The 51,030-nt window shown below is 47.2% G+C and overlaps 1 protein-coding gene across 5 annotated transcripts; it reads right to left on the bottom strand.

Annotated features, from left to right (window-relative positions):
* Positions 1-6,813: 6,813 nt before the first annotated feature.
* On the bottom strand, positions 6,814-39,316 carry LOC123346243 (urotensin-2 receptor-like). Of its 5 annotated transcripts, none has more exons than XM_044983528.1 (2): positions 38,044-39,316; positions 6,814-8,530 (listed from the first exon to the last, which is right to left on the bottom strand). In XM_044983528.1, exon 1 carries the CDS (start codon positions 39,181-39,183, stop codon positions 38,095-38,097), a length of 1,089 nt encoding a protein of 362 aa, XP_044839463.1. In that variant the 5' UTR covers positions 39,184-39,316; the 3' UTR covers positions 6,814-8,530; positions 38,044-38,094. The 5 variants fall into 5 exon arrangements, 4 of the variants coding, with proteins under 4 accessions (XP_044839463.1, XP_044839465.1, XP_044839466.1 ...); XM_044983530.1 differs by lacking the exon at positions 6,814-8,530 and adding an exon at positions 17,080-17,612; XR_006572954.1 differs by lacking the exons at positions 6,814-8,530; positions 38,044-39,316 and adding exons at positions 17,080-17,612; positions 18,031-18,223.
* Between the last annotated feature and the right edge of the window lie 11,714 nt (positions 39,317-51,030).

Below are 51,030 nucleotides of genomic sequence, written 5' to 3' on the forward strand. Positions count from 1 at the left end.
CAGCATTCCCATTCTTCCTTTCCTCTCGCAGACTCTGGGAATAGCAGTGGAAATGGTTGCTGGAAATTAGGATCTAACTGAGGCATTACTAAGGTTTGTCCGGTATTCAAACACTCAGGTGTCAGAGATATAATTGTGAGTGCATCCAAATTACATTTATTTATACTCAGCTGTCAAAACTTCTTTAGAAAGCTCTAGAGCAAATAATTGCCATTACATTTTCTAAACAAAATGACCATTTAATATAATGTGTATTTACTGCTTTCATCCAGAGAGATGAGTGATTTGCTCTATGAACCACAGATACATCTGACAGCTGCTGCTCATCGTAGCCTGATTCCGAGACAGACTCATCTGTGCTTGCTGAAGCTAATTATGTGAAAATAATGACAACAGGGAGGAAATCCAGCTAATTGATTCACATCATGAATTGGTATGGGAGCTCCAGGTAAGTGCCTATATGCTCCTGCCAAATATCTATGAACACTTATAAAATGCCTTATCTTCCATTTCCTAAACTGTCCTACTGAGCTGACAACTAATTTCCCTGTCTTTCTACTTGGTGTTAAACCTGTAACAAGATACCCAGAACTGTAAGATTCTTTGTGCGACCAGCTCCCTATTAACTGACAGCCGTTCAGTCCTGAAGTGCCTACCCCCATGTGATGTTAGTGCATGGGCACACTCACTTGTGTCCATCACAGCTGGCCACCTTCCATGTGGTCATGCTAGAGGTCTGTCTTTAAGGTTCCAGGACTGGCCAAAGGAAGAGAACAAGATCAGTTTCTTTTCCCTAGCCTATACTTAGGGCCCTACCAAATTCATGGTCCATTTTGGTCAGTTTCACAGTCATAGGATTTTAAAAATCATAAATTTCATGATTTCAGCTATTTAAATCTAAAATTTCATGGTGTTATAATTGTGGAGGTCCTGACCCAAAAAGGAGTTGAGAGTTGGTCAGAAGGCTATAGAAAGGGATGTTGCGGTACTGCAACCCTTATTTCTGTGCTGCCTCTGGCGGCGGTGCTGCCTTCAGAGCTGCGCAGCTGGAGAGCAGCGGCTGCTGGCTGGGATCCCAGCTCTGAAGGCAGCGCTGCCACCACCAGCAGCAGCACAGAAGGATGGCATGGTATGGTATTGCCACCCTTACTTCTGTGCTGCAGCCTGCAGCGTTGGCCCCTCAGTCATCAGCCGCCACTCTCTGGCCACCCAGCTCTGAAGGCAGCAGCGCAGAAGTAAGGGTGGCATGGTATGATATTGCCCCCTTCTGTGTTGCTGCTGGTAGGCGCTGCCTTCAGAGCTGGGCACCCAGCCAACAGCTGCCGCTCTGTGGCCGCCCAGCTCTGAAGGCAGCGCAAAAATAAGGGTGAGCCCCCTAAAATAACCTTCCAACCCCCTTCCAACTCCCTTTTGGGTCAGGACCCCCAATTTGAGAAATGCTGGTCTCCCCCATGAAATCTGTATAGTATAGGGTGAAAGCACCCAAGAGACCAGATTTCATGGTCCGTGATGCATTTTTCATGGCCGTGAATTTGGTAGGGCCCTACCTATACTCCTAAATGTCTCTTAATTAAATCCTGCTTACTGAATCTCCACTAGTCGTTTGCTTGTTCCTCCAAAAAGTGCCTAAATTATGACACCCCCGCAAACATTAGTCCAGCAGCACATATTACAACCTACATCTTACATATTTGTATACACAGTATGAATATACATTAACTGAAATGTTTTATGATAATTTTGTATAACTTTCATACAGAAATAAGTCTCAGTCCCACTGTGGGACCACTCGCACTGAAAATGTTTGCAGGATCAAGTCCTTAAATTTACACACATTCATAATGAAAATGTAGGAACATTATGACAAATAAGACTTTGACTCTTGCACAGCTGATTGAGACCACATAAGCAGCTTTCTGACACATCGAAGACCTTAACTAGCATCTTGATTCATCACCATAACTCTTATTGACACCACTGGACATTCCGTGGGCAGAGTGAAGGTCATATATGCCCCTACGTTTGTAATTTAGGGTCCAATATGGCTTCCATTGACTTCAGTGCGATCAGGATTGATCCTTTTAATATGGAATCCCCAAAACTAACTGGGGCTAGTAGTGAGTGATGGTGCCTACTTGTGAAATTAATTCCCATTTTAAGGTAGTACCATTAATTTACTAAATGTCCATGGTCTGTGAAACTGAACTGGAGGGAGGGACAGTTTTTTAAAAAGTTATCTAGTTTATTGTTATAGATTTTATTCTGATCCTGTGACATTGTGAGGTCTTAGTTGGCTTTGCACCTACCTTTAAAAAGAGAGTTCTCATCTAACTATGCAATTACTGCATTTCCTTCTCCAGTCTCCAGCATCTAAGGACATCAAGCTGTGCTCTTCCTCCACAGGACTCTCTCTCACTCCATCCTTTGTAACAATTATTGAACTGTTCAATCATTGCAATCTCCTTGCGCACCGCTTATTTTCCCAATCATACTCAAAAAAGTTTGCGTTTTTAATATACTAGTGATATTGTCTGAACCCACTCAGCCAGTGTAACCCATTAATCCTCTTTGAAAGGGCTTTATACTAGTTGAGGGAAAGATTACTGAGTGTTGCTCCACTTTTTTATTTTAACAAGGTTTTTCATTCTTCACCATGGTGTGCTTTTTAGCTAGCTTCCTTCAGTTTTCCAGCTACCTCATTATTTTCCTTCCATTACGAGTATTGACCGTTCCTCAACACACATCCTTTGTTTCAGACCTAAATTTACTTCCATCTTTCACTGGCCTGTTATTTCCTGTTTTGTCATGGAAATAGTGATAAAGGGGAGATAATTTTTACCTGCCATTACATTATATTACATCTTTTCACTGTAATTTATGGGCATCAAATACGGAGTCGAAACAAATTATGGTCATGTTCACAACTTTCTGGGCTCTCTGGGCATAGCTTCACAGTTAGGTGTTACTAATGCACTTCTGAATGAAATAGGCTTCACACTCTGCATTTCAAGCAGAGGACCCTTTGGTATCAGTGTAGTACGAGCCTGTGCCCCAAATCACAGCATGCCTTTGTGACAGAGATATTCTGTTACTAGACCAAAAGGAAAAATAATGGTGTTGGATGTGATGGTGGAAATTATTAAATGCAGGAAGCATCTGGTTTGCCTTTTTCTGTTCTCTTATTGCACATGCAAAGAAGTTGGAGAGGCATGATTTGGCCCTGTCACATGTTCATCTAGGTTTTGTATGTAGTTATGTTTAAAGTTATTTTAACCAGTTGCCCTAGGTGCTGGGATGGTATGGTGATGACTTTACACCTCTCCCTCTCTCTCTGTCTCCAGACTCTCCAGTGTCGATTCACACCCTCATAGGAGCCTTTCCCAGCATAATCCTTTGACCGCTGGCCCTTTAAATGGGGTGTGTGTGGGGGGGGACAAACAACAGAAGCCCTAAAATTGCCATTTAGCATCTCATTGCTGCACCTTCTTCCTTACCAGCAGATGAGTAATTTTTTAGCTCCTATTTGTTTCCCAAGACAATCATTCCTCAGAAGGTGGCACATCCTCAGAGTCCTCGTTGTGTATTATTGCTCTAGATATGAATCACTGAGTAAGAGTATGAAAAGTTAAACAGCATTCCGCAAAAGATCCAGCATTTACAGACACTGCAATGAAAGTAGATCACCTTTCAGTTTGTTTAGTGAAGTCCCTCCAGTTCTCAATTCAAAGGAGATGAAACAAAGTTACTGTATTCAGAGTATTTCTAGTCTGTTTCAGTTGCTTTGTATATTACAGTCAGATCCATCAAAAATCTAGAGCATAACTGCCAACTGTAAATTTCTTGGATTTCTGCTTACTTTTCAGTGGAGCAATAAGAAGAAAAATTCCCTGGGATGCCTGACTCCCAGAAAAGAATTATAACAGAGAATCTTGTCTACTGCCTATTAGAGAGAGATGACAGCAACCAATAATGCGAGCAAGAGTAATAAATTACTAGGCAGAAAGCAACGAAAGGAAACTCACCCAGTCTCAAGGTTCCATGTCATCGTTTAACTCTACAAGTCCATTTTTGTCATCAGCTTTACTGTTAGTAAAAGAGAAAACTAATGCAACTAATCAGAAATAGCTGTATCCCCGGCAGCTAGGTTCTCTTCTTTCAAATCCTTTCACAAAACTTCTTCCACAAGACCCACAACTCACTATCATCTATCTAATCTATCCATCCCACACTCAAATAGGTGTGGTAGGGGAGCACTTTAACGTGTTACAGTGAACGTGCCAAGCTCAATGCTAAGCTACCTGGGGAAAATGCTGGTGTGTCTCTTTTAGTTTTTGCTGTTTTATTTTTAAATTAAACTCACCTCTGGATCTGCTGCTGCATCTTATATCTCTGTTGTGTTGTCTTAGGTTTTAAGCTCCTAGGGGGGAGAGTCTAAAAACAGACTACAAGAGTGAAACACGAGCATGTACTATATACATGCTGACTGCCTCACTAAACCCTTTTAGGTGCTCACAGGATAAACATTTTTTGATTGAGGGTTTGGTTGATATTTTTGGTGTGATAGAAGAAAGTCTAGAAGAATAATCTTGTTCCTTAGTATAACATTTTACAGTCTTAGAACACGATGGATAAATAATTTCATGGGTCCTAGTCCTCAGTGTTCTTCATGGAGGTACTTGTCCCAAACACCTTTATCTACTTGCTCGTGCCCCCACAATAACCTGAGCTCTGGCCCTCTCCCCAGTTCTCTTCCCTTCCTAACTGCCCATGTAGCCTGTCTGAATGGCAGAAGAGTCTATCTACAGACAGGAAGCCTCAAGCTCCCCACTTGCCATGCCTCTGCCGAAGCCATAGGGTAACATTGTATGGGAATTGCTCCTCAGTCCCTCACCTGCATCATACTGAAGACCCTACAACCTTCTTATAAGCATGTGCTGCTCAATCTGTGATGAATGCACCCAGAGGTATTACATTTATTAGTGCCAAGAGCTTCACAGTCTAATACCTTCCTTGTAGCTAAATGCTGCCCTTGAACTGGATATTTTTATGTCAAGAACTGGAACTTGGGGCCTCTCAGCTTTGTTTTCTAAATGCATTTTGGCTCCTGCAGATGGTTTGTGATCCAATGAATCCCTGTGTACTGCAGACATTATCACTTTGAAGGCAAGTTAAACATGTTTCGGAGCCTTTGCTGGGATATTTATCTAGGCCTCAAAATCAGCAATTAAAACTTCTTCCTCTGCTAACCTTTTCTGAATTAGACACTTCTTACCATTAAGCACGCACAGAGGGGCTATAATCAAAAAGCATTTCCCATGTCTGAATCCTGCTGGGAGGTAACTTAATGACACACAGTTCTAAGCTAATTTTTTCCTTGAGTCAGGCCAGCCTTGCGATTTGCAGGGGCCTGAGCAAAGGCAGATGCAAAGATGCCAGAGGGGGACTTGGCTCAGACCTCGAGTTGCTTTTTGACTTTGTGCTCTATTCCCTTTGCCAGTAGTTTCTCCATGTGGACCAACTTCTGAACAGGGTCACTGAGCCTTATTTCCTCCAACCTCACTCTCAGAAGTCGGGGAACGCGCGTCAGCTGCAGTTGTGGGCAAGTGGGAAGAGTCATCTGGCCTTGGACTCACCTGCGTATGGAGTCTTGCCTCCCTCCCAGCGTCACACTTGAAATCAGTAGGCTGCTAATGCTGAAGTCTTGTTGAGCAGACCTATGAAGCGGCTGCCAGTCCAAATTAGCCCAAGTCTGATGTCCTTAAGGGCATAGTGCAAAGCACATCTTTCTTTCCCAGGGATTTGAAAGTGGGACAGAATTGGGAGGAATGCTTAAGGTTTGTACTGTCCCGGGGTTGCTAGTTAAGAGTACGGTGCATTGAGCTCTGGAGTATTTTTCAGTTATGTCAGGATCTTAGCACACGAGGTAGATACCCTTTTTGGGTGTATAAATCTAAGCTAACTTTGCTCATGTAGCTTTCTTTGTGGGGTTATGGGTTTCTGAAATACAGTACAAGTTCTAGCAGGCCTGGCTCATGTAACATGAGCTTCACCAAGCTACTGCCATAGAGGCAGCAATGTTATTTTCTATGGACAGAGAGAAGAGTGGGGAGGGACCACAAGCTCCCCTAATCTTATCCTACCTCAGCCTATGCCTCTTCCAAACCCATTGGGCTGACACTTGCCAATACAAATGAGAATTGTTCTGAGGTGATGTCCAGGGAAAGCAGTGATTCTGAGAGGCAGAAAAAGTTAAATGTTCGAGTGTGAGACTTCAGTACTTAAAACAAAGCAAAACTGAAGTTGGTCTTAAATGAAAAAGGGCAATTAGGCCAACATTTCCAACGTTAGGTTAGGCACCTTATTTAGGCATCCAAATAAGTGGCAAGTAACTTCCATGGAAATTGTGGGTCCTCAGTATCTCTCCTAAAAAAACCCCAAAACAGTGGCCTGATTTATTTTGGTATCTAACTTGAGGGCCCCCTCAACTTGGTGGCTAACTTAGTCCTTCATCTAGACAAGGGGCGGCTAACCTGAGCCTGAGAAGGAGCCAAAATTTACCAATGTACATTGCCAAAGAGCCACACTGTTATGTCAGCAGCCCCCCCCTCAACTCCCCCCACTCCAACCTGCAGCACCTCCTGCCCACCAGCAGCCCCACCAATCAGCGCATCCCTCTCCCTCCTCCCGCCTGCTGCGGTCAGCTGTGACGCAGTGTGCAGGAGGCTCTGGTGTGTAGGGCGGGGGAGAGCGAGGGCCTGGCAGGCTTGGGTGAAGGGATGGAGTGGGGGCAGGGCCTGGGGCAGAGCAGGGTGTTGAGCGCTGAGCACTTCCCAGCACATTGGAAAGTTAGCATCTATAGCTCCAGCCATGGAGTCAGTGCTTATGCAAGGAGCTGCATATTAACTTATGAAGAGCCGCAGGTTGGACATCCCTGATCTAGACTAATCCTTTTAACATTTGGGGTCGGGGGTAGGCTTCATACTTCCAAGATTGCTAGAGAGGGAAGCCTCCTAGTGCACTTCTGTCAGATTATGGACCCATCCTGGACAAGTGCAGAATAGGATGTCTCCCCCACCCTCCTTACAGGGGACTTGCTAGATCTTAATCTTTTCATTAGCTAGTTACTGTAAGCAGTGCACTCAGTGTTTATACATGGGGCCAGGCTCTGCCAGTTTGTCTGCTCCCTCCTTGTGAGCAGGCGGTATATTGACACAAGAATTACAACTACACATTCCATTTGGGAAACAAAGCAATGCTCATGCTTTTAAACTGGCTGGTCACTACATAGGGAACACACAGAGAGGGGAAATTTAGGTTTTATCAGATGGCTTTGCTAGGGGGCTCTAATCTGTTGACCTTGGGAACATGTCTAGCAGGTGGAAGTGTGATTGCCAGGTTCTCCACAGATCTGCAGTCATATAGAAAACTGAATTATGTGATAGTGGAGAAATGAGGGGGGATGTTTCTGAGGAAGAAGGAAAGGGCGTTGTGTTGGGCCTTTTGTACAGGAGGGGCAGATAAAGGGGGATGCAGGATTGTTAGGAAGCTGACAAAAAGTTGTATCTCTTGTGAGGAGGCAGGAGGAAGGTTTCAAGGGAGGTTGGAAGCTGATGGGGTGTCAAAAGAGGAAAAATTAGCTGTTGAAGGAGGCTTGTGGTGCTTTGGGGGCCAGGGAAATAGAAGAATATGAGTACCACCATCAGTGCCATTTACATAGGACATGTACTACTCCATAGTGCTGTAAGGTCTAAACCTTTCAGTTCCTGTTCATACCCTGTTCGGCTTCACAGATCAGCAGTTAGTGCTAATGTCTGAAATGGTGTCAACGGCAGGTGAGGAGGAAGGTGAGATTTGCTATTGGTCCAGAGACAGAGCAAGATACAGGATCCCTTTGCCTGAAGGGTCTAAGTAAGGTGTTTAGTGAATGACTCAGTCAGTTTAGAGGAAGTTCAAATCAATTTGCAGAGCTTTGGCCACTCTTTGCTTATTACAGCGAAGCCCCTCAGGCAAACTCTGTGCAGCTTCCTGGCCAAGTAGCAGCAAGACAGTAACGAAGCAAGCACAGGAGAGCCAGAGACTTCATGCTGCCTTCATGCATTGAAAAGCTTTGGCAGGGACACAGCTGGATCTAGACAATTGTAGGAGCAGGGTGCTAACCACCACCTCCAAAATCCAGCATCCAAGGGATTCTGATCAATGCTTAGGTGCCACAGAGGCAGAAGCACTATAAAAACCATCAAGAGAGCCTGAAAAGAGCAAGTCCAAATTGTTCTCTTTGTATTGATTAAAAAGGAATCCAGGGTAGTATCTCAATTGAAGTGATTAAAAATCCCTCAACTAGCCTTTTATATAAACCAAATAGCAAACTGAGCCTTACAAGGTAGCCTGCAAGGCTGTTTTTCAAAAGACTTTTATGCACCAAAAATAAAAAAGGAAAGTTTAAAAAGCCATGCTTTCAAAAACATTTCCGGTAAGGAGCTGGTCTCATTAACTGCTCTCAGCAGGATTCAGAGAAGGATTGGCCGTTGATCTGAAAGGGAATAAAACCCAGAGTTACAACAGTAATGATTAAATCAAACCAAGAAAGCCAGGGCTAGATCATCAGCAGGTGTAAATTGGCATAGTTCCATTGGGGGTTGGACTAGATGACCTCCTGAGGTCCCTTCCAACCCTGAGATTCTATGATTCATTGAAGTCAGCCAACCCCCACCAGGTGAAAATCTGCATAGAGTACCAGTACCTGAGAGAACATCACTTAGCCTACAAGATCTATATAGGATTATAGCATAAAGTTATTTGACTAGCCTACTGCAGCTATATTATATATACTGTATACTACATGCAAAGTACAGAACCAGTTCCATTTATGTACTCCAGGAAATACGCTTATTACTAGCCCATATGCAGTTTGAAACTTGAGTGATGTATTTAATATTACCCTTTAAGGGGTTTCATGTTGTTTCTCTTCCTGAAGTCATGGGAGCTCTATCTGAAGTCATAGTTCTCTTGAAGAGATGTTTTGCATAGTTCTTCTTCAAGTGGTTCTATTTTTATTCAAGTAGATTCCTCACAGAGCTGCTCCTTCTCAGCAGCCCAGACACAGATTGGATGAGGCACATTCATTTGGAGCACTTTGGTGAAACATTCAATTAAGAACAGTAGTGGAGTATTTTACTATTTCTCTTTCCAGATTGTTTCCTCTACCTGTTTCAATGTTACCATCCTCAAGAGGGTTGAATTCTATTTCATTCAGAAATTTTGTAACAATGGGTAACTGTTGAGCTGACATGACTCTGCTTTGCTATAGGGATGCTGTCAAGGTTGTCATGTTTTCAAATTAACTTGCTGTGGCAGTTCTTTCATTTCACAGCATTTATCTTAAGATTTTTGTTCTCGGAGAAGTTGGAGTTTAAAGCAAAAAACACCCAATATATTGTGAATGTACATAAATGGTGCACATGGGCTTTCCCTTCACACGCGTGTCCCGATTTATTTAGACACACGCACTCTCCAGTTTAAAAGATGATCAGAAGAAGTCTAAAATAAACAAGCCACCCTCTCTTGGTCAGGGGCATGGCTTAGTGTGGACTGATCTGCCTTTGTATTTCAGACGTCCAAGATCAGAAGATTGGAGTAGTTTGAGATCAGCCCCAGTCTCTTGTCAATTGCAGGATCCATTTTGATCTTTTCTCTTGGAAGTTCATAGAATCATAGAATCTCAGGGTTGGAATGGACCTCAGGAGGTCATCTAGTCCAACCCCCTGCTCAAAGCAGGACCAAACCCAACTAAATCATCCCAGCCAGGGCTTTGTCAAGCCTGACCTTAAAAACCTCTAAGGAAGGAGATTCCACCACCTCCCTAGGTAACCCATTCCAGTTATTCACCACCCTACTAGTGAAAAAGTTTTTCCTAATGTCCAACCTAAACCTCCCCCTCTGCAACTTGAGACCATTACTCCTTGTTCTGTCATCTTCTACCACTGAGAACAGTCTAGATCCATCCTCTTTGGAACCCCCTTTCAGGTAGTTGAAAGCAGCTATCAAATCCCCCCTCATTCTTCTCTTCTGCAGGCTAAACAATCTCAGTTCCCTCAGCCTCTCCTCATAAGTCATGTGCTCCAGCCCCCTAATCATTTTTGTTGCCCTCCGCTGGACTCTCTCCAATTTATCCACATCCTTCTTGTAGTGTGGGGACCAAAAACTGGACACAGTACTCCAAATGAGGCCTCACCAGTGCTGAATAGAGGGGAATGATCACGTCCCTCGATCTGCTGGAAATGCCCCTACTTATACAACCCAAAATGCCATTAGCCTTCTTGGCAACAAGGGCACACTGTTGACTCATATTCAGCTTTTCGTCCACCGTAACCCTAGGTCCTTTTCTGCAGAACTGCTGCCCAGCCATTCGGTCCCTAGTCTGTAGCAGTGCATGGGATTCTTCCGTCCTAAGTGCAGTACTCTGCACTTGTCCTTGTTGAACCTCATCATATTTCTTTTGGCCCAATGCTCTAATTTGTCTAGGTCCCTCTGTATCCTATCCCTACCCTCCAGCGTATCAACCACTCCTCCCAGTTTAGTGTCATCTGCAAACTTACTAAGGGTGCAGTCCACACCATCCTCCAGATCGTTAATGAAGATATTGAACAAAACCAGCCCCAGCACCGACCCTTGGGGCACTCCACTTGATACCGGCTGCCAACTAGACATGGAACCATTGATCACTACCCGTTGAGCCCGACCATCTAGCCAGTTTTCTATCCACCTTACCATCCATTCATCCAGCCCATACTTCTTTAACTTGCTGGCAAGAATACTGTGGGAGACTGTATCAAAAGCTTTGCTAAAGTCCAGAAATAGTACATCCACTGCTTTCCCCTCATCCACAGAGCTGGTTATCTCATCATAGAAGGCAATTAGGTTAGTCAGGCATGACTTGCCCTTGGTGAATCCATGCTGACTGTTCCTGATCACTTCCCCCTCCTTTAAGTGGTTCAGAATTGATTCCTTGAGGACCTGTTCCATGATTTTTCCAGGGACTGAGGTGAGACTGACTGGCCTGTAGTTCCCTGGATCTTTCTTCTTCCCTTTTTTAAAGATGGGCACTACATTAGCTTTTTTCCAGTCATCCGGGACCTCCCCCGATCACCATGATTTTTCAAAGATAATGGCCAATGGCTCTGCAATCTCATCGGCCAACTCCTTTAGCACCCTCGGATGCAGCGCATCCGGCCCCATGGACTTGTGCTCGTCCAACTTTTCTAAATAGTCCCGAACTACTTCTTTCTCCACAGAGAGCTGGTCACCTCCTCCCCATACCGTGCTGCAGAGTGCAGCTGTCTGGGAGCTGACCTTGTCTGTGAAGACAGAGGCAAAAAAAGCATTGAGTACACTAGCTTTCTCCACATCCTCTGTCACTAGGTTCCCTCCCTTATTCAGCAAGGGGCCCACACTTTCCTTGACTTTCTTCTTGTTGCTAACATACCTGAAGAAACCCTTCTTGTTACTCCTAACATCTCCGGCTAGCTGCAACTCCAAGTGTGATTTGGCCTTCCTAATTTCACTCCTGCATGCCTGAGCAATACTTTTATACTCCTCCCTGGTTATTTGTCCAATCTTCCACTTCTTGTAAGCTGTTTTTTTGTGTTTAAGACGAGCAAGGATTTCACTGTTAAGCCAAGCTGGTCGCCTGCCATATTTACTTTTCTTCCTACACATCGGGATGGTTTGTTCCTGCAACCTCAATAAGGATTCTTTAAAATACAGCCAGCTTTCCTCGACTCCTTTCCCCGTCATGTTATTCTCCCAGGGGACCTTGCCCATCAGTTCCCTGAGGGAGTCGAAGTCTGCTTTTCTGAAGTCCAGGGTCTCTGTTCTACTGCTCTCCTTTCTTCCTTGTGTCAGGATCCTGAACTTGACCATCTCATGGCCACTGCCTCCCAGGTTCCCATCCACTATTGCTTCCTCTACTATTTCTTCCCTGTTTGTGAGCAGCAGGTCAAGAAGAGCTTTTCCCCTAGTTGGTTCCTCCAGCACTTGCACCAGGAAATTGTCCCCTACACTTTCCAGAAACTTCCTGGATTGTCTGTGCACTGCTGTATTGCTCTCCCAGCAGATATCGGGGTGATTAAAGTCACCCATGAGAACCAGGGCCTGTGATCTAGCAACTTCTGTTAGTTGCTGGAAGAAAGCCTCGTCCACCTCATCCCCCTGGTCTGGTGGTCTGTAGCAGACTCCCACCACGACATTACCCTTGTTGTTCATACTTCTAAATTTAATCCAGAGACTCTCAGGTTTTTCTGCAGTTTCATACTGGAGCTCTGAGCAGTCATACTGCTCTCTTACATACAACGCAACTCCCCCACCTTTTCTGCCCTGCCTATCCTTCCTGAACAGTTTATATCCATCCATGACAGTACTCCAATCATGTGAGTCATCCCACCAAGTCTCTGTTATTCCAATTACATCATAATTCAAAACAGTCTTTCACCCTCAAAATACAAAGGTGATCAATCTGCAGATGGAGGGTGAAGGACTTTGATGGCATTGGTTCTACTTTTTTTTTCTTCTTCTAGACGTCTCCAATTGACCTCCACCTCAGCGTGAGAATAGCTGTATTAGTCTGACTAGCAATAAACTGGCTGGCAGCCATTACTAAGAGCTGTAAACAAGCACCTCCTTCCAAAGGGTTTTACTCATAAGGAAGTTTTCAGAGGAGGGCACACTCTGCATCATCTTCCATTGAAGGGGGAGCTGTCTTCACACTCATCCTCCCATCCAGGGAAAAAACAGCGTTTTATCCATGTATTTTCCTTAGTGGTAGGAATCTGGCTGGGAGCCACAAGGCTTTGCTGGGGGCTTTCAAGATTCATCTCCACTCAGAGCCAATGTGGGTGTGTGGCGGGGCAGTTACCCCACTCCAGAGAGAAAAGGCTAGGCTGATTGCAGAAGCACACACTGGCCAGGAGGACGCGCTCTGTATGCTGGAGAGCTAATTCCTAAGACGACCAGCAGGAGGCACCACACTGGTTAGTCATTGCTGACAACCTACAAAGACTATGGGAGATGCAGTGGGCCCTCCATGAACAGTTGGGCCAGCTGGTGGAGGAGCAGTGAGCCCTGGTAAAGCTCCTCCGGAGGGAGTTTCGGAGAAGTCGCCGAGAGCAGAATGGAAAGCCCAGTGCCAGGACCCAGAGGCCGGGCAGGGAAAGTAGGGCGTGTTATGCCTGTACAAGGCACGGACATTTTAAAAGAGATTGTTCCTATTGGGGTGGGGGCAGGGTGCCTTAGCCCAGCAGGGACAGGGACAAGTCCCTAAGTCTGCTGGGTGAGGGAATCCAGGCGGCTGTGGACATGTTGGGCCTGTGGGCAATGAGGGCACCTTTGGAGGGATTGCCCAGGCCCAGGGAACATGACCCAGGGGCAGCCTAGGGAGGGCTAGGCCCAGAAAGGAGGGGAGAAGGCCCAAGGCAGCAAGGAGGTGGAGAGCCTGCTGGGCTGCCAGAAACCAGGCCACATTAAGAGACACTGCCCCCTCAAGAGCAGGGTGGAGGTGGCAGAGATAATGGCTGACCAGCCGTTGGGCCACCCCTGGGAGGTGGCAGAAGCAGTGACGAAGATGGAAGGGACCCAGCAGGAAGTTTGGACCCAGACTGTCGCTGAACCCGTCACAAATAAAGAAACTGAGACCAAGTGGGCCCAGCAAGAGGCCGGGACCCAGGTGGTTGTGGTACAGGACCCCAAATGGACCCAGACCCGGAGCTGGAGGGTCTGGGAGATATGGACCTGAGGGTGCAGCTTGAGGCTGCAGAGAGGGCCCACTGAAAGGCAGAGGCCCACATGCTGGAGATGGCCAGAGCCTAGGAGGCTTCAGAGATGAAGCGGGCAGGCCTGGAGGGGCAGCCTCGGGGAGCACAGGCCAAGAGTCCCCGCTACCCCCAGGGGTGGGGATTTTGAGGAGGGGTGTGTGTAGCGGGGCAGTTACCCCGCTCCAGAGAGAAAAGGCTAGGCTGACTAGGGAAGCAGCCACAGCTGGGGCCACGCCCCAATCAAGCCACAATGGCCCTATAAAAGGGCTGTGAGCCAGGGGCTGAGGCAGTCTCTCTCTAGCTGTAGAGAGAGAAGGACCTGGCTGCCTGGGAGAGAAGGGGACCTGACTAGAGTAGTGCTGGAGAAAGGCAAGAGGAGCTCCAGCCTGGCAACTCCCCGGGCTGCAGGCCCTGAGCAAGGCCTACAGAGGTACTGAGGCTACACAGGCAAGTGATGAGTGGTTTACAGACTGCAGTCTGCCCCAGTGAGCGGGGGCTAGATGAGGACTGGCAGTAGCCATTGAGGCAAGGTAGGGATAGAGGGTTGGGAGTTCCCCTGGAAGGGGAAACCCAGATTGTGGGGCACTGCTGGGGCAGAACCCTGAGGTAGAGTGGCACCAGAGTCCAGGAGGGACACAGGGGCCAGCGACAGGTGAGATACCGGCCAGGAGAAGGCGCTCCGTATGCTGGAGAGCTAATTCCTAAGATGACCAGCAGGAGGCGCCACACCGGTGAGTCCTCGCTTTGCTAGAGGATGCTTCAGTGAATCTGGTTGGAAGTTCTATGTAAAGTAAATAAGGTTTTTAAAATGTTTAAGAAGCTTCATTTAAAATTAAATTAAAATGCAGAGTCCCCTGGACCAGTGGCCAGGACCCAGGCAGTGTGAGTGCCACTGAAAATCAGTTTGCCTACCCCTGGGTTTGAGCATTCATAACTGAATAGGAGGGAGGCAAGGAAGGGAGGTCTTGGATGGTACCATCAGAGACTTTGTCCTAGAAGATTGAGGTCCATTGCTCTGACTACAGAAGTTATATGGTGGATCATGCAAATGCTATTCTGAGTCTGAACACACATTCTTACAATGATGCACCTTATCCCTCTCATATATATATATTGCATAGTGTATCTATAGAAAGTTGATTTGATGTAGAATGTTGCAAACAAAGTTTCAGGTAGGTAGAGTATTTTGGATTTGCAAGCTGTAGTAGAGAGAGAGCCTGCTAGTTAGTTAAGTGCTTAAAGCCACTGGCATGTCAACAGTCTCTTCATTGCCAAGAAATTATGTGCAGTGTCAGCTGTCCTTTTAGAGTCTCTTTGCTTTACACATTGCTGCTTCTGTGGAGTTAGTAATACAGTGCAATTTAAGGGGACTTCACTGTCATGAAAGGAAGAAGTTTTTGAGAAACTTTTTGAAGAATCCAGAAATTAAATCCTTTCAGTTAATAGCCTGAGTGAATTTTCTTAAATGTTTGCAGATACTTCGGTGTGGTGGCATTTAAATCTCAATGTAATAACATCTTTATTATCAAACTTTAGGACACTGCAAACCCCAACCATTAAAATAATCATGATTTTTAAGCCAAATGATAAGTTTAGGGTTCTTTTTATTTCCCTTTTGGTTTGAGCCTTTGGGTTCGTGTTTGAGCTTTATTCTGCAACCAGGTGGGGTAGATTTTTATTTTATTTTTATTTTAAAGTCAAGATTCTCGCATTACCTGACATCAGTGTTACAATTCTGGAGTTAACTGGACATCTGCCCCATCCGTGGTCTGCTCAGGGGCTCCCAGGCCTTCAGCTGTCACCTTGCTATGTGTAAGCGGGGGAATGGTCCCGCTATTGTGGGGAACTTTCCTGGCTTCTGCGCTACCCTGGTGAAGTGGGCTAGCGAAAGGATCTGAGTCCTCGCTCCCACTTCCTTTACCCAGAGGCCTCCCTGCCCTTGAGGACTCCCCTTCCACTTTCCTGTTTGGCAGAGTTTTCGTAACTCCAACAAGGCTGGGCCCCCAACCCTGCTGTGGTCACCTAGGACAGGGGCTAGGGTGTCCCCACTCTGGGGTACCCTCTCTGCACTGATTATTCCATACAGTTTAAAGCAAATACAAGTTGTTTGTTTAACAATTAATTTTAAAAAAGAATAAGGAAAAATGGGAAAGGTTACAGGAAAACACATCACCCTGCTCTGTGGCAGGGAACATCACAAACAGTGTCTCTGGAATGTCAGGGCAGTTTACAGTCTGTTCCTTGTAGGTCCCAGGCCTCTGTCTCAGGCCCTGGCTGTGCTGCAGGGATGCTGTGGGTTGGACACTTGCAATGGTGGTGGCCACACACCTCCGGGCTTTGTGTGGTGGGACCCTTCTTCCCAGCATCAGCCCCCCATCGGGTTAAGAACCCCCTCCCAGCCTGGCCTGCAAAGACCCTTGGCTGGGGGTGTCTTTCTGCACTGGGCCCTTTACCCAAGGTCCCCCCCCCTTGGCTGGCCCCAGTTGCTCACCACACCTGGCTCTATGGCTGCAGCTCTGCTCCCAGCACAGGATCTGCTCTCCCTGGGCTGTGCCTCTGGCTCTATGGCTGCAGCTCTGTTTCCAGCACAGGATCTGCGCTCCCTGGGCTGTCTCTCTGGCTCTGTTGCTGCAGCTCTGGCCCCTCTGGATCTGGCATGGCTCTGCTCTCCAGCTCGGCTTTGAGCCCCTGCTTTCTCCTTAGCTTGGCCCCACTCTGTCTGACCCAGGCAATTCCAGCTCACAAGGAGGACGGGACCCACCCTGGCCTTCTGTCTTCTTGATTAGCCTGCCCACCCTGTCAATCAGGCTGACCTGGAGCATTGGCCTCTTGCCATTGTTCCTGGGGAGTGTCTCAGGGTCCTGATTTCCCATCGACCCCTCCCCTTTTATTGCTGGGAACTAGCAACCAAAACACCTCCACTGAATGTTAGTAAGGGGGCAACAGTCCCCTTGCATATTGGAGGGAACTCATGTCCCTCTCCCTCCAGACCAAGAATTTAGACTGGCAGTCCTCCCTGCCATTCACTGTGACTATCCCAGCAGGTCTGACCTTAGTCCAACACCTGTGGTTTGCTGTCTCTTACAGGCAATAACAGGATTACCAATGCCCAGCCAGCTTCCACAGAGCACAGAACATTTATTTTAGGAAAAAACATAAAACAATAAACAGCCTATACACAGACTAGATGTCACCCGCTTTCCACCGGGAGACCCTGCAGGTCCCAATCCTTCAAACCCTGCAGCAGGGTTTTGTCCTCTTGTTTACAATCTTATGTCAGTTTTTGGATCAAAATGAAGGCCCCATAGTCAGTCTAGACTTTCTCTTTATACCCCAAACTCTTTCTTTGTCTCCTGGGCGTCTTGAATCCAGTCTGACTTAGTCTGTGCAATTCCTCCACGGGGTGGCACTTCTCTGGAGTTGTTTACCTGTGCCAGGATCTGCAGTGATTACGCCCACACAAACACTAATTTTAATCCTTGGTGGGGAAGCTGAGGAACCCCTGCCCCTTCCAGGACGTTAGAAAACAGTCCCTAGCTCAGAGAACATTTATAGATACAAAAGTTTATGACTAATCCTGGTGGCACATTAATAGTCTTTTGAAATTTTCATGCTTCCAAAGTCTCGCCAGTGTCACATCCAGGAGCTGGGGCTTTAAGAAAAACCCACAGCAAGCGTTGTGACATTTGTAGTAAAGTCATGGGTTGGCAACACTAGAAGGGAAGAGATCAATTCTGAGCACCTTTCTCTACCAGCCCACGCCACATAATCAGCCCTGGCTGCTCCTCCTTCCAGCATTCAGACAAGCTACAGGGAGTGAAAGGAAGAGTCCTGATTACTAGGCAGAATGCCTCATGCTCCATCCCTGCTTTGCCTTTGCCACTGGTAGCATTCCCTGTGTGGTGCCACTCTGGACTCCAAGGGGGAACAGAACCGGGGTGTGAGGGGAGCTACCGAGACTCAGCAAGCAGTAGGGGGTAGCTCCAGATTGGCAAGGGGCATCCCAGCAGTTCCTACTGCGGCTGGTGCCCGGTGCTCTCTTCCCACCCCCTCCCCCGCTAGCTGGCATCCTGTGCACTGATGCTCCCCTGCCCCCTAGGTGCTGGGCCTTGTCCCCCACCCCTCCCCAACAGCTAGCACATGTGCTCCTGCCCCTCCCCGAGGCCAGGTGTCTCCTCCAGGACCCACAGTGGCTGGAAGGCAGGGAGAGGAGAGATGTTGCTACCTGCTCCCTGGTGGCCAGTGCCAACTGCTCCAGAACCTCTCTGGGTCCCACAGCCACCTTCACCTCCACCCCCCACGCACATATGTGCAGAGGCAGAAACAGAGGCAAATCCTGCTCTCGCCTTTGTGGGATATTGTGGAGGCAGAAAACATTTTTTTGGGGGGGACACACAATACATTAGATGCCCCCCCAATATTTCTATTGTGGGGGTTTTAGCCCCTCCTTCCCCCCTGATTCCACTGCCACCGCTGGACTCCATTCTAGAACCTCTGTGCTCCCAGCCTTTGTTGCATATGGCCTCAGGAAAGCAAGAGGTTATATTTTATAAATATGCCTCTGAAAACTTCCCCCTCCGCACCTCAACCAGGTCAAGGCCCTGTGAGCTTGTGCAGTGGATTTATTCAACCTTTAAGAGTTGGGGGTGACGTTTGCTCTCAGTTTACTCTGTCGCAAATCCTGAGTGACTTCACAAGAGTTTCTGCAGCTTCACTCTAGCGTAAGGCTGTGTCTGCACTACAACTTCTGTGGGCAAAACTGATGTTGCTCCACCCCCCTGAGAACATAAGTTACACCAGCTTAAGTGCTAGTGTGAACAGCGCTGTGTCAGTGGGAGACAGCTACCACCGCTCGTTGGGAAGGCGGGGGGGATTAGTTATGTCAACAGGAGAGCTCCAGAGCGTCTACCTGAGAGCTCTTACAGCAGCACAGCTGCACTGGTACAGCAGCGCTGCTGTAAGCTCTCTACTTTAGACAGCCTCAGGCTATGTCTACCCTGGCAACTGAACAACAAAACTTTTATCTTTCAGAGGAGTTTAAAAAAAAACAGCAAAAAACTGAAAGACAAAACTTTTGCCACAACAAGTGCCGGTGTGAACAGCTACGCTTGGCAGGCTTGACATAATTTTGCTGCTAAAAATATTTCTCAGTTCCATAGCATCAGTACAGTTTCTGGAACAGCTCCCAGGGTAAGAACCTGCAATAGGAGGTGTGTAGGGAAGATCGAGTCTTGGTTCCTTGACTCCCAGCACCAGCTGTTTCAGCCTGTTTCGGATCACCTGTCTCCCAAGTCTAGCATGATGGGAGCTTTGTACCAAGACAGAGAGATGCATGTAGGGTGACCAGATGTCCCTATTTTATAGGGACAGTCCCGATTTTTGGGTCTTTTTCTTATATAGGCTCTATTACCCCCCCCATCCCGATTTTTCACACTTGCTGTCTGGTCACCCTAAATGCATGTGTCCCTCATTTTCGGTTCTCTGATTTTCCCCAAAATCAATAGGGCTCTAACCACTGAGGCCTAGAATATTCCCTGAAATTCCCATCAGGTCTTCCTGGAGAGTGACTACCCTCCCCACCCCTAACGGAGGATAAGCAGCCGCTGGAACATCTGCTGCATCCCACAGGCTCCCTGTTCTGCTCTTGCTTTGAAAGACTCTTGGGGATCTGAGTGCAGACTGTCATTCTGGCTGCTGAATTTAGTGCCTCCTTGAACAGTTTTGAATGGGTTCTTTGGGGTTAAGTTGCTCTTTCATTTTGATGAGTTGGTTTTGGGGAAAAAACAAAATTCCTTTTCTCTCCCCATGCACACTTTGGTTCCAGGAGTTTACCTAGTCTGTCAGGGAGAACTGATACAATCTCAGGCTAACCCAAACTGCTACGGAAATAAAAAACCTAGGATAGCCAAGTCCCCCTCCATGCGGTACCCAGCTAGCCTCCCTGCACACCAGTATCTCATTGAGTTTCCACTTGCCTGTTGGTGGTTGTCACTGGATTTAAAGCAGGTTTAGGACATGACAACGAATGCCTCCTTCAGCAGGTCACCTTGAAGAGACCCAGAAAACAGTCCAATGCATGTATCACAGGCTGCATCACAAAATAGCCAGGACGTTCATGCCATTTTTCTCAGAAAGGCCCCATGCCCTCCATAGCAAGTTGCACTTAAATTCTGCAGCAAAGCCCCTAGATTGTGTAGCACTCCAGCAGCGCAGACTGCAACAGAGGGTGATCCAATAAAAGATATTGGATCACCTTGTCTCTGCAAACTCTGCAGAAGCCTACGTTACATTAAAAAATTTAATTAAATCTGAAAATAGAATCAGTGCAGTACAGTGGCAGGGGTTACATTACATTTATTTTGATGCTGTCCTGACACTTCTGTTTTCAATATGTCAAAGATTTTTGTACTGACATGATACAAATGAATCACAGAAGCCAGAGGATTACTGTTGGCATTTAACTTTTCAGGTTCAGGTTTCTACGTTAACTGCTGGTTACGACGGATAGACCACTGCAGCCCTTTGAGCTATTGCTTTAGGCTGGCTGCAGACTTGGGGAGACAGCACTGCATCAGTTTACACACTGCTTTCAAGGCTATCACAATCATGAGTGCTAGAAACTTTCTTTAAAAAATGAAAGCTGTGGTTCTGGAGCATGATTCTATGGCAAATTCCACAGCATGAAAGTACACAGTACTCGGATTGTAACTTGGGACTAGAACAGGATTTAGCCAGATGCAATTAGATCAACCTTTAAACCAGCAAACCTCTCTCACTTTTGGCAATCTTGGTAGTGATGCGGGGTCTGCATGCCTTTTGCAAGGAGAGGGAGAAGGTAGCTGGGCTGCCACAGGCTGTAACACATGCCTGCTTTCATTATTTCTAGCTAGCATGGCACACTGTTCCCTCTCTTGCCAATAAGGTCAGTTAATCCTGCCCAGCGCTTTCATGCTGTGTTTGTCACTCTCTTGTTTTAGTGAAGGAGTTGGTCCAACAATAACCCTGCGGCTATTCACTCCTGTTGGACACGCTATCTGGAAGTGGCCATTCCATCACAAATCACCATTGCAAACTGCCCCACAGAGAGCAGGAAAGCGGAGAAACTTGCAAGTTTTGACTCTTGCATATGATGTTCCTTTGTATGTTGAGCATGCACATGTCATGTAATATGACAAGACAGTGTCTGAAGTGATTATTGGTGGAAGTTGGCATAGGGCATCTCTGCCAGGGTATGCAGATTTTTAATGTCTCTGGGAGGCCACAATGCTTATGGCCATCTCACTGTCAGGCAGGGCTGGCTCTACTGTTTTGGCCGCCCCAAGCAGCGCACGGAATTGCCACTGCGGATGGCGGGAGCAGTCCGTGTGCCGTTACAGCGGCACGCACATTTCCGCGGCAGCTTCTGTCTTCAGCCAGAAGAAAGAAGCTGCGCTGCCACGGACAGCTGAACATAGAAGCTGCCGCCGAATTGCCGCCACTGAGGAAATGCGCGTGCCGCCCTAATGGGGCACGCACTGCCCCCACCGACCGCGGCGGCAATTTGGCGCACTGCTTGGGGGCAAAAACACGGGGACTGCCGCCCCTTGCAGATTGCCGCCCCAAGCACCTGCTTGGAATGCTGGTGCCTGGAGCAGGCCCTGCTGTCAGGATTGTTCTTGTTATCCCTGTTCTTTACTTACATTCTGCTAGATACTGTGTCTTCAAGTAACTCCATCAGCTGCACTAATCATCGTACTGTGCTAGGGTATTTTCACATAACTAAGCAATGACTGAATCGATTATCCATAGTGGATTTCTTGAGAATTCTGTCCTTTGCCTGTCCTAAGTTCTAGGAAGTTCTGCTCTTGTTTTGTTTTTGTTTTAATTACCAGGACCATATTAGGGAAAATATGGCTGTGCTGAGGGTCGGGCTATGGCTTAGCCAGTGTGTGTACCCATTTTAAATTCCTATTGACTCATACTCACTGCACTCCCATGGGACCAGGAAGCAATGGCAAGATTCCCATTGACTTTAATGGAGCCAAAATGTCACCTCAGACATTTAAGATCTGCAGCCAAAAGCTTTAACTGTCCAACGGATTTAATATGTCTCTGTAAAGGTACTTGCTTGTAGTGCTCTAACTGCCATTAGGTGAGGGAAACAATATCATGAAAGGAACTTGAAGAGAAGTCACAGTTACTCCCATTGCTAAAACATGTACTCAGCCTAGGGTGACCAGATGTTCCAATTTTATAGGGACAGTCCCGATTTTGGGGACTTTATCTTCTATGGGCACCTATTACCCACCCCCCCGTCCCCATTTTTTACACTTGCTATCTGGTCACCCTAACTCAGCCAGACCCAATCCAGAAGCTCTACTTGTTTCTATTTCCAGGTAGTGTATCTCTACTGTCCCTGTTACTGGGTATCTAAGGGCATAAAACAACTGGTGCTTTTATTTTCTTCAGAAATATCTGGAATTCAAAGCTGAACACTGGATGTGTGTTCTAAGCAGGACTGACAGCTTAGCCCAGCATGGTAGATGGTTGTTAGCAGAAAGAGATACCCCTCCATACAGCCCCCTGTCCAGTCCAACTAACTGGCATGAGTCAAGCCCCAGATGTTTTTACTTCTTGGTGTGACATTCCACTGTCAGAGTGAATCTTAATGCAACGAGAAATGTAAGGGCATTAAGAAAGGGCATCTGCACTGACAACATCCTTTGCCCCATTCAGAATGCAGCTGATCAGCAGTTTTTCCTCATATCCCCTACTCTTTTCATGATCGGACTATTGCTTTTGTATTGCATACAAGGAAGGCATAATATATAAACCATCTGAGCTGTTATGAATGTTAAGACCCAGCAGTGGTATTGTATGTCTTAAGAATTTAGTGGGGAAACAAAACAGTAGAGATTCTTGAAAAAAACTGCATTACTGACAGGGCAAAGGCATGAAAAGAGCAGGTGGAGATACACAGCAGCAACTCACCACCTCTGACTCGAGAAGAGCATCAAAGCTGCTACTTGCTCCTAGTTGAAGACAATGGTCTTTTTTTAAAAAAACAAGAAAACGTGGAAATAGTATTGGGAGAGACTCTGCTCTTAATAGGAAATGTCTAGTTTCTCTTTCCTCTCACATCCTAATTGGGACCCCCATCTTGAAAAGCTCTAAAGCATGGGGTTCAAACTCTAGTTGTGTAGAAGACTGACTTCCCCATCTCACTGTAGGCTTTGGTTGGGGTATAAATTCTGGACCATGGACACTCTTCAATGCACAGCAATTGGAACTCCCCCAGATGTCAAAGAGAGGACTCCACAAAAGGGAAGGGTTATATATGGCCTTTGTAGTAATTGAACTTTTAGTTATTTATTATTTGTTCAGTTCCTTATTGTCACGTACCATGTCATTCAGTGGGAAGATCCGCTTCTCTTCAGGATGTTGCTATTTCTGACCTTTGTTTCTCATCCTCCTTTCTTCCCTCAGCATTTCCATCTCAACAGGCAGCTCCTAGTTTCCTTCATGGACTCCAGTCCCACCCCACTCCTCGTTCATCTGCTAAAATTATGGGCAATTAAACTGTTTATAGATATTTGATATTTAATGTCATTATCAGACATTAGAGTTAACCCCCAATGACATTTTTAGGGACCATTTTTACACCTCTCCCAGCTATTGTTTCAGATGCCACGCAGACACCAGAAGATAACATTTCATTGATTTAACCAAGTATCTTTGCAGGCACAGGAGCTAGAGTCTTAGGGCTGTTCTACAGGAGACAAGCTGCACCAGCATAATTCTATTTAAATTCATGCAGGTTACACTGGTGCAAATCCTTAATGCTGATGCACTTAAACTGGTTTAAACCTCACACATTTTGATTTAGCTAAAATGTTGGTAAAAGAATGAATCTAAACTCATCTATATGCATCAAGATATAGTATATCTAGAATCCCTATTGTTTCACTGGTGGGACTTTCTAATGTAGATAATCGTTTTAATTTTTCCCTTTTTCAAACAAAAGCTTACATACTGCAGAGCCTGAATAGGCCAGGTGAATACATCTCCAAGGGTGGGTGTTTGGCACCAAGGCTCTAAAATTTGATGCAGGGCTCTGTTATGCAGTTCCCCTATCTCTAGTTCAGAGAGTAGAACTGTTGATGTGGGGGGTTGTGTTTTTGTTGTTTTGTTTGCAGGCTTAATGAGGCTTCCTGGAAGGTGCTATATAAAGATTTCTTGTGATGCAAAGTAGAGCTGAAAAAAAATCAGCTTCACTGTTAGACAATATTAGAAAGTTTCACTTTTTTGCTGTAAAGTTTATAATATGCTTTAAAACATTGAGTTCTGGACACTGATCTTATTTAAGAGGTGTTAAATCTTTAGCGGAAGTTTTACCCCATTCTAGTTCTCTAGATTTTACCTTTCTTTATGTTTGCTTCTTAAAATCTGGGGTGGGGTAGTTTTTTTTTTCAATTATCAGCCATTTGACTTAGGCATGAGGGCAGGTGGATAAAAATTAATGAGTTTTTGAAAAATCCCCAAAAAATAATTTTTTTATTTAAATTGGATTTGTTTTGTTTTTTAAAATTATATTTTCTTCTTTTTAAAAATAAACCTGTTTAAAATAAAATCTGAATTTAATATAAAATTTAAGGCCTAAACTTATCTCTTAAAACATCTTAAATAAAAAATAAATGTTCTGAATCCATGAGCTTCTGTCAAAAGTTTTGAGTTAAAGATTGCTTTTCTGCATAAAAAACAAAATCAGGAGAAAACCCTCTAACTTTTTAGTTAGAGTTTTATAAATATGCCTCTTGCTTTCCTGAGGCCATATGCAACAAAGGCTGGGAGCACAGAGGTTCTAGAATGGAGTCCAGCGGCGGCAGTGGAATCAGGGGGGAAGGAGGGGCTAAAACCCCCACAATAGAAATATTTGGGGGGCATCTAATGTATTGGTGTCCCAATTGCCCTCTTCTCTCCTCCCAGGCACTCCTGCAATACAAATAGTTCACGCACTTGCCCCTTCTTCACCCCTCTACATTTTTGGATGACGTTATATTCAATCAAACCTGCAAAGTAATTACTCTAGAGAAAACTTGGTTAGGATATAGTTCGCAGCTGCAGTCCTGATGGTTCTCAGCTGTGAAATTAACAGTTCCAAATTAAAAAAGAGGGTGAATTACAATGAGTTTGCCAGAAGTTACTACTGGAACATGTCCCCAAAGCTGTGACTCAGTGGCGTAAGAAGGTCCCAGAGGGCCCTGGTGCAAGAATAGGTTAAAGGCCCTCTTCCTGATTCTGCAATCCACCCCCTTCCAGCACCCCCATAGCTCCAGCTCCCTCACAACCCTCTACAACCCTCCAGCTCCCTCCATGGTCCCCCCTTGCTCCCCTCCAGTTCTTCCTCAATTCTCTTCCAGCCTCCTTCAGTCCAACCCTAGCTCCCCCAACCCGGATCTAATCCCCCCTCCAGCCCCTTTTAGCTCACTGCCTGCCCCACACTTCCCGCCTCTCCAGGCCCCCACAAGCCCTCCCCCAGCTCCCCTCCAACCCTCCTCTCCCAGTGTTGATCCAGACCCTCTGAGCTCCATCCAACCCCTTTTCCCCCACCCTCAACGACTCCAGTTCAACTCCCTGACCCCCACCTCCCCAGCTCAGATCTCGGAGCACTGGGGGAAGGAGAGCTGGGAGGCAAGTTGCCAGTTCCTCTTCACTGCCACCTCCCCCATACAAAGTGGCTGATACTTCTACCTTGCACTCCACTGGGGGAGGGGGAGTAAGGGGAGTGTCTCCAGGCTGCTCCCAACCCCCAACATTGCGATGCCCCCATGCCTTCTCTGCATATCCTTGCCAGCTGCTCACATCTGAGGCCCAGGGTTGCCCCAGCTGGAGGGGACCCACCTCTCAGCTGCCCCCTTCCTCAGGGGCCAGTGGGCCCCACTCTGCCCCGCAGGCCTGTCTCCTTTGCTGCATGGCATGACTTGGATCAACTTCTGCTGGGCTGGTGGTGGCACGAATGAGGTTATCTATGTGTGGCTAGATCCAAGTGTCCTACACAGCTAGAAGCCTCTTTCAGCATCAGCACAGACAGCCCGTCACCCCAATTTCTGGATACCTGCATTCTGTCCAATGGAGGTAGTCTGAACCTACCAACTGGTTACATCTCCAGGCAGTAGGTATCCAGGTTCCTGGATGCGTGGGCCCTATCCACTGTACTAGTTAGGGGTGCAGTCCCCTTATCTCCAGACCGAGCATGGCACCCCACTTGTCTCTCTGGACTCCTAGGTTCTAAATTGAAACAGTACTCTGGTTGGGTCCCTATAATCTTGTGGTCCCTGGCCAGTGACTGCACCACTTGCACCACTGTAGTTACACCACTTGTGGCTTTCTCCAGTACTCCAGGCTTACAGACACACAGTTTAGTTGTAGTCTCTTTGCTTGGATGAATCACAGTTATTTTGAACCAGAAATGCAGGCGCTGGCTTTGAGATGCCAATCCGGATGCATGCAGAAAGCCTCATTGTACCCTAGAGCCTGAACAATGAGCGGTGATCAAGCAACTAGCAAAGTGGAGTTTGCTTTGCAACTTTGGGAACACCATGTCAATTATAAGTCACAACAGCTGCCAACGACAGCTAATATTGGAGGCCAGTTAATAATACCCATGTATAGGACACTGATGGGTGGTTTTATTCTGATGAAATTAGTTATTTCGGGTGAGATCTACAAAGGTGCTAAGGAGCCTAAACCCCTGATTTAAGTGTGTGAGTCCTAGTTTTCATGCCACTATGATCCACAAACCTCGTAGGTGCCTAAACACACTTGGTACCTAAGTGTTCAGGGTAAAAGTTCCCTCAGCACCTATGTTTCTGCCTCTGGGCCTGTGTCTTGCTGCCTCCCGCTAAGTGTTCAGATGCCTGTCTCCCACCTAAACCCCAGAGCAGCAGCAGCGGCGGTGGCACTACCCAACTTATAACTTTTAGCCCAGTGGTTAGAGCACTCACTTGGGATGTGAGAGATCCAGGTTCATTTCCCCCTTCTCTGCCAGAGGGGAACAAAGATTTGAACAGTGGTCTTCCACCTATCCAGTGAGTGCTCTAAGCACTGGGATATTCTGACATGGGAGTCCCATGGTCTCCCCTGTTTGTTCCAATGTAGATAAATAATGAAAGAGTGATTGGAGTAAGGGGAATAGATCTTGGCTTTCCCAGCTGGGTGCCCTCACCACTGGACTAGGGAGTCATTCTCACTGTCCCTCGTGCCCTATGGCTTTGAACTAATAGAGAAGATGATGGCCCAGAAAGCTGGTTTGTGAGATGGTTAATTTCTATTAAAATTCCTTTCTGGGTCCCAATGAGGGACAGAGAAATAGGACCCAATTGCAGGGAGTGCTCTGCAGGGGGGTTCTCCTTTCCTCCTTCCAACTGTCCTTATCTAGAAAACAAAACAAAACAGGGACTGACATATTTTCACCTTGGGGTACTACACTGGTGATGTTTTCCTTGGCAGCGGGAAAGGCTGCAGCATTGGCTAGTAGCTGTGAGGCTCCATATTGAGTCAGGTGAAGGGGGATGATTGGCCAAAACCTATTAGGAGTGGGCTTAAGGGACTATACAGATGGTCTCACACAGGTGCCAATTTCAGGTGGAGAGTCAGTTTAGCTGGGAAGCCTGCTCCAGGAGATGCTCCTTCCAATTGGAGGGTTTAGCACAGCCCAGGAGCTCCCTTCAGCTGGGGAGTGTGACATAACTCAGAAGACTTCTGGAGTCCAGAGTTTAGTTCAGCTCAGAGCAAGCTCCTGGCATGAGCTTCGGGAGTTTACTTCAGGCCTGAGAGCCCATTCCAGTTTCAGAAGCTTCCTTTGGGTTAAGGGTTCAGTCTGACTGGAACCTAGAGCGCTTAGGTACTTTTATTACCCCCACTTCCATAGTGTCAGAGCCCCTCACCATCCGTAATGGATTTATCCTCACACACACCCTGTGCGACTGAACGTGCCATTGTCTCCATTTTACAGGTAGGGAACCGAGGCCCGGGAAGCCTACATTCACAAAGGTACTTAGGTGTGATGCTGGTTTTCTGTGCGCCTAGAAAATCACAGTGTGAGTCACCAAGCCTCCATTAGGTGCCTAGGCTCCTGTACAATGAATGGGGAGAAACAGGCACCTTAGATTGTTGTTCACAAAAGCCTCTGAGCGCACTGAGTGGATCGGGGCCCACACATGACTTTTGCAGCCAAGCATCTATCTTCCCCCAGATTGTGAATCACAAGCAGAGATAGGCACCTCCTTGCAGCCCAGATTGAGGCACAAAATGCCATAAAAGGGCCAGGGCTTAGCATACGCATTTCCTGTTGGCATTCCCCATTGGTTAGTTTAGACGGCTCCCCACGTAGCATGCTGTTTTTTGTGGATCCTATTCTAGAGTACCTCCCTGTCCCCATTCATTGTATAAGAGCTTAGGCACCTAAACTCAGGCTTTGTGGGTCACAGTGTTGTTCCTGTGACTTTCTGGGTGCTCCAACACTGAGCAACACAACACCCATGTCTCTTTTGTGGAGCTGGGTCTCAGTGACTCACCCAAGGTCAAACAGGCCCTAACCAGGGGGCCACTCGTCCTCACTGTTAGCTTTCAGTTAGAACCCTTCTTGCCTTTAAAGGAGGATGTGTAAAGGGGACTTTATGAAGATGCCACTAGAATTTTGTAAATTAAACCAGCATTGGTGCACCCAGTCCCCTCTGTCTCCCCCCCCCAAAAATAAATCCCCAAACAAACACCCAAATCAGCCACCAATGTTATGTGGCAAATTAAAATGTGTTAGCTCCTTCTGCTGCAGCAGCTATGCCAAACACTAGTTAGTCCCATGCAGGATGACCAGACGTCCCGTCCTGATATTAGGGGCTTTGTCTTATATAGGCAACTATACCCTCCTCCTGCCCCCCCCCTCCAAAAAAAAGTGTCTCGATTTTTCACACTTGCTATTGGGTCACCCTACTCCCAGAGCCCTGCTCCTTTCTCTGGAGGCTGCCAGTGAGGCTGGTGCACATAATCACAAGACTGGAGCCAGTTTGGATTCTGCCCAGTTAGAAACATGAGGGTGACAAATCAGGCTTTGAAAATAAGATCTCTCTCCTTAATGGCTTTCTTCTCCGTGTGACACCATGAAAGGAATATTACAAAAGAAAGCAATATTATTATGACCTCATTAACTACAGCCAGGCACCTTTTAGAACTGGTGAGGGCAAACAACAGCCCGGGGGCCGCATCTGGCCCTTGAGACATTTTAATCCGGCCCTCGAGCTCCTGCCAGGGAGCGGGGTCCAGGGCTTGCTCTGCTCTGCACATGCCATGGCTCCACATGGCTCCCGGAAGCAGCGGCATGTCCCCTCTCCATCTCCTATGCATAGGGGTAGCCAGGGGACTTCACATGCTGCCCCGCCCCAAGTGCCACCCCCTCAACTCCCAATGGCTGGCAACTGCAGCCAATGGGAGCTGCAGGGGAGGTGCCCGTGGATGGGGCAGTGTGCAGAGCTTCCTGGCCACTGCTTCTGGGAGCTGCTTGAGGTAAGTGCCACTCGGAGCCTGCATCCCTGACTCCCTACACTCCCCAACCCCCTGCCCCAGCCCTGATCCCCCTCCAAACCCCTCGGTCCCAGCCTGGAGCACTCTCCTGCACCCCCAACCCCTCATCCCCACCCCAGAGCCTGCATATCCAGCTGGAGCCTGCACCCCTTCCTGTACCCCAACCTTCTGCCCCAGCCCTGATCCCCCTCCTGCCCTCTGAACTCCTCGGCTCCATCCTCCTGCACCCCAGAGCCCATGCCGCCAGCCAGAGTCCTCACCCCCACAACCTGCACCCCAACCCTCTGCTCCAGCCCGGAGCCCCATCCCGCACCCTGAACTCCTCATTTCTGGCCCCAATCCAGGGCCCGCACCCCAACCCCCAATTTCGTGAGCATTCATGGCCCACCATACAATTTCCATGCTCAGATCTGGCCCTTGGGCCAAAAAGTCCCCCCCCCCCGCATTTTAGAAGCTGAAGCGGGCAGTGAATTTTTGCCTCAGGTCATCCATAGGAAATGCCCTAATTGACCACTAGGGGACAGCACTGCTCCCCAGAAATACAATAGAAGGCACATTTAGCTGGATGTCTGTAGAGCAGCGCAACAGTTAGGAAATAACTGTCCTAGGGTGGTATTCTCTAGCCCCTGCCATTCCAAACCCACGTGGACCTCTCATGAAATTATGAGCTATTTCCTCCATCCTCTTTCTTTGAAGGAAACATTTGTAAAATAGCCTAACTTGACTGCATATTTAACACTGACAGTGGGGAGGGTTTTTTGTTGTGTTGTTTTGGGTGAGGAAAAGATACACATTCCAAAGAAACTGACAATGATTAAAGAAATGGCTTCCCAGGATTCTTGGGAGCTGAGACATCATGGATGGGATACTGTGGGTTGTGTAAAAAGAACAGGAGTACTTGTGGCACCTTAGAGAGTAACAGATTTATTTGAGCATAAGCTTTTGTGGGCTACAACCCACTTCATCGGATGCATGCAGTGGAAAATACAGTAGGAAGATATATATATACACAGAGAACATGAAACAATGGGTATTACCATACACACTCTAAGGAGAGTGATCAGTTAAGGTGAGCTATTATCAGCAGGAGAGAAAAAGAACTGTTTGTAGTGGTAATGAAAATGGCCCGTTTCCAGCATTGACAAGGAGATGTAAGGAAGTGTGTGTGTGTGTGTGTGTGTGTGTGCGCGCGCATAAACATGGTGAAATAGTTTTACTTTGTGTAATGGCCCATCCACGCCCAGTCTTTATTCAAGCCTAATTTGATGGTGTCCAATTTGTAAATTAATTCCAATTCAGCAGTCTCTCATTAGAGTCTGTTTTTGAAGTTTTTTCGTTGTAATATTGTGACTTTTAGGTCTGTAATCGAGTGGCCAGGGAGATTGAAGTGTTCTCCGACTGGTTTTTGAATGTTGTAATTCTTGACGTCTGATTTGTGTCCATTTATTCTTTTATGTGGGTTGTGTGCATCATGTGTTTTTGAACAGCTTATCATATCATTGCTTATTATCTATTTACTTACTATGCATAGCAGAGAGGGCTGCGTTGCCCAAGGGATGGCTTTAGGATTGACAAAAATCTAAATGACCAGATGCAGGAATATCCCACTGCTAGAGGGCTGGGATGGGAAGTGGCTTTATGCCTTCTCCTCTGGTCTTGCTGCTGGTGAGGAAATTGAGCATAAATTCCTGGTTCTGTATGGAAAGGAAGATCCAAGAATTGTTCATCTTGCTAGTGCCTCAGGCTGGCCCTGCCTCCCCCTTGCTATTAATTTAAGGGCCCTCTATCTAGAAAGGCTACAACATGTTCTTAGAATCACTCCTGTTATTGTTCAATGACATATTAATGAAAACTGATGTTAAAACACAACTTAGGAAAACCTAAACCATTTGATCCAAATATTAATCTCTGAATCAAACATCCTGCAAACTCCCTGCCACATGTGTCAGCTTTGAAGTACCACCAAAGTCATTAAAAATGGACAGCAGGCCCTTCAATTATTTATTGGGAGCTTATTTTAAAAGGTGGAAGAGCCAGCAACAAACGGAAGTGTCAGCAGCAACTCAGCAAGGTTCAAAGAAGCTCATCTGCTCCTGGGAAACCAGAAATATTTTCACCAGTCCCACAGAAGAGCACTGTTCTTTTTTCAGCCCGAAGGTAGAAAAGCTATAGTGTCTGCAACAAAGAAACTAGCTGAGATGAACGAAGGGGAAAACTTTTTGGGGGAACTGCGTTGACTAGTGGTCCTTTTCATGGTTATTATTTTACTATAAACACATAATGAGTCTGGAAAAGTTTTCTCATGATGAAATTATTGATTTTGTTGAGAAATAGGCACAGTGTTTTGCAGTCGCAAACTCTGGCCAAACAACAACAAAATGCTGTACTACCTAAAACTGCTACTTCCCACTTCCCTGGAAAACTAGCTGAGACCTGGGCCTGTAAGTTTAGATCAGACATACCAAAGCCCTGTCTCAGTGGAGTTTGACCTGCATCAGGGAATCATTTTTAAAAATATAAGGTTAAAAGTAGTTTCTGGTTTTGCCTGGTCAGACTAAAAATGAGCAACCCATGTACAATTGTTTTCAGATGTTAGAAAAAGTTTTCTAGACAAGGAGTTACATGTTCCTCTCAGTTACAAGCTAATTGACACCAAGGGAGTTACTTCTTATTTACAACTGGTTGCTAACTTTTGTGATTTTATCATTAGTCTTATGATATCTGGATTTTTTCTTAAAGCCCCAGCTCCTGGATTCATGTTATTGTGTGAAAATCTCAGCTTTCTTTTTTCTTTTCTTTTCTTTTTTTAAAATTAGGTTTCTAGCCCTTGTGGTTGTAGAAAAAAGCTTGAAAGCATGAAGCCAGTGCACCCTAAAAGCACAGAAACCTGGAGCCCACAAAAAGGACCTAAAATCTCATAACTTACTCCTATCTCATGATTTTTCCAAGCTTGAGGTTGGCAATAGTACAACTTAGTCTAAAAAAAATTTGCTAATACTGTTATAAAAGAGTTTTGTCTGGTCCATATTCACTAAATTTACCATGTTTAACAGAAACTATTCCAACCCTGTGTGGATTAATGGGGTCCTACCGTGAGTCCAACTCCAACGTGAATTTACACCAAAATTGCAGGCAACTTGCTGCACCACCCACACCCTCAATGTATCCTTTGGGTCCTACCTGTTTACTACTTAGCTATCCCTAGTGGCTAGGGAGGTTTTTTTGTCCACTAGGGTGCCCTATTGACCATCTGCCCAGGTCTGCTATAGTTAAAGGCAGCACTAAAGGCCCATAGGCCTCTGGGCCTTAAGGACTATTTCAGCCTCAATTAAGCCTTTGCTACTAGGGGAGGAGTTGGTTAGACTCATTCCAAAAGCCCTATGTGCTAGCACCTTAATTAATTGAGGGGAGGGAGTGTTAAAAGGAAGATGTATGAAGTCTTAAACCATTTTTGGAAAGGGTACTAATTCCTAGTTTCTAAAAGTAACAGACATCTCAGTTAAAACAACAGGAATGGCTAGGATCAGTCAGACACAGCCCCAAGGAGCTGGTGTGAAATCTCCCCTCTATTTCTATTTTTGAACAGGATCAGCGCTCCCAAGTTTTGGTAGTTTTGCTACTCCAAGGAAACAGTGAGAGAGGGGGTTGGTTACATACATATTCACCTGTTGAGTAGAATTCTGTTCACTGGGAATAAGAGAAATTCCTGGGAAGTCGCGTTTGCACAGGACTACAAGTCAAGCTGTGGTGGTAGAAGGCAGTTAGAAGGTACATTTAACGGCATAAGACTTGCCTGCAATGCTGCTAGCACGTTGCCGTTGAATGGCACAATGATAGTCACTGCTGGAGTCTGGTCCCTGGCCACTTTTACTTGTTACACTGGGCTCTCTTCCACCTATCCAATTAGTCTGCATTGTCTGCCTCTCTGTCAGTGCCCTGAACTTGCACCTCCAGAAGCAGCCTCTCAGTGTGAAGGAGACATTATTGCTTTTGGAGGACAGGCTTTTGCAGCCACATGCTTTGGTGAATGTGAGTGATTATAGTGAGATCTCATGTGGAGGAGCCCCCCAGGGATGTGTCAGAGCCTGCCAGCTAACTGCAGGTGGATGGTGATGGTTTAGGGGTGGGACTAGACTGAAGCAAACACTGTAGCACCAGCAGTGCAATGTCAGAATTTATATCTTCCCTTCTAAGACGATTCCTTCAGCCTTTTATTGCTGCTTTTCTCAGAAATGCCTTTGATTTGTCCAGTGTTCTGGAAATATGACATTCAGGGAGTACTCTAACTGCACTGTCATCAATGTCATACAAACTGGGTCAAACCCTTTCTGGGGCTGTGGCATCATGTGATACAATTACCCTTTCTTCTTTACCTAGGCTAAAGCATAGGCACTCATACTGTGGTATTGAAGAACCTAAATAGATTAGAACTTCAGAAGACTATCCTCAGATAGTAAGACTAGCATTCCAAATAGGAAATACCTGGCTAGGCAGCAGTGCTGCAGAAAAGGATCTGGGGCTTATAGCAGATCACAAATTGGATGAGTCACCAGGGTAATGCTATTATGAAAAAGACAAATGTCATTCCAGGCCATATTAACAGGAGTGTTGTATCTCAGACATGGAAGGAAGTTGTTACACTCTTCTCGGCACTGATGAGGCCTCAGCTGGAGTACTGTGCCCAGTTTTGGGGCACTGCGCTTTAAAAAAGATATGAACAAATTGGAGTGAGTCCAAAGGAGAGCAACAAAAATGATAAGAGAGGTTTAAAAAACCTGGCCTATGAGGAAAGGTTGAAAGTACTGGACATGTTTAATCTAGAGAAGGGAAGGCTGAGGTGTGCATGATAATAGTCTTCAAATATGTCAATGGTTGTTATAAAGAGAATGGTGATCATTTGTTCTCCATGTTCACTGAGAGTAGGACAAGAAGTAATGAGTGTAATCTGCAGGAAGGGAGATTTCAGTTAAATATTATGAAAAACTAACTGTAAAGTTAGTTAAGCACTGGAACAGCTTACCTCGGATGGTTGTTTAATCCCTGTCACTGGAGATTTTTAAGACTAGGTCATTAGACACACATCTGTCAGAGATGGTCGAGGTATTCTTAATCCTGCTTTAGGGTGGGGAAAGGTCTCTAGATGACCTCTTGAAGTGCCTTCAGTCCTACATTTCTATAATGTACTTTATTCATCCACAAAGACTGATTTAACGTGTTCCTAACTCTGTAATTCTATTCTCCATTGATTAAACAACAACATTTTCGCATGGGACCATCTTGTTACATAAGTGGCCTTTAAGGGCCTGTTCCTGCGAGGTGCTGAGCAATGGAAGTCACAAATACTCAATACTTCACAAGAACAGGCTCCAGTCAGTGTGGGGTTTTTTCACTGTGTGGTCATGAGGAAACAGCCCCTTTGTTCAGATATGAGCAAGCTGCAAGGACAACGTCTGTAATCTATATGGCCTGGTTCTCCTCTCACCTTCATATTGTTCTGTTCCTTGAGAGCAGCATTCCACCCACTACCAGCATGAGAAAGAGACACTCAGATCTTCCCACACCTCCTTTCAGAATGAAACTTAACCTTGTTTCTTTTTAATGGGTGTTGTTTGTCGTGAAGACAGGCCCAGAAATATGAAACAAAGGAAAGGAAACAATTTGTTACAAATGATGAATCAAATGGTGGGTTAGTTCCAAAAAAGGCAAGTACTTAAAACGTTGTAAAAGTATCTGGCACATTGTGTGTCCTAATAATGCTCTATGTCATGGTACCTAGAAATCTCGGGGATAAGCACCTTAGATCAATGTAAATCTACCTAAAGCTCACGCTTCAGGGTTTCGGCAGGCCAGTGTCCAGGATAAGTAAGGGATTCTCCCCCTCCCTGGCTCCATGTATTCTGAGACGGTTTTTTAAATCTCCTTTCTCTGAAGCATGAGGGATGACCACAGCTGGAGATGGTCGAGGGGGGCAGAGGGAGGTTGGGCCCAGTGGCGGCTCCAGGCACCAGCGCTCCAAGCGTGTGTCTGGGGCGGCAAGCCGTGGGGGGCGCCCTGCCAGTCCCTGCGAGGGCGGCAGTTAGGGAGCCTTTGGCGGCTTGCCTGCGGGAGGTCCACTGGTCCCATGGATTCGGCGGCAGGTACACTGAATCCGCGGGACTGGCAGACCTCCCGCAGGCAAGCCGCCGAATCTGCGGGACCGGGGACCTCCCGCAGGCAAGCCGCCGAATCCACGGGACCAGAGACCTCCCGCAGGCAAGCCGCCGAAGGCTGCCTGACTGCTGTGCTTGGGGCGGCAAAAAAGCTAGAGCCGCCCCTGGTTGGGCCAGGGCACTGCGGTGGTGCTGAGCGTTCTTTCTCTCCCACTCAGGTGCTTGACTGGCTGCTAGTTGCTCACATGCTCAGAGTGTAACTGATCCTTATATATGGGGTTGGGAAGGAATTTTCCCCCAGGTCAGATTGGCAGTGACCTTGGGTTTTTTTTTTTCCGTTTGTCTGTTTGTTTTTTTTTGTCTTCTTCTGCAGTGTATGGGTCACTTATCAGGATTATCTGAGTACATCTCAATGATTTCCCTGCCGTGGCAGGGGCCTTAGATACTGGTGGACCTTCTTTTCTCTGGGTGGTGCTGGTGGCCTGTGATGTACACGAGGTCAGACTAGAGTGGTCCCTTCTGGCCTTAAACACTATGATTCTATGACACTTTAGCTAGCTAGCTAGTCTGCACGGTACGGTAACAGTACAGGCTGAAGCAGTGCGTCCATGTCTTAGAGGAAGTGGTAGTGTTAGATGGAGTACAAGTACCACCTGATGGGAGTTAACATTTTTTTTATTATTAAATGCAAAGCAAATGTTGCATCTCTATTAATGAGTGCATGACTTATGGTGCAGTAGCCATGTGTCCTTGGTATTCATCTCCAGTATGTACCTGGCTTTCTCCTTTTGTCTACCAAAAAGTACTGGACTAGTCTAACGTCTAAAACCCAGAATGTGTCGGTGCTGAATTCTCTGGTCGCAATCCGTGGCTGCGCTGAGCCACCCTGTGCCTCTGGTCCAACACAAAGCTGTCCTAAACCCGGCTTCAATGGACTCAGCAGGGATCACCCTAGTAGAAAGAAACTGTTCAATAGCAGAGAGTTGATGTAGTGGCTCCTCTGCCATGCCTCTCTGTGGCTGGACTTGGGTGGTTGGGGGACAGGGAAGATGGCTATGGCTTCCGTGCGTCCTGATCATTGCCAGCTGCTGTAACAGTCCCTGGGATCGCTGGCAGCTGGTATAATTTACAGCAGCCCCCAGAGTGCTGTAAATTATCCCAGGGGAGTGACCCAAGATATGGGGAGAGGAAACATGACTTAATGCTATCTTTGTCCCCACTCCTCCACTCCATGTTACACTGGGAGCAGGCCTGCTGAGAGAAATATGAGGCCCTGGTATATCATGTTCTCTGGGGTCTCAACCCCTCCCATTTCATCCCAGTTAGACATTTTGGGGGTGACTGTGCTTGGGGTCCTGGTACAATTGTCCTCCCTTTCCCAGCCTCTCATCAGCCCTGACTGTGGCAGCCAAGGATCAGGGTCTTTGGCTCTCATAATTACAGACCCTTGTGCTGAGTAAAGAAGTGATCAGTCGACTGAAGGGAAAACCACTGATGAACCATTTCTTCTTAATAATCTTGTCTGAATTGAGGTTTTACCCTTTAAAAAAAAGGCTTCAAGCATATTTTGGAAATCAGTGTGCTGGAGGTTGGCTATTAGATGTTAGGTGGAAGAACAATAATGAGTAGTTTATACTGAGCCAAAGTGACTTCAGTGGAGTTATACCAGTAATTAATTTGGCCTATTATTGTGCATTTCTGACTGAATTATCCCTCTTTTCTCTAGAAAATGCAGTAGAAAGGTTCAAGGCTGCAGAGCAATTTCTGGTTGTTGAATCACACAATCAGGAAACAATACCAGCATGATATTTAATTCATTAAGTTCCTCATCTTGCTCTTAAAAGAGACTGGTGCAGACTGCACGGAGATTCTGGCATGAACATTGTTCTAATGCATGTCCCCCACAACTGTGTCACCAACTGTCACTGTTTTATCATGAGTCTTACAATATTCTTTTTTTTTAAGCCCCAGCTCCTGGAGTCAGGTATTTAGAGAATCCCAGCTTTCTTTTTTCTTTTTTAAAGTTTCTAGCCCTCATGATTACAGAGAAAAGCTTGAAAATCTGATCCCTAAGGAAGGAAAAAAAACCCCAGCAGCAATAACCAGGAGGCCAATAAAAAGAACCCCACCTGTCTTCTTATTCAATTTCACCTGGCCCATGAGTTTGTCATGCCTGGGGTTGGCCATACTGCCCATACAGCCTTTCCCCACTTCTGAGAAGAGTTTGATCAAAGTGCAGAACACTCTATAAAAGGGGAGTTCAAGTCCAAGATGAAATAAGAAAAGGGTCTTTAAAACGTTCCTGAGACACATTCTGAACAGTTAACAGAACTATGTACAAGACAAGGGAGATTTCAGACCGCCAGGTTTCTAGTCCTGGAGCCTGGGCACCAGTACCCAGAACCAAAGTAAACCAACCGTGGAGCAGGAGCTAGACAAAGCTTGGAAGGAGTTTGCCCAAGATGTAAAGGAAAAACCCCGAGAGCCAATTCCTAGCGGTACCTTGGCTTTGTGGGTCCCTTCAGCCTTACCTTGCACAGATATTCCTCTGGTTCCCAGGTGCCTGGAGCCCCTCGCCCTCCTCACTTGTCCTTCAGCGTGGCCATGCCCAGGGACTCCGAGCCGTAGTCATACTGGTTGCTGGAGGACGGGGCCCTTCCCCAGGAGCACTGCAGGTTGGAGCTCCGCTTGCGGAAGGAGGAGGTGAAGCGGTAGAAGCTGCGGTGCCTGTTGCGCAGGTACTCCCGGTAGTTCTTGGTCAGCAGGGTGTAGAGGAAGGGGTTGATGCAGCTGTTGCTGTAGGTCAGGCAGGTCACCAGGTAGTTAATGCACTTTTGGGTCTGCGAAGTCAGCTGCAGGGAGCTGTGGTAGAGGCGCACCAGCTGCCAGACCCAGAAGGGCAGGAAGCAAGCCCAGAAGACCAGCACGATGCTGAAGACCATGATCAGCACCTTCTGCCTGGGGGACCTCTTGCCCTCCTTGTGGGGCGGGTTCCTCTGGGACTCCAGGTAGGTCCTGGCCAGGCGCGTGTACAGGTAGCCGATGATCACCCCCGGGGCCATGATGCTGGTGCTGAACAGCACCGTCAGGTAGGTCCTGTAGGCGTCGGCGCTCCACGTCGGGGCGCACATCCGCTTCACCTTGCCCCCGGCCTGGCCCGCCTCGGTCAGCGTGACCATGAGCATCATGGGCAGGGTGAGCAGCAGCGAGACGGACCACACGGCGCCGGCCGCGGCCTTGCGGTAGCCCCGGGAGCGCTTGAGGCTGTCCAGGGGCCGGGTGACGGCCAGGTAGCGCTCGGCGCACATGAGGGTGAGGGTGAAGATGCTGGCGTGCATGGTGAGCAGGTCCAGGCTGAGCAGGACGCGGCAGCCCAGGTCCCCGAAGTACCAGTCCTGCGCCAGGTAGGTGCAGACGATGAAGGGGATGGTGGAGAGGTAGAGCAGGTCGGCCAGCGCCAGGCTGACGATGGAGCTGTACATGGGGGCGGCGCAGCGCGCGGAGTGGCACATCACCGCCAGGGTGTACACGTTCCCCGCCACCCCGGCCACGCACATGCAGGACAGCACCGTGCCGAAGGCGGAGGTGATGAGCAGCTCGCTGCCGCCGCCCGAGCCCGCCGCCCGGCCGGACGCGTTGCCTGCCCCGCCGGCGGTGAGGTTGGGCTCCATAGGGGCTCAGGGCAGGCGGCCTGCGGCTGCAGGGCGCATCGCGCGGGCTGCTGCGCCCTGCCTGGCGCGCTCCCCGGCGCCGCTGCTCAGGCGGGACAGGGGCCGCCCCCGAGCCCCTTCCAGCGCCCAGCGGGGCCCTTCCCCCGGTGCCCTCTGCAGCCCGGGGGCGAGTCGGCGAGGGGCAGGGCTCTGGCTCCGGCCCCCAGCCGCCGCCGGGGCTCCGCGCCTTGGGCACGGGCGGGCGGCGAGTGCCGGGTTGCGAACGCTGCCGGGAGCAGCCGCGGCGGGGGAGCAGGGGGATGTGGCTATCGGACGCTCGGCTCGTGATGGGGGTGAGCTGAGTGCGTGTGTCTGGGCGTGCCCGGGTCACTCCGGGCGTGGGCTGGCCCCGGGCTCCGCCAGAGCCGGGCAGCTGCTGCTTTTCACACCCATCCCAGGACCCGCGCGGAGCGCCCCTCCCCAGCCGCAGCCCCGGGGCCGAGTGAAGGCGAAACTGGGGACCCACGGACGCGCCCCACCCATCCCGGCTCATCCCGGGGCCGAAATGGCCGGGCCGGGGGGAGGCAGGAAGGGTGCTGAGGGGCAGCGGGTCAGACCTCAGTGGTTTGGATGCCTGCAATGGGCAGAGCCCGGGGCACAGATCGCCGGCTGCATCCTGGGAATGAGGCCACCAGTAGCCGAGTGACAAATCCTGGGCAATAATTATTAGAGTGTTTTACAAACCCGGCTCCTATTCCTGCCCCTCTGCGGAGGGCAAAGGAGCGGCTGGAGTGGCCAGGTGAGAATGACCCCTCCCGGTGTGAAGCCACCTGAGGTTCGTAGGCCTGCCCCCCAGGGAGAGGGGTTCGGGAACTGAACATTAGAGCAGCCCCTCTGAAAGGAGGGGGAAAGGGGTGACAACATGGCAAGGGGTTTAGAAAACCTGATCTGTGGAGGCATGTGCAGTAGTCTTGAGGGGAGACCTAACAACAGTCTTCAAATCAGCAACAAAGGAGAGTTAGCTAGATTGAGATGTTAAGGAACTCTTCTTAGTTATAGGGACAGTTAAGCAGTGGAGCAGCTCACCTGGCTGGTTGGCTCCCTGGAGGTTAAGAACAGGTTGGAAAAACACCTGTCGGGGATGGTCTAGGTTTCCTTGCCCCTGCCTCAGTGTGGGAGGCTGCACTAGAATAAATGACACCTGGAAGTACCTTCCATCCCTGTGATTCTATAAATTATGCTGGAGCTGGACCAGGTTGAGAATGAGATAGACATAACCACCTCCTTGACTGCTGCCCTGCCCTTCCCTTCCCCCCTACACCAAGTTGATCTTGGCACAAGGGTCTTATGTATTTAGTTTCACAGACGCCCACCAGGAAAGGAAGGATCATTAATCCCCTTGTGAAGGCACATAGGAGCTGGAACTAGGGGTGTTGCTGTACTCTCTGGTTTGAAGTGGTTTCCATCAGATACAGCAGGGGTGGGCAAACTTTTTGGCCTGAGGGCCACATTGGGGTATGGAAATTGTATGGTGAGCCATGAATGCTCACAAAACTGGGGGTAAGGGTTTGGGAGGAGGTGAGGGCTCCAGCTGGGGGTGCGGGCTCTGGGGTGGGGCTGGGGATGAGGGGCTTGGAGTGAAGGAGGGTGCTCCAGGCTGGGACCGAAGGGTTCAGAGGGTGGGAGGGGTATCACAGCTGGGGTAGGCTGTTGGGGCATGCGGGGGGTGAGGGCTCTGGCTGGGTGTGCAGGATCTGGGGGGGCTGGGGATGAGGGGTTTGGGGTACAAGAGGGGGCTCTGGGCTGGGATCGAGGGGTTCGGTGGGCAGGAGGGGGATCAAGGCTGGGGCAGGGGATTGGGGCAGAGGGGGGAGGGGGTGCAGGCTCTGGGCGGCACTTACCTCAAGCAGCTCCTGGAAGCATGTCCCCCCGCTCTGGCTCCTACATGGAGGCGCAGCCAGGCGGCTCTGCACGTGCTACCCTGTCTGCAGGTGCCACACCTGTAGCTCCCATTGGCTGGGAGCCACGGCCGATGGGAGCTGGAGGGGTGGCATCTGGGGACGGAACAGTGTGCAGAGCTACCTGGCCGCACCTCTGCATACTATGTAGGAGCCGGAAGGGGGTCATGCTGGCTGCTTCCTGGGAGCTGCGTGGAGCGGGGCAAGCCCCTGACCCCGCTCCCTGGCTGGAGCGCCGGAGCAGGGCAAGCCCCTGATCTCACTCCCCGGCAGGAGCTGAGGGCCAGATTAAAAGGTCTGATGGGCTGCATGTGGCCCATGTGCCATAGTTTGTCCACTCCTGATATACAGGGTTTACAGTTTGGTTTAAGGGCTCTCAGCACCTCCACTATACAAGTTGTTCCAGCACCCCTGTGCAGGCATGACTTTATACCTGGGGGAATTCTGCATCACTGCACGTGTGCAGAATTCATGGCCCCCACAGATTGCTTTGCTTCCCTGCAGAAAAATGACTTCTGATGGGGAAACTGCAAGAGCGGTCATGCGCCCCTCTCCGGCAATGCAGACAGGTCGGTTTGGGCACCCAGTAAATCACTGTTAAGGGGTAGGGCTGGGCAGTTATGCAAGTGAGAGAAACTCTCTCTCGCTCACTATTGCAGCACACTTGGTGTGGAGGGGCAGGGCTTTGGGATGTTTCTGAGGAGGTAGGCATGGGGCAGGCTCTGTCCCCTTGGGCAAATCAGAATGTAGCAGCCTGCCTGATTAGTGAATTGTTCCCATTGTTCTTAGTGAATTCCCCCAGGAATATAAAACAGGTGTAAACATTTTAAGACTCCTTTACATTGCCAGAGTGGTGTAAAGGAGCCTTATTGTAAAGGCCATAATGGGTATTATAAATGCTTATGGTACTTTAGGGATTAGAACTGGTCTAAATTTTTGGACTGAAAACATTTCATCAAAATGTGCCCCATGAACTGTGCGCTACTGACTTTTCTGGCAGTAGCCAATATAAATTGTGAGTTTGAGTCCCCAGCCCTCACTTGCTCTTCAGTTGCCTATGATGTAACACTGAGCATATGGCTGCATATATTTGTTGACTAATAACTATAAGTAAAGGGTCAATGCTAGCTATACTACTATTAGACAAAGGGGGTTTGAGGATTTCCTCCAATGCTCCCCACTCCCATTCTCCATCCATTGTACTGTAGTTTACATAAATTACCAAAATAATGGAAACCAGTGTGATTATATTGTATTATTTTGACAAATAAAATATGCATAATTTTAAAATATTGTGTGCAGAATTTTTATTTTTTTGGCGCAGAATTCGCCCAGGAGTAATGACTTGCCCAAGATCATACCATGAGTCAGTGGGCATAGCCTGACCTAGCTGTATGCGTTCATCATCCTGGCACAACTGAACTGCTAAAGCCACATGACTGTGATTGGTCAACACCATCCTGAGCTAGAAAGAGTAGCAGTGGAAGCAGAGAAGTTAGCGCTAAAGATATCACATGAAACAACAAAGACAATGGTGACATCTAAATCCCTATTAGTCTGGCACCCTCCCACCCCACAGGGTCCTAGAGCCCAGGCTCCAGCCCGAGTCGGGAAGTCTACACAGCAATGAAACAGCTCCGCACCTGAGCCCTGGGTTTTTTTGTTTTGTTTTTTTTTGTGCTGTGTAGACATATCCTAAGAGGTTTTCTGCCTTTGAATTGAACTGCTAAAGGGGATTGCTGTGTGTTAGCTGTACTATGCATATGACGAACGAAGCAGTAATCTGCCAAATTTACAGCATCATTGGAGTGATACCTGATATTATCAAGATGAAGAAAACTTGAGTTTGTAGGACCTGTGCGTTGGATGAGCAGAGTATTGCGAATGTATGTGTTGCAGGTTCTGATGTCAGGGGCTGGGGCTGGGGCCGGAGGGGGGTGGGAGGGAAACCCGTGGTGACATGAAGTGGCTGGCTGGACAGGATGCAGTCTGACGTGCTTCTCAAGGCTATGTAAAGAATGCAAAGCATGGAGGAAGATTGCTGGCCAGTGACTCATGTGTTGTGTTTATTGTTCATTGTAACTTGACTCTATAGTGGTTTGCACTATGAGATTGTGTACACAGCGGTGTAATGCAGCCTATGGGAGTGTGAACTGTAGAGTGCGCTAACATGTTGAGTTCTATCTGCTCCTTGATGACATAGTAACATAGTCCAGTTTGAAACAGAATTACATCAGCGTGAACTAGGTACCTTTAGTTTGCACCAGCAGGGTCTACACATAGGGCAGTCAGAGCACAACTCTTGCGCTCGTTCTGCAATTCATACTCCTGTAATCTGCAGTGCACCACTGTGTAGACAAGCCCTGTGAGAGAATGTATGTGTGCATGTAGTCTGGGTATAGCTGCCCTCACCCACGGTGGCGCAAACAAGTTTCATGAGTGTAATCCCTGGAGCGCTCCCCAGAGAGCAGCCCAGCGGGACATTGCTCCCTATTATACAGATGTGTGGGTGCATAGAAGTGAAATCTTAATAATATTTAGCACTCACTTTTAAAGGACTTTGCAAAGGTGAGTAAGAAGTAAACCAAGGCACTGAGGGGCAAAATGATTGGCGGTGCCTATGGAGATACGTGGGTCGGTAGTAATTAACATCTTGGTCCAGGTTGTGGAGCAGTGGAAACTCACAGAAGCTGAGTAGCTTAAACCTTTTATCCCTCTATTGCTCAAAGAAATAAATTATTAAGATATGGACTTTAATATGTAAGACTTCTACATGTGAGATTGACTGTGACACCAGCAAAGGCATATACTGCTTAACCCCTCCCACACAAAAAAGAGTGACAGCAAGATAGGGTGACCAGACAGCAAGCGTGAAAAATTGAGATGGGAGTGAGGGGGAAATAGGAGCCTATATAAGAAAAAGACCCAAAAATCGGGACTGTCCCTCAAAAATCGGGACCTCTGGTCACCCTATAGCAAGATTTAGTCCAAGATATGGATCTTTCACGGGCTTTTCCTTGTCTTTTTTTTATTGCCATTTTCCTCTTCTTTCCAGCATTTCCTTCTTTGGCAAGTGCCAACTCAATGCCTTACCTTAAGTCTGCCAAATGAATTGAAGCAGATCACCCTGTGAACAGCAACAGAGAGAAACAGAGACAGAGGTAGCCCTTATGTTTCTCAGCTACTAAGTATGTATCATTCTGGGCATATTCAGAGACAGACCCTGACAGTGATGGCCAGGCTTCAAGAGCAGGGACCGTACTGAGGAGGCTGAAGGAGCATACCGATTTTGTTTTAAATCTCTGGCGGTTTAAATCTTGTTTGTCCGCTATCTGCTTTCAGTATCAAGGGAGTATTCTAGCTCAATTGAAATCTGAGCTTTAACGTGACAGCTGATTCATCTTGCTACCCTCAATTACCTAAAGGAATGAATGAGGTTTATAAGAAAAACGTATAAAACGATTTTGAAAAGAGAGATGGGCAAGGGTGTAGTTTTGGGCTGCAAAACCAGTGGAGGTCTGGATTCCGGCCCTGGTTTAAAGACTGGTGTGGGTTTGGGCCATCCGTATTTAAAGGGGAGATTTTCCAAAGGCAAAAATGGGAATTAGCCCCCCAATTCCTACTGACTAGGAACTGGATGCCTAGCTGACCGTTGTGCTTTTGAAAACCTCCCTGTATCTCCGGCCTGTTGAGACGATGCCCTTGTTTGTTGATGTTATTTGACCACAACTGAAAATGTTTGAGTGAAGGCCCCCGGCTCAGTTTTGTAGCTTACTACAAAGTGGCAAAACTCCCATTGACTTCAGTGTGACTAGGATTTGGCCCTGTGAAAATATTCGATGGAATTCTCATCTGTAATTTACTACACAGTCTGACAAGCAGCCACAGCATCAGGCTGTGCTGCTGTAACCACAAATATGTGTCTGTGTCTTCACAGCTAAACAAACTTTTAAACTACCTTGAATAAAGAGGCTGGGATAAATGTGATTTGAATCCTGCGGGGGGAGAGCGAGATTCTTCAGTACAGTTCGGCTGGACAGGGATTAGCTTTAAGTGGTTCAGCTTTGGTATCAAAAGAGTTTAGAGCCAGGTACTGAGACTGAAATTCTTTCCACCATAAAGTCTGAATCCACCCCATGCATCCACCCTGTGCAAGGCTACATGCCATCCTGGCAGCTCAGCTGAGCAGCCGGGAATTCAATAGACTGTTTATAAGGCCAAATGCTGGTTGCACCGAAGTTAATAGGAGTTTTGGCACAGACCCCAGGGAGATCAGGATATGGCATAACTAGATTCGTCTTGAATGGTAGGTTGCATAAAACTTTTGCGATCCTTTTTGTTTCGAACCTGTTGTCTTTGCTTTGACCCCGTTCTTCATTTTAACAGCCAGCACATGGCCAAAATAGGAGCGAATAGCTATTCATTCCTCTGCCACGCTATCTGGTTTTTTGAGTGATCAGGCATGATGGTAAAGACCAGCATCGTGACACGCTTTCCCTCTCTTGCCCCTACATTCTCCTTTCTTTTCACATGCTAGGGAGAGCAGCGACTGCAGCGCAGGATGTGTTAACGACCCAGCAGCAACATTTAGTTATAAAAAGAGAACTTGAAAATGTGGTTAATAAGCTTCTGCTTTCTAGATATATTTTTGTTTCAGTGGAAGAATATTTAATTGAACAACGCTGTGCACTAACGAATCCCCAAGACGCTTGTTCTGGGAAACATGTGGGAGACCTCACACAGATCGCAGGGCATTCCTGTTAAACTTTCATAAAGAGCAGTCTGCTCTCTGCAATCATTCCGCAGCAGAGGAGTACCTGGTCCCTGGAAAAACATGCATGTCTTCTATCGCGAGTTCAATTCCTGCACACCAGTGGGAGTTGATAGTATACAGCACTTTGCAGGAGTGGGCCCACCATGTCTGAGAGAGACTTGCCTAATCAGTGTAGGGAGTGGGACTGTGAGGGAGAGAGAAATGAAGAAGGTTTGTACTTGTTGCTTTAAACAAGGCACAAATTAAGGGACATATTTTTAACAGTCAGAGTCATTAACTTTAAGACAAGTGGCAGATGTTCTGTCTCTTGAAATCTATAAATTAGGACTGTGGATGCCTTTCTGGGGGATGTGTTTGACTATAGGATAAGTTATTGGGCTCAATAGAGGAATAACTGGGTGAAATTCTGTAGGCTGTGTTATACAAGAGTCAGACCTAATGGTCTCTTCTGGACTTTAAATCTAAGAAATCCTACACATTTTATTTGTAACTTCTTAAAATAATAAAATATAGAATATTAGTAATATCTATTAATTTATGAGTTTAATTTATTTACTAACCTTCCCCTACTGAGGTACTTGGGTCACGCACAAAAATACAGTGCAGATAAAACCATCTTAAACTATAACTCGACCTTCCATTTTATTGATCGTCTGTTTTGAGAAGTAATGGTTTTTTCAGGTACTTAGAGCCTACTTATTAGAACTTCCGAACTAACTAATCTATTCATTAGGAAAGGAGTAGCAGTGGTGTACATGATGGGAAAGGAATGAGGAGTCATGTCCCAGGTCATTTTTGTAACACCACTGGATTACTCAGCTAATAGCTGCTACTTCATTATCTATGGGCGGAAGGCGAGTGTGTGTAATTTGGGAAGCTGAAGGCCATAGCATTTGTAAATTGGAAACAGGCTTTGATTCCTCCATTCAGGTTTGACAGGCTTCACAGCTAGAAAAGAGGAATCACTCCCGGGTTGTGGCTTGAATGCCATGGCCATTTTTTAAAGTAGGATCCTGTTGGTTTTGATTCATATTTAGGATGAATTACATGCCTAGGATAAGGGGCTGTGTCATTTGCCATCCCCCCCTCCCCACACACACTTTAAACTTCAGTGTCCCGTGTTTATTTAAGCCCTGCAGCACACCCTCCAGCCTTCTGAATGAGGAGGATTGGATGGGATTTCTTTCAGATCCAGCAAAGTTGTTCCCTTATCTGCTCAGCTGAACATGCTGCTGTAGCTGCAGGCTTCCTGTCTCAGCAGGGGCAGTGACATATCTTGACTCAAGGTTTATCAAGCCTGAATCTTCCACTTGGCAGTACATAGCTCCCACCAGGCACCACAGGCTAAGGCTCTGGTAATTCTGCTTTGCTGAAGAGATCATCTTGCAGGATTTTCATGCCTAGGTTTCAACAAGCTCTAAAGGAGCAGTGGGTGGAAGGACGAATCCCCTCCCCCATTCATGTTCTTGTGTCATCTCAGAGCTTAAAGGCTGATCTTTGGACCCATCTGTCAGTGAACGTACTGCACCGACAAATTAGCCAATCACCACACAAAATACCTGGGAAATTAAAAGTGCTCAGTTTGTGCTGAGCTCTCAGCACAACGGCAGGACAAGGATCGAAGGCATTCGAGACATCTTCAGAGATGTCCAGAGACTGAGCTGGCGAGGTCCCTGAGCACACACTGCCAGCTGAGGCTTCCCAGATCCATCTCTCAGCCCTGAGCCTGTAGGCTCAAGACTCAAAATAATCAACCTTGTAAGTGCTTTGTAGCTTTAGAGTAGAAATAGATGAGAATAAGGTCAGATTCTCAGCTGGTGCAAACTAGTGTAGCTCTGTTGAAGTCCAAGGAGCTACACTGGACTACACCAGCTGTGTATCTGGCCTAGTGGGTAATCTCCCATGTGTAGAGCACATCACTCCTTAGAGCTGAGCACAGTGCTTACAGCTGTATATAGTCTGACTCAGACCACATGGGGCAAGAAGAACTATGGCTTAGTCGTAGGTGTTTGTAGGATCTTGTCCTTGTATTGGAGTGTCTGAAAACAGATCTCACTCACTGCCATTGACAGAGAGCATAGCTTTCATGCCCTTTGGGCAGAGGTTATAGTGATGTGAAGAATTTCAAAGAATAGAACCAGCCTCTGAAAGGACTGATGTTCTTAGGGTTAAGGCACTGGACTGGGACTCAGGAGATCTGGGATTGATTGTACTTCTGCCATGGGCTCCCTATCGGACCTTGGGTGAGTCACTTGATCTCTCTACCTCAGTTCTCAATGGGTAAAATGGGGATGAAAATATTTCCTTTATCTGACTTGTCTATTTGGATTGTGCAAGGGGACTCACTCTTACTATCTGCCTAGCAGGATGGGGACCTAATTTCATTCAGGGCCTTAGGCACAACTGTGATACTACTAATAGTAATAACCTCAAGCCATTTCCTGCAGAGGCTCAACACCCCTCCCCCACGCCATTACAGCGAGATTTGGGAAAAACCCCTCTAGATTCAGGACCGTACATTGAAAGGCATCGATCAACCTCCTTTGCCACCCAAGCTAGTGCAAGGGAGGCAAAATACTGGCTGTTGGAGAGGTTTTCTGTTACACAGTACATCAGTGTACACAGAGCAATCTGTGCCAAACCGTTAACGGGCCTCTGCTCCAACTGTGTGAATTGCAGCGCCAGGCAAAGAAGCAGGTTTGAGCTGGGAACTTGAACTCCCTGGCATTCTGGAAGCAGAATACCCTGGGTAGACATTGCTGCTTTTGCTGCTTGATCCATCTTTGTTCAAGTGAACAAAACAATCTAGGAAACAGTCACCAGAATCTGCACCCACACATTTCTCTCCCACTGAGGAACAAACTCACTCCAGAGTGTGAACTCTTCTCTGACCTAACACATTTGGAAGCTGGGTCAGTACTCTTACTGCCCTTTGTAACCCAATCCTGCATTTTTAAAGGGTTTCAAGTTCAGACAAGGCAACTGCCCCTGCTGGTATCCACCTTCCCTTGCTGGAGGGACATCCCTGTTAGAGTAGAACAGGGATGTCTCTTTCACAGTCTTTGCTCCGTCTCTGTAGGAGCAGTTAATACTTAATTGTTGCAAAGTCAAGGTAAATACATTTAATATGTGTGAGGAGAGAACGGGATTTCCTCTTGTTAAATAAATGGTTCCTGGTCAAGCCTCACTCTGAAGACCCGATTCAAAGCCCACTGAAATCTGTGGGAATCTTTCCTTTGACTTCAGTGAGTTTCAGATCAAACCCATGCTTCAGAAACAATGAACTCATTGGGCCAACTCTAGAAATCACAAAGCAGTAATAATAGCTCTTGGGTAGCGTGTTGTATCTTGAAATCTCAGTGTAAAACACCATCAAACCTCACAACACTCCTGTGAGGTAGAGGGCGTGTATAAATCCAACTTTCTCACCTGCTGCTATGGTATTTATATCCCTTTCATCATCTGCTTCTTTCTCTTTTACACTTCTCTCCCCGTCTCAAGCGGCATCATGGAGGCACACAGTGAGGGGAAAAGAAGAAAGAGAACATGAAACAGCCCTCTCCAGTGAGAGAGGATTCCAAAAGCTGCCAAAATCCTCCAAAAAGCCAGACTTTCATCCTGCTTCTTGCCTCTTCTGCTTGGGAGTTTGCTGTCTCTGGAGATCCCCGGAACAGTTTGTGATATTTCTGTGCTGATGTCTCTGCATTGTAATTATTCAGTGTCACGGGTTTGAATGTGTCACTTTCAGAGGTTTCTGCCAACGGAGATTTCTGCCCAGGAAAAGCTGCAGCTAAGGGGTCTTGGCACGTGAATAAACATCAGCAAGTAAAATAAATTCATCATAATCATCAACTTTTGGGCCGCTCGCTTATGCAGCTGCAGCTCACCTGGAGTCAGTAGAGTTAGGATCATTAATATCAACCATGAATTTGACTTAATGTCTAGAGTTGAGTCAAACTTGTTTAGAAAAGTCCAGGCACCAGGCTAAACAGGACAAAATGGGTTATTTACTCCATGTGTGCCCCTTACATTTATATTTTTGCACCTGTGTGACCAATGGGTCGATGGAATTGATGCACTGTTAAATGCTTCTTTTGAGCCTACATGGGGTTGTTACCAGAGTTCCCTAGATAAAGGGATCCATATAGGAGGCTGCACACAATGCATAGAGCTGCTACATTGTGCCACCATCTACTGACTGCTCCATAATGCAGAATGGAAGCAGATGTCTTTCCACATGCCTCCTTGCCAGCCCATGACATGGGGTTCTAGGGAAGAACTGGTTCTGGCAAGGATGAATTGAAGCAAAGTGAAAGATGCAGTGATGAAGAAGTTGGTTTTTTTTTTTTAAATACAAGGATTTAAAATAAAGGATTAGAGAAATTCAATATGAAAACCAATGTCAGGAGACCGGATGGTTTGAGAGAGAGGCATTATAATACACAGCCTTTCCCCTTTAGGTTATAGATGACCAGAGTCTTAAGCAAGCCACACTTCAGCCTGGCAGGTGCCAGGATGAGACAAGATTAGATGATTTTCATGTTAAAATACTGATGCTTTTATTATTGCAAACAGCTTGCAGCACAAGCCCCGAGAGTTTGTCTATAAAATGGAGTATTTGATTTTTTCCCCCCATTAGTATCGTGGTGTTCTCATGTCCTGGCAGCTAGTGCAGAGTCTCTGAGGTACATGACGTGCAAGAAAGAGAACATCAAAATCTTCCATGCTGTATAATCAGATCACGTTGCAATGTGAAAGTCTGGCATATTGCTCCATAAAGCTTTGGGGGCATAAAACTTCATTCCTCGCGTCTCAGGATAAATTCATGCCTTTCCCGCAACTTGTTTGGAATAGTCATTTGTATTTCTTCTTGTGACGTCTCCTGCTTTGCTTTCCTTTGATTTAAAGTGTATTTAGGGCCTGTCAAATGAGCCTGTTTTATAGCTCTGGAGAGCTAAGTCCTCTGTTCTTCTGCAGAAGTACTGGTGCAAGCTTTCCCCACCAGTGTCCCTGTCCGGCCTGATGCCCAGGGCTTGTTTCTAAGGGACAGGAGAGTAGTTCACTTACTATGGGTCATTCAGACCTTTAGCCTTCCTTTCCTAGTCTCAGTAAGGGCCCTCCTATAGTTTGTCTCCC

This window comes from Mauremys mutica, chromosome 12 (genome assembly GCF_020497125.1).
Source record: "Mauremys mutica isolate MM-2020 ecotype Southern chromosome 12, ASM2049712v1, whole genome shotgun sequence".
Lineage (NCBI taxonomy): Eukaryota > Metazoa > Chordata > Testudines > Geoemydidae > Mauremys > Mauremys mutica.

Excerpts from the sequence above, each read along its gene's own strand:
- LOC123346243 (XM_044983528.1), bottom strand. The coding sequence starts at position 39,183 with ATGGAGCCCAACCTCACCGCCGGCGGGGCAGGCAACGCGTCCGGCCGG.